The sequence below is a fragment of the Micropterus salmoides genome, unplaced genomic scaffold, assembly GCF_014851395.1.
Source record: "Micropterus salmoides isolate LMB-PRFRI ecotype aquatic unplaced genomic scaffold, ASM1485139v1 Ms_hic_scaffold_19, whole genome shotgun sequence".
Classification (NCBI taxonomy): Eukaryota; Metazoa; Chordata; class Actinopteri; order Centrarchiformes; family Centrarchidae; genus Micropterus; species Micropterus salmoides.
Genome location: NW_024041039.1, coordinates 2,262,487 through 2,324,565, shown reverse-complemented (window position 1 = coordinate 2,324,565; position 62,079 = coordinate 2,262,487). Strand labels below are relative to the sequence as shown.

Below are 62,079 nucleotides of genomic sequence, written 5' to 3'. Positions count from 1 at the left end.
TTAAAACCAACCGGAACAACACCAGATGGCAAGCTAATATTCATAATAGGCAGAATACTTGGGCCAATTGAATCAAGTACCTTCTTAAACAGAGAAGAAGGGAGCACATCACCAGGACACCTGGTGGGCTTCATATGAGCAGTTAAATCATTAAGCTGCAGTTGCAAGAAACAGGCATAAAACTAGTTAATTTGTTCGTAGGGTCAACAGAAGGAATAAAATCAATGCCAACCGATGAAATCTGAGATCTAATTGCATCAACCTTACCAATAAAAAAGTTTAAGAACTCTTCACACATGTCAGCAGAAGGAATGAATGAAAGAGTAGCAGTAGGATGAAGAACAGCATTTAAAGTGGAGAAAAGTACTCTAGAATTATTACAGTTTCTGGAAATGATGACAGAGAAACAATGTAGTCAATTTAAGAGCTCTTTGATACTCGTTCAAACGGTTCTTCAAAATCTCATAAGAGACTTGTGTCCAGCCCTCCTACACTCCTGTCTAAGAGCACAGGTAGTACTGTTCAACCAGGGCCGCGATTTTACTTGCTGACTTTTACTGACTTTGACAGGAGCCACAACATCTAAAATCTCTAAACAAGAAGAGTTAAACTGATCGACCAACTCTTCTAAACCCATACAGGGAGAGTGCGACTCGGTCAGTGAAAAGGTATTAAAAGCAGCTGAAAAACTACTAGCTGTACATGGATTGAGTATGCAAGATATATTAAAATGCACCTTTTCACCTCAATGATAAAGGAATTCATTGATGATCATTCATTCATTGATGATTCATTGGTATTCATTTGCTTCCAATAAACTACTCTTTACCAAAAACACAACATAGTAGCTTTTTGCTATAAATAGAAATGTGATATCTGTGATATTTTACAGCTAATATTACCATTGTTACAGTGTGCTGATGACTTGGATCCTGAAGGGATCATTTTGATCTTCATATTTTTTAGCATTGATCCAGTCCTCCATTTCTTTTTTAATCTCTGGTTTCATGAGATCTGGTTTCTGTCCCAGGAGGTTGAACCATTTATCCACTAATGCTTTAGAATGTTCTGGAAAACTGTCCTGGAAAACCTTCAGCCTGGTGGGACTCATTTTTTTTCTCTGAAAATTGTTGTACTTCTTGGAGCTGTCTAGCATACTTCTGGGCATTGCACCAAGGATGGTCAGTTTGAAGGTGGCCGCAACATCATCCTTGCTTATGGTTTCAGCCAGTAAGTCCCTGAATCTTTGAGATTTTGTACTGGGGAACTCACGATGCACCTCTTCTGGCACATAAACAGTTGGAAGCCCAAGCCCATGAGTGTTGTATACGTCCTCTATAAGCTTTTTATCCAGAGGAGAAGAGGATGTTGCCACCTCAAGCATAGCTGTAGCTAATTTACTATTCTGGTTCAATTCATTTGCTTTCAGTATACTGTTTACTGGTGGTTGGTGATCTCCATTGATGAACTTTCCAATTCCTTTTCTGTCCTTTGAATCCTGCTGCCACTCTTCGTACAGTTTCACTTTCCCAGTTTCTTGCTCAAGAGCTTCCTCAGTTTCTTTCATGAGTTTGATTTTTTTCTTTGCTGGTGCAGCTCCCTCTGCCATGTACCAGTCCCCTCCTCTGATTGCTTCAGTCCACTCTTTGCGCTTGATGAAAGGCTCCCATTGGCCTGGATGTCTGAGGAGAGTGTCGGCCTCCACAGATCGGAGGCGTTCTGCTTCTAAAGCGATCTCTTCTTCACTGGCCTCTGGTTTCATGCCTCGTGCCAAAGCGTGAAACAGGCAGCTCTTGCCCTTGTTGACTATGTTTACTGTCTGGTTATTGATGCGCACGTCATAATGGCCGTCTGGGTGTTGGGCACTCTTTGGCCTGTAGATCAGTGTCACAGTTTGATTGGTGGATTTAGCTCCTGGGCTCAGCTCCTGCATTTTGGTAAGTCTGCCATGGCTGTCCTCTGTTAGAATAACAACCTTAGTCCCAGTGGCTTCTGACAGGACTCTGATATCGAGAATGGTGCCTGCAGTCACAGGGTTCCTGATCTTTTCAGCATGTAACTCTGAGCATTTACCTGCCTCTCCTGCAGATTTATGTTTAGCATCCGGGTCTCCTGGCATGAATGAGATATATCTGTTGTTCTGTCCAGCTTTGAGTTTTTCCTCTGTTCTGTCACTCTTTAAGCCAGTTCTTACATAACGGCCAATGACGCCATTTACTTGGCCTTGAACATGAGAAACAATGTGACTGGAGAACTTCTGGTGGAACACTTCTACCAAAGCATCAGCCAATAAAGCACTGATGGTGTCGGCCAAGTCCTGCTTGAATTCTTTCAGCATCTCAGCATCTGAAGCAGACAGCTCATTTACCTTCACTTTCTCTGACAAAGCTTTTTCTTTTTTAAATATATTCAGCTGTTCATGGAGGTTTGAGAAAAACTTGCTGGAGAGGCTGTGCACTGTACTAATAGCATCTCCTGCCAGTACTCCTATGTGGACAGCTTGGATGGCTGTCAGAATTCCACGTGCTGTTCCTTTGGCCTCTGCTTTAGCCTTGTTAATCACTGTGGACAAAGATGAGTTGAGCTTGTTCTGCCAGCTGAGGTCTGCATAAAACGGCTGTATTGCAGTGTTGCTTAACTCTCTGAAAATGGCCAGCAGCTCACGCTTTCTGTTCTTGTCCTGCAGGAGATCATGAAGCTGCTTTTTATCCTCAAGGTGTGAGAGGACGATGGAGTCTACTAATGAAGCCAAGGGCTCTTTTTCCATATTGGATTTCACATCTTCAAAAATTCCGTTTTTCACCTTATTTTTGATGCTGTTCAGTATTTCTTTCAGTATTTCCTCTTCTGCCTTCCCAAGTCCATAGGTAATGATTTCCTCTACCATTTTTTTAGCTGTGTGTTTTACTGTATTCTTCATAGTTGTCTTTGTGACAACACTTAAACCTTCTTTAGCCTGTCTGGAGAGAAACTTTGGCATCGCCTTCAGCTGTTTCCCAAAGGCCTTTATTAACATTTTAGAAGCTTTGAAGCCCTTTGCAATCAGCTTTCCAACTCCAAACCCAATGAGAGATACACCTATAGAAATGGCTTTTTCTATAGCCCATGATGTCCAGCTGAATTCTCCAGTCACCATGGCCTCTATGCCAGTGATGCAGTCTGATATTCCTTCAACTATGAGTCCCATGCCGACTTGAGCTAATGTCCCAAATGTAAATGCAGTGAGCAGTGCTCCTCCAATAATCTGTAAAATTCCAAGACAGAACACCAGCAGACCTTCCCATGGGAAACGAGGCTCCTCTTCCACAGAAAATACATATTTCAGACCTTGACTGTAGAGGTTGTAGGCTTCCACTTGGAGCTCTTCATCAGCAGTCGACACCAGGGAGAACATTGGGGATTTTTTGACTATTGCATCTCTCCCTCTTTCTTTGATCTCATCCAGCTTCTGGATGGCCTCACTAATGTTTTTGTCGAAGTAACTCAACATGCTGCATTTGGTTGTTAACTGTTTTTCAAGGCTGGTTTGGTTACTGTTGGCTGAGTGTGCAGAGGACATTTTTACAAACTGCAGACAGACCACGGATTGTTCACTGACATACTTCAGAGACTCCTGAGCCTTCTTTAGATCATCTCTGGCCTTAGTCAGGTAATCTGCTTTCTGCTGCTTTATAGTGCAGTACGCATGACTGTAAAAAGCTATGGCTGCCCAGCTTTCATCATTTTTCATGGCTTTTTCAAATAGCCTGGCGCTGACGTCCCATTGTTTTTCACTCAGCGCGACATTTCCAAACGTGATGTAGTGATAAATGCTAGAACATGGTGAAGTCTGACTTTGAGACTGACTTTGTGCCAATGACAAATCAGCTTTCAGACTCTTTTGCAATTCATTTCTCTTCAACTGGTCAATTTCCTCTGATTTTGTTTGCAGCCATATCCCCCAGAACTCATTCATGATGGCAACAACAGCTCTTTCCTCTTCTCCATCTGTCTTCTTATAAACATCTTCAAGAGTTTTGCAGTACTCTGAAAACAGGTCCTCTCGCAGTTTCAACTCAGTGACATCGTTCATCATGTGATTTATCTTTTCTGCTGCAAGTCTATCTTGTGCTCTTAGCTTCCTCCAGAGAAGACACCGTCTGAAAGACTGGTGTTCAGTGGACGCGATTATCTGAGCAGATCCAGGTTTACCTTTACGAGCAGTTCGACCAAAAGCCTGGAGTTCCACTCTTGTGTTCTCAGAGAGGAAGGAAGGATCACAAATAGTCCTCCATTGTGTTCACCCGTTTGGACACTTTTATGTCTGTGCCACGCCCGGCAAGGTTTGTGGCAACAATTACATCACCAGGTAGCAGCTCCTTTTCTATTTTGCTCAAACTGTCTTTGTCGCTGCGGCAGTAGAGAATGATCTCACCTGGGATGCTGCTTTTCAGCTCTTCGTAGATCTCTTTGGCTTTGTTGATAGTTTCACAGATCACCAGGGCTGCTCTTCCATCTCTGTATGAATTTGGGGAAATCTGAGCCATAACCACAAGTTTTATTTCAGATTTCCACTCTTCAGCTGAGGTCTTCAGAGTACCTTTTACCTCAAATAACTTCTTCCTGTTGAATGTTGGCATTTTGCAGGCAGACAGATTTGGATATAGCTCCTGCAAAAACAGAATGTCTGCTTTGCTCCCAAGTGTCCCTGTTGTTCCATATATTTTCCCATGGTACTTTTCAAAAAAGGAGATGTTAGACACGTAGTTTGTCACTGTTGAAATTGTGCTCAGTTTGATTTGGTGTTTAATCTCAACAAACTGCTGCAGACCATCTCCCCACTTCTTATTCAGTTCTATTATACCAGTTGACCTGAAATCCACTGGACAGACGTTGTCGTTTTCTACAACATATTCCCGTCCTTGCTTCAGCTGCATTGCCAGAAAGGCATTCTGAACCCACATGACACTTTCTTCTCCACCAGATTCTTCAAGAATCCAGGAATGCTGATTTTGTCTTCATTGTTTGTGCATGGGGTGTACTGAATCTTCTCTGAGATTAATTCTGCAAAGGGCTTGATGAGAATTTCTTCTGAATCATAGAGAGTACAACACAAGCCTTCCTCCAAGACAAGAAATTTAAGCTCTGGAATGTCCTCGTTTTGGTACGGGCTGCGTTTTCTGAGGCAGAGCAATCCCTTGTCGTCTAAAGTGTAAACAGTGAAACCATAGGGGACATAGTCCTCAATTTCTTGGAAAAACTTTACCACAGCATCCTGACTCACAGTTTTCAGTTTGATCAGAAGTTCATCCTTTTCACTTTTGTAGATATCCTCTGTAAATCCACTTGGCACAGTGTTGGTTTCTTCAGCAATATGTAAAATGTCCATTGGATCATTAATGTCAGTTTCTTCTGTGTCTATTGATTCAAAGATGGCCTTGAAGAATGAAACAGGAGGACCCCGGACAAATGTCTGGTCTCCTGTAGACAGGAAGCCGTACTGGCTGACATGGCCCCAGATCATGGCCAGGATGATGTTCAGGTGCTGCATGCAGACCATGGTGCTGGACAGGTAGGTCAGCTGCACTCCCTGATCCAGCAGCAGGGAGTCCACTTCGTCGATTATGATGCACTGATAGCTGCGATCAGGCCTCACATCCTTCATCTCAAATATCTGACGAAGGTGATCTGCAGCGAAGGCTTCGATAGTGCCATAGACTACGTCCTTCTGGTAGCATTCTTTGCGATCTTTATCTTGGGTTTTATTTGTGTTTGTGTCAGCTGTCAAGCCAAAGTACTTGTAGAAGTTGGTCCATTCTTCTGCATCTCTTTGACATAACACAGAAGAGCTGGACACCACATCTACTTTTTCACCCCTAAGCACACGCAGCACTGCAAACATTGCTATGACACAAGACTTCCCTTCTCCAGTGCCCATCTCCAGGAGAATCCCAGTGTCAGACAAGGCCAAGAGGCACCAGCTGGTCATCTGGGTGGTTCTGGGCCACCACTTCCCTTCAGCCTGGCACAGGTTTACAGCATTGCATAAGACTGCCAGGACCTCCTGAAGGTCTTCTGTGTCCGTGCTGTGACTCAGATTCCTAGCTCGCTGTACATCTGTGTGGTTTTTAATTTCACCGGTTTCGATCAGGTTTGTTACATGAGTTACTACACTGTATGATTTACTCAGTGTTTGTTCATCGATGTCTTTCATCTGCCATATTTCATCAAACAGAGTGTCAAGGCTTTTTGTTTTCTCATCGCTCAGGCTCTTTTCTAAATGCTGGATCAGATTCTCAGTTCTAGTTGACTCAAAGAGTTTAAGGAGAGATTGGTTGTCCTTGTCTGTCCACGTGGAAGACACCTGATACGTTGCCATCAAGTGTAAAATCTTCATGATGGAAATACAGTCTTCATCATGATGGTGGTCAGTTAATACTCCAAGGAGGTTTAAGGTCTCAACGGGGGACCAAAATCCAAGATTTGAAACCATCTGGAAGAGTTCCTTGATTTGTGCTGTTGAGTCTTGGAACTGCTCTGCACAGTCAAATAAAATCTCCAAACACCATTTGCCTGCAGGAGATGTCCTGTTTTTCTCAGCTTCTGTTTCTCTAGTAACCACTCTCAGGAGATTCTCAAGAAAGGTCAGAACAAAGACCTCATTAGAAGGAAGTTCCTTTCCAGTAACTTTCTGTGAGATGGTGATGATTTTATTGTCAGTGTTTGTGTCGTTGTTTAGGTTGGTGTGGAGCACCTGAAAAAGAGCCTTAAGAAACATGTGTCTCAGTTCCATATTGTCACTCTGAAATTTACCCATGAGGCTTTGCAGGGCCTCTGCAGCAAACACCAGGGAATCATTGTCCGTGAGCCTGGAAAGTTCCAGATTATGTGAAGAACTGAGACTTTGTTGTTCAATGATAAATCCACGTCTAAGCTGAGGGTTCCCTGTTCCCATCCCCTCGATGCCGTACTGAAAGTAATCAGAGATGAAGTCACTGATGGTACCGTACACAATGTCTGCTTCATAGACCTCCCTGTAAGATGCATTTGTTTTCTTCATGTTTGTGTTGAGAGAGATTCCCAGGTGCTTGTAGAAGTCAGACCACTCCTGAGTTCGCTCCTCTGAGGGAACATCAGCGCTCAGCACAATGTCCAGTTTGTTTCCCATGCAGACTTGTGTGGCTGCAAACATGGCTGTGACACATGGGTCTTCTTCCACACCAACCAGTTGTAGCTCTCCACTCTTCTGAGTCAGCACCAACGCACACCACCGCAGCATCTGCCTCACTGTGGGCCACCAGCCTTTGGTGTCAAAAACTGCTTTGCAGAGCTGAGACAGAGACTTCTGTAGGTCGTCTGCATTCAAGGGATCACGTGTGAAGGAATCTTTCACAAATGGTGCATCTTTAGGTGCATTTTCTGCGTACTGCAGGACGCCAGTGGTAATGTTTTTTATCATATCAACCACAGAATCATCCAAATTCCATAACATCTTCACTTCTGCTAGAGCTGCAGGTAGACTGCTCTCATCGTTCCTTCTGAGAGTATTTAGGAAATCCTGATGGAATCTCTCAGGGCCAGCAAAGTCCAGAGCCTGGACGAGAGTGTGTCCGGACTCATCCGTCCACTCTGGTGATATGTCATAAGCTTGCACCAGCTTAAGGACTTCAGTTATTGAAACATCCTCTGCATATTTCTGTGACAGTGCTTTGAGCAGAGTCACTGTCTCCGTTGGGGTCCATTGGTTTCTTTGCACAAGTCTGAGGAGCATCTCAGTGGATTCTGAGTGGGTTTCTTTGCCGGTTAGATGTGTGAGTGTGGATAAGAGAAGCTTCAAGCACTGGATTTCTATCTTTAAAATGAACACAGAGGCTCTTCCCACTACATTCTGCAGTGATGATGCGAGGGTGCTCAGGAATTCTATAAGACAGAGGTTCTCAGTGGAAAGCTTATCTCCAGCCCACTGTTTGGCTATGAGGACTGCGTCAGTATCAGAGCTGCTATAGTCAGTGAAAAGTGCATCAGGTTCAGGTACAGGGCTTGAGTCAGCAGGAGACTCTCAAAAGCATTGCGTGCTGATTGGCTGATGGAGTCCACCAGGGACTGCACCTGATTGGAGATGCTTTGTAGGGGAACTCCCTCGGGGATCTCCAGAGACAGGGCACACAGCTCTGTGATGAACACCTGAGTGTGCTGCAGAGTGCTGAGGGACGGGGGAGCACTGATCCATTCATCAAACAGAAGTTTGTCCAGGACTGACAGGATCTCCCGCTGCTGGTCTGCTGTCAGCTGAGTAGACTCAGATCTGGAACAGGGGAACTGCATTTCTTAGAGAGGATTTCTAGAAGCTCATCCCTGCCTGATTCATACTTAGCCTCAAACTCATCCAGATGCCACATCTGAACATCTCGCTTGGACTCATATTCTTCTGAAATGTTGCTGCTCTGTTGTTTCTCATGCTGCTCTTTGGCTTGTTGCTGCGATTCTTGTAGTCTTTGATCCAGTTTTTGTCTCTCCTCTTCTCTTCTTCTTTCCTCCTCTCTCTGTCTCTCCTCTTCTCTTCTCCTCTCCTCCTCTCTCTGTCTCTCCTCCTCTCTTCTCCTCTCCTCCTCTCTCTGTCTCTCTTCTTCTCTTCTCCTCTCCTCCTCTCTCTGTCTCTCCTCCTCTCTCTGTCTCTCCTCTTCTCTCTGTCTCTCCTCCTCTCTCTGTCTCTCCTCTTCTCTTCTCCTCTCCTCCTCTCTCTGTCTCTCCTCCTCTCTCTGTCTCTCCTCTTCTCTCTGTCTCTCCTCCTCTCTCTGTCTCTCCTCTTCTCTTCTCCTCTCCTCCTCTCTCTGTCTCTCTTCTTCTCTTCTCCTCTCCTCTTCTCTTCTCCTCTCCTCCTCTCTCTGTCTCTCCTCTTCTCTTCTTCTTTCCTCCTCTCTCTGTCTCTCCTCTTCTCTTCTCCTCTCCTCCTCTCTCTGTCTCTCTTCTTCTCTTCTCCTCTCCTCCTCTCTGTCTCTCCTCCTCTCTCTGTCTCTCTTCTTCTCTTCTCCTCTCCTCCTCTCTCTGTCTCTCTTCTTCTCTTCTCCTCTCCTCCTCTCTCTGTCTCTCCTCTTCTCTTCTCCTCTCCTCCTCTCTCTGTCTCTCCTCTCTCTGTCTCTCCTCTTCTCTTCTCCTCTCCTCCTCTCTCTGTCTCTCCTCTTCTCTTCTTCTTTCCTCCTCTCTCTGTCTCTCCTCCTCTCTCTGTCTCTCCTCTTCTCTTCTTCTTTCCTCCTCTCTCTGTCTCTCCTCCTCTCTCTGTCTCTCTTCTTCTCTTCTCCTCTCCTCCTCTCTTCGTCTCTCCTCCTCTCTTCTTCTCTCCTCCTCTCTCCTCTGTCTCTCCTCCTCTCTTCTCCTCTCCTCCTCTCTTCTCCTCTCCTCCTCTCTTCTCCTCTCCTCCTCTCTCCTCCTCTCCTCCTCTCTTCTCCTCTCCTCCTCTCTCCTCATTTGCTCTTGATCCCTGATTGGTTTATTAAAGCAGTATTCACACTCGTACATATTATCGGCGCCAACTGGTCTGTAGTATTCACCTCCATTGAACACATAGACGTACCGCCCATGAACAGTACTTTGGTAGAGATGATCGAAGGATGTGCACGGAGGCAGGACTTTATCACACTTGCAGCATCTCAGGCGGTCGCCCATGTGACATTCTGATGGTACGTTCCCCATTTTAATGATTTATTCAGCAGTTAAATGGTGATTTTCATTTGTGACCAGTGTTTTCTGAAACATAAAACAGCATGTATTTAAATGACTTTATGGTACAAAAACCAACTCATCACAGGAACTCCTTCTGCTTTGATTTTTGGTGAAACGGAAAGAAACCTAATAAAAATATAAGGTAGATCACCTGTGCATACCACGTATAAAGGCAGCGTCCTTACAGCAGCTGCGTGGGTTCGATTCCAGCCTGAGGCCCTTTGCTGCCTGTCATCCCCCGTCTCTCTCCTATCTCTCTCCAACTGTCACTGTCATAATAAAGCAGAAATGGAAAAAAATAAGGCCAAAATGATCAAATAATTATTTCCCCCCCACAAGCATTAAACCATTTTTGAATGCTGATTACTCACTGACGGACATAACGCTGTGTAATTTTCAGGACTCAACAATGGTTCACAGACTTTTACATAACAAATAAATATACAATCAGCTTCTCAAGATGTGAAGCCAACATTATGATAGCTATGATTACCAAAATGTGCATCATATTAAATCCACTGTACTAAATGAACATACATGTACACATGAGCTTGTTTTACATGTAATATAAATTAAAAGGGGTGGTGATGGCGCAATGGATAAGACTATGCCTTTGGTGTGAGAGACCCGAGTTCAATCCCCCACTGTGACCCATACACCAATGTGTCCCTGAGCTTAACCCCTAGTTGCTCCAGAGGAGTGCGACGTCTGACATGTATAGCAATTGTAAGTCGCTTTGGATAAAAGCGTCAGCTAAATGAGTAAATGTAATGTTAGACAAAATGGGTTTTCGTGTTGGCAGGAGGGAAAGGCTTTGGTCAAGGGATGTAATGATCTTGGGGATGTAAATGGTCTTAGTGTCATTCAATTCAGCCACAATTCCACATGATGAAAATAATTTAGATCAGATTAGGGGCAGGATGATGCTGACGATGCTCGAGAACATGACAAGAAGATTTTTAGCAGTGTTTAAGTTAAATATTTAATGCGGAAACATATGTGCATTGGGTCTGGGGGTCCTCTCCCAGAAGATTTTGAGCATTAAACTCAATTTCCTGCATTATGGACACATTTTCTGCTCCAGTTTACCAAATTACTAATTTAAGTGTTCAGTTCTGTGTTTTCAGTTAAATCTTGTTACATGCGTGCTTTCTTTTTAAAGATGTAGTCTTCTGTTGCTGATTGAGTTTAATTTGTTAATAAAAATCTTTATTTTGGTTGCACAGAATCTGTGCAGGATAAATTATTTGGACCCCCAAAGTACCCTCTGAAAGTCTGCTAGAAGATGTGAATGCAGCACTACATACTATCCCTACTGAAGCCATAACAACAGTGATCCTAGAGATGCTTGGCTATCAGATGAGCCATAAGATCACACAGCAACAGTGATCCTTGCTATAAGATGAGCATTTTTAAAAACAGTTATATAAATAACTAATTTACATTACACTGGCCTCAAAGGTGCCTCGGCCCACCAGGCATTTGCCCGGCATGCCAGATTACCAATCCAGCCCTGTTGGTTATCTATTACCAATTTGTCAGTCTGGATCTTTAAGTCTCACAGGATCACAGCTCGGTCATTCAACTACCTTAGGAGGTGTCTTCCGTTTTGACCTTGGGACTTCCAGCCCATACTCATGGCAGATGTTCCTGTACACCAGGGGTATTCAATTAGAATTTCCCGAAGCAAAGGTCATCATAACGACTAACTTGCGTTATCATTCAGTGCCATAACGTATAGTTGTATCAACATATGTTTTTAGTCAAACACTGACAATATTTCAACAATATTCAGGTTTCACATCAAACTTGAGGGATAATAATAAAAAACTACTACTTAAGTAAACTAAAATAAAGTGCTTCATTTCAGGAAAAAAATCAAAGTGTAGCTTGAAGTGATGAAGTGTAGTCTTAACCAATTTTATAATAAACACTCAACACATAAAATGAACAGCTGTAATACCTCCTCTTCTCTTTCATTCCCTCTTACAGAGCTACCACTTCCCTACTTTCTCTTGTTCAGTGAGAAACGTGAGCTCTAGCTTGTCCTGCCAGCTAGCATTGGAGCTATATGAGAGATTCTGGTTCTGAACTGCCGTGGGAGGAATGTACATGTAAGAATCTGTACATTCTTCATTAAAAGCCATGTGAAATCTCTTTTCCCTTTCGCCTCCTCTCTCCCTGTGTGTTTCCAAAACGACTCCCTTTGTATCGCACTCGCGATGCCTGTTGGAATGCACAGATTTGATTGGCTGAGCAGCCTCACATGAGACGATTAGAGCACATGCGATTGGTCTGTGAGTTTCCTGGACCGTTAAATCAGTACAGTAAATGCTAGAAAAGCTGCGCGGGTTAAAAGAAACGCTCAGTCACGGGGTAGTAATTCTCATTAATAAACCGGCTGTAGGTCGGCGGCCAGGAGAGGACGGCGGCTGGGTCCGGATCCAGGCTGCGGTCCGCCTGTTAGTGAACTCTGCTGTACACTATGACGGCTGCCTGGTTATGGCGTTCCATGTACGCTCTAACTGCTTGCATCTTATACCCTACTGTTATGTGCTGTACTGTCTCAGGGGCATCCTTGCACAGTCTGCACCTGGGGTCCTGCCTGGTGTGGTAGACCCCAGCCTCTATTGATCTTGTACTGAGTGCCTGTTCTTGTGCCGCCATGATTAGTGCTTCTGTGCTGTCCTTCAGTCCAGCCTTTTCCAGCCACTGGTAGGATTTCTTGATATCAGCCACTTCTATTGGTCTGTGGTACATGCCGTGCAGCGGCTTGTCCCTCCATGAAGGTCCTTCGTCTTCTTTGTCCTCACCCTCGGGTTTCTGCTGCCTGAGGTATTCACTAAGCCCTTCATCTTTGGGAGCCATCTTCCTGATGTACTCCTGGATCTTTGTCGTTTCATCCTTGATAGTGGTCTTGACACTCACTAGTCCTCGGCCCTAACCCTAACCCTACATGCATTGTGAGGAGTTTTCTTGTCTTGATGTCAGTAGCCTGTTCTCCTCCTTTGGCCAGTTTATTATACCAGCAGGGTATCCAATGACTAGCAGGGTGTATGTGTTGATGGCTCGGATCTTGTTTTTCCCATTCAGCTGACTTTTCAGGACCTGCCTTACTCTCTGTAGGTTTTTGGCTGTGGCGGACTTCCTTGCTGCCTCCTCATGGTTTCCGTTAGCCCCCCCAAGGTATTTGTAGCTGTCCTGAACATCTGCAATGTGGCCTTCTGGTAGTTCAACCCCCGCGGTTCTGATCATCTTCCCTCTTTTTGTTACCATGCGGCCAGTCCGAACGACATTCCCGTGTTGTTGCTGTAGATCCTGGTAGTGTGGATCAGTGAGTCGATGTCTCGCTCATTTCTGGCATACAGCTTGATGTCATCCATGTAGAGGAGTCGACTGACGGTTGTTCCACTTTGGAACCGGTATCCGTAGCCAGTCTTTGTGATGATCTGGCTGAGGGGGTTCAGGCCTATGCAGAACAGCAGCGGGGATAGTGTATCACCTTGGTGCCGCACTTGATGGTGACTTGTGCAATTGGCTTTGAGTTGGCTTCCAGACTTCTTTCCACTGCCCCATTCTTGATGAGTTCTTGATGAAGGCTATAAGCTTTCTGTTGATCTTGTACATTTCCAAGCATTCCAGTATCCATGTATGTGACATTGAGTCGTAGGCTTTCTTGTAGTCAATCCAGGCGGTGCACAGATTTGTCTGCCTGGTCTTGCAGTCTCGAGTGAGTGAGTTAGAGGCAGGTTATTGGCAGAGGGAGGGTCGTTTACGCTGTGATGGCCACTGCCAGGCAGAAGAGGAGGCATGTGATAGCGAAACAGTGTGACAAATTTACCGTGATGGGCCGAGTGAGAGAGAGAGAGAGAGAGCAGGAGGAGAGTGGAGGTGAAGCGGTAAGCATGGAGTAGCTCAGCCTATAGGGAGGGGGCAGGGAGGGAGGGTCATTTACACTGGGGACATGTAGCCACCACTTTTTGAAAGTTTTTGCTGATTACTGCATTATATTTTATTATATTTTTACATTGTAAATTGTCACCTGCCACCTGAATTTTGTGCTTCCCTTTATAAAAATAGACATTTCCACCACAAATTAGTGCAGAAAATGTCTCCAGAATGCAGGACATTAAGGGACCAGGGACCACCTGACCCATCTATTGAATATTTCAACTATAAATATTTTTTCTAAATAGTAGGTCTATTAAAATATAATCATGTCTTGTAGTCATGGACACCAATCTTGTGCAATGTCACGTCTCAGTTTCATCACACCCCTTATATGACCCCCTAAATGGAACGATGGTGTATTGGTGAGGGGGTTTTTGTGATTTTGCATAATGTCTTGTTTTCTTGTTACAGTTACCCCCGTGTGTGGAGTCACTGCCTGCCTGCCTGCCCGCCCATTGGGTTACCTGCCTGTTTGCTCGCTGCCCGTTAGCCAGTCTGTCTGCCCTGACGGAGCTCCAGAACGCCTTCGTCGGATTCCCTCTGAGCCTGCAATCCCCCGCTTGCTCCCTAACCCTCTGGCCTTCCCTGAGCACTTTAATAAATCTTGCCTGCGTTCTTGTTCTTGCCTCAGCTGGAAGTAATGATGACTGTGAATTATTTTTATCTTATTTTACCAATAAGGTGGTGTCAATCAGAGCCTCTATTACCCCCGCGGCCTCTTACTCAGAGGTTCCTCACCAGCAACAACAGAGTTTTAACCAGTTTTATCCCATCGACTTGTCTGAGCTTTTATAAACAGTAACACAAAGATTCTAGAAAGAATTGTGTCCAAACAGCTGCTCACTGTACTGGAAAATAACAAAATATTTGAAAACTTCCTGGTTTTAGGAAGTACCACAGCACTGAGACTGCCCTGCTTAAAGTCACCAATGACCTTTTAATGTCTGCTGATGAAGGCATGTGCTCAGTCCTGGTACTCCTGGACCTTAGCGCTGCTTTTGACACCATTGATCACAACATCATGTTAGACAGACTGAGGCACTGGGTGGGGATCTCTGGTACTGCCCTAGAATGGTTTTCATCCTACCTGTCAAATAGGAAGTTTTGCGTGTCTGTAAACAACAATGTCTCTTCGTTCTGTCCAGTTAAATATGGTGTGCCTCAGGGGTCGGTCTTAGGACCCATTTTGTTTTCCTTGTATCTGCTTCCCCTTGGACATATTATCCATAAACATGGCATTTCTTTTCATATCTATGCTGATGACACACAAATATACTTGCCCGTCAGATCCACAGACCCTGGAATGCTGAGTTCACTTAACAACTGCCTTTGTGAAGTTAAAAAATGGATGTCAAATAATTTCCTCCAGCTGAACTCAGACAAAACAGAAATCCTGGTCATCGGGTCCCAGCAGATGGCAAATAAAATCAAATACTGTATACCATCTGCTGGTTCCCTAGTAAATCACATTAAGCCTGTGGCAAAGAACCTTGGTGTTTGGTTTGATAGTAATTTAAATTTCGAGCAGCACACCACAAAGCTTGCTCAATCATGTTTTTATCAACTTAGAAATATAGCAAAAATTCGATCTATGTTAACTTTTAAGGACACCGAGACCATTTTACACGCCTTCATCTCATCACGCCTGGATTATTGCAACAGCCTTTTCACCTATTTAACCCAAAAATCCAATTGATTGACTCCAGACTGTCCAGAACTCAGCTGCCAGGCTTTTAACCAGAACAAAGAAATATGACCACATTACTCCTATTTTAGTTTCATTACACTGGCTCCCAGTATGTTTTAGAATTGACTTTAAAATTCTATTGATCACTTTTAAAGCTCTTCATGGCCTCTCGCCTTGTTATATTTCTGACCTTTTAGTCCCATACACACCAGCACGTACCCTGAGATCCTCGGGCAGAGGTCTGTTGTCTGTTCCAGAGTCTCGACTGAAAACTAAAGGGGACAGAGCGTTTGAACGTTGGAACAGCCTGCCCGAGGAAATCAGGTCGGCTGAGTCAGTGAACTCTTTTAAGTCCCTTCTTAAAACATACTTTTATAGGAGAGCCTTTCCTGATCTTATTTGACTTTATTTTATCCCTTTTATTTTATTGTATTTTACTAATTTTATATTTATCTGTATTTTAGTCTTTTCAATGTTTTCATGCTTTTATCTTGTATTGTTTTTGTATTATTGTCTCTTGGGTATTATTGTCTTTACACTTGTTAAAGCACTTTGTAACTTGTTTTTGAAAAGTGCTCTACAAATAAAGATTATTATTATTATTATTGTTAACAGTCTTGTGTCCGCTTCTGAATCCTTTCAGTGTAACCTAACATGTCCGACCAGTTTTGGTGGGCCACCTCGGCTAAAATGCCAGGGCCGATTTTTTTTGTCCCAGTCCAGTAACCGACCAGACATCTTGTTGATTGACATCTTGTTGATTGCTGCAGTGATGGATGTGGCAATCCCAAGTGACAGCAACATCAAGAAGAAGGTACACGAGAAGCTTGAGAAATACCAAGGGCTGAAAGAGGAGCTAGAAAAGATGTGGAAAGTAAGAGCAACAGTGGTGCCAGTGGTGATCGGAGCACTGGGGGCTGTGACCCCCAAACTGGGAGAGTGGCTACAGCAGATTCCAGGTAAAACATCAGAGTCTCTGTCCAGAAGAGTGCAGTCCTAGGAACAGCAAATTTTTAAAATTATTTTATTTATCTATCTATTAAAGGGCTCAGGGAAGGCCAGAGGGTTAGGGAGCAATCGCTGAAGCACCCCTAAAAATGGTCTAAAATTAAAAAAAATAAATAAAAAGACCATTTGAAACAAAAAGGAAGTTATTCAGAATAGTCAAGCAATAGTGTAGAAAGAAGATTCAATATGTGTAAAGTTAGAAAGAAAGAAACAAGGAAAGCTAAAAAGTGCTCTGAAATGCAGGTAGTGCTAGATGCAAAGAGAGGAAAGAAATGTTTATTTCAATACAACAGTATAAAAGGAACAGTTAAAGAAGAGTCAGAGGTATACAAAATAAAGGAGCGATATTTATGGTAATAACATTATTGCAGTTTTACAGTTATTCCAGTTTTAGAATTGAGGATATTAGTTTAAAGAATGGAGAAGTACTAAATCATCTTCAAAAACGTACGACAAATAAGGCAGGGGGTCGATGGGATCATGAAAAGAGTTCTCAGTATAGTGGCACAATTTTTTTCAAACTTGACAGTAGTTTTTTTTCAATCTCTTTAAACTGAAGAAATACCAGATGTCTGGAAACATGGCAGTATTTTACAAATTTATGAGAAAGGAGACCGTACTGATGCAGGAAATGACGTGCTTGTCAGCTTAACTTGTCATTTAGGGAGTTGGATTTATCATTAGGGACAAATTATTCTTTGAACAAAATACGTCTTAAATGAGAGCAGCATTGATTTTCACAGAGAGAGGTCATGCCTAACAAACCTCCTGGATATTTTAAGGAAGCCACAATGACTTTGGACTAAACAAAGCTTATAATATTATATATTTTGACAAATTATTTTTTTTATTAGAGGCTCATATGGAATCTGTTGGAATTACTGGTAAAATCACAGAGTGAAGTTGGTTGATGATGACAGTGAGAGTGAGAGGAACTGTTTCAGAACAGGGTTCTGCATGGAGTGTAGCACTGCAGGGGTTGGTGTTGGAGCCTTTGCTTTATCTACATAAATTATGTTGATATAGAGGTTAGTAGCAAATCACCAAACTCTGCAGACGATATGAAACTAAAGGCCAACTGTTGAATTCAACTGCCTACAGTACATCAGAAGAAAATCAGTCTGACAAACCCTCACATGTGTCATACGTCCTAGTTTTTAGTCCTAGAGATGCACACATTATAGGTGTTGTAAATTCCCTACCATTAATATGTTTTTTGTGTTTTGAAATCCGGCTCCTTGTTGGGCAGCTAAGGGGTCCTTGGGAACATATAATTGAGCCAGCATTCTAGATCATTTTACATTGATGCCTGTCTGCGTTTGTGATGAAGGTGGGCCATAATGATCCGTTAATGTTTTGCTAATTAGTTCTATTGATATTCCAATAAAGTGGCGAATTTCAGTGCTAATATAAGCTAACATTACTTGTGTAGTAGTGTTTATTTGATGTTTAATGTACTAACTGACTTGGTAACTAGGAATGGGTATCGAGTAGCAATACTTAAAGCATCGGCCGAAAAAGCCCAGTATCGAGTGGTATTAAAAAACGTCTCCAGTCCAGCCAGTACTTCAATCAATACTTTTTATAACCAGATTGTGAAAAAAAAATACTATTTGCCGCAATCTGGTTATTTACTTGAAGCCAAACACGCAAGCAACACACCGAAAGAAAGAGAAGAGCACAGCTCTTTTTTTCCTTATGTGCCTGCACCCGTATGTGCCTAACAAACGTGTGAAAAATTTTACTTAAATTCTTTTTCCTTAAATCTGATGACTAAACTGTTCCACAGTTCCTCTCTCATTCAAATATAAAATACTGCCCAAGATGTTGTCCTTCCTCTGAGGATGACTTAATTAGGATGAGGAGCGATCTAATACAATTTCCCAATATTTTTATATAACAGGTTTTTGAAAAAGGAAATAGATATCCTTACTTGTCCATAACAACAAAAAATTAGCAAGGTATCGAAGGAAGTACTCTATTGGTATCGGTATCACTTTAGGGGTACTGGTTTTGGTACTGGTATCGTAGAATTTTAAACGATACCCAACCCTATTGGTAACTGTTGAACAAGTTGAAGCTAAGTTCAAGTTATCATGTGCCCCTACACAACAAGAGCTAAAGTCCTCGTCCAAAGGTTGTGGGCAAAGAAGAGGAGCTGGGATGAATCCTAACCTTCCTACAGAGATCATCGAGACCTGGCGGGTGTGTCCATTCCCCGAACATACACTCCATTGGAAGCCGCTACTGAAGCTACAGATGACACACTTCACGTCTTCTGTGACGCCTCGGATCAGACGTATGGTTCGGTGACGACACAACGGTCATCGGCCTCATCAGGGATGGTGATGAGTCGGCCTACAGACGGGAGGTTGATCAGCTGGCTCTCTGGTGCGGTCAGAACAACCTGGAGCTTAACACGCTCAAAACTGTGACCGTGGACTTCAGGGGGAGCCCCCCCCCCCCCCACTCTGCCCCCCATCACCATACTCAACAGCCCTGTGTCTGCTGTGGAATCCTTCAGGTTTCTGGGATCCACTATATCCCAGGACCTGAAGTGGGAGCCCAACACTGACACCATCATCAAGAAGGCCCAACAGATGATGTACTTCCTGCGTCAGCTCAGGAAGCTCAACCTGCCTAAGGAACTGCTGGTCCAGTTCAACACAGCCATCATCCAGTCTGTTCTCTGCACGTCCATCACTGTCTGGTTTGGATCTGCCACCAAAAAAGGACAGGAGCAGACTACAACAGACAGTCAGGACTGCAGAAATAATCATCGGTGCCAACCTGCTGTCCATTCAGGACTTATACATTTTCAGAGTCAGGAAACGGGCAGGAAACATCACTACAGCACTGTACGCTAAAACCAACAGACTTAGGAACAGTTTCTTCCTACAAGCCATCACTCTGATGAACAGCTGACTCTGACTCACATTGTCAGGAACCATTCCTGTGCAATAATCCAGTAACTCTGCTACCTGTTTACTGGCTACCACTTACTATATATTCATCATTCTCTATTTCAGAGCTGTTTATACTGTTTATTTTAATATTGTATGTTGTATGTAGTGTATACCAATCCACCTACCTCATGTACATAACACCACACATAATACTTATTTATTACTTCGTTCTTTGCACTCATCACACTGTGTACATATATGCATGTATGTGTATGTACACCTGTTTATCCCATCCACCTCCGACATGTACATAATAATAATTATAATGGTAATAATAATTTTTCTCCTGCACTCCAATTGCACTCCTGCTGATTGCACTACTGCACTATTGTGTCAATCTGTCGGATTTTGTTCATAGTGTGTATATATGTGTTCTCTATACTGTAGCCTGTGTTTGATTATTATGGTCTTATTGTATTATTGTATAAGTAAGCACATCGTGAGCATTGTCCAGAGTCAAATTCCTCGTATGTTTACACATACCTAGCAATAAAGCTGATTCTGATTCTGATAAGCGAGGAAACAGCTGAATCTAACATTACAGACAACAATTACAGTGCAGTCTGTGAATCCTTTCAGGTGTTTTCTTTGCCCTACACAGATCCAGAAATACATTTGAATATCTTACTGCATTACCCATCCATCCATCCATCCATCCATCCATCCATCGTCAACCACTTATCCTGCGTACAGGGGCGCAGGGGGTTGGAGCCAATCCCAGCTTACAACGGGCGAAAGGCGGGGTATACCCTGGACAGGTCGCCAGTCCATCGCAGGGCCACACATAGACAGACAACCAGTTACACTCACATCCACTGCATTAGACAATATTGAAATAAATCCAGGTCAGAAACATTTAAAGTTTGAAGTAAAGTAGCCTAATTAATGTGTGTTATTGTTATTATCACAACATGTCCGTGTAGTGGAAATTGATTCATTTTAAGATATGCTACTATTGTCATTATTCTAATGTGCTTCATCAGGATAATTGATTTCGTTTCTTTAGAAAACACAAAATTAGTCATTAGATTGATCGACTAATTGAAAAAATAATCTTTAGATTAATCAACTTAAAAAATAATTTTTATGTACAGCCCTATATGAAACTAAAGGCCAACAGTTTAGAATCAACTGTCTACCTTACATCAGAAAACAATCAGTCTGACACACTCTCACATCTGACAATAATCTGTCACACGTCCTAGATTTTAGTCATAGAAATGCACGCATTATAGGATTCTGTTAAGAATGGGAATCATGCAGCATTAGCCTACACATAAAAAGATCACATCAATTCGTTAAAACACAAACACATATTCTATAGAAAGCTATTTACGCATGATCCATCAGGGGAGCTACCATCTTGTTAAGAGGAGCTGAGCTCACCCATTGGATTCCAGCAATAGTAAATAACTTTGCTCTGTTACTGATTTGTTTTTCTGGGGCCAAAATGTTTCAAACAAAAAACCACTTAATTTTTGGGTTAAAGAGAATCAGAATCAGAAGGAGCTTTATTGTCAAGTAGTGTTTAACACATACGAGGAATTTGCTGTGGTGATAAGGTACTACACGTAGAGAAACATACAGTTGGCATAAATAAATGTAGAAATATAATAAATATGGAACGAAAGAACAACGTTACAGATATATACAGGAAGAAACTGTTTTTGTGGCGAGAGGTTTTGGTCCTGATGGTCCGGGGCGGGAAGAGTCAGCTGCAATCTTTCCTGCTCGCCTCAGAGTCCTGGAGGCGTACAGGTCCAGAAGAGAAGGAAGATTGCAGCCAATCACCTTCTCTGCAGAGCGAATGATGCGCTGCAGCCTGCCCTTGTCCCTGGCAGTGGCAGCAGCGTACCAGATGGTGATGGAGGAGGTGAGGATGGACTCACTGATAGCGGTGTAGAAGTGCACCATCATTATCTTTGGCGGCTGAACTTCTTCAGCTGCCGCAGGAAATACATCATGTGCTTGGCCTTCTTGGTGAGGGAGGTGAGGTTCAGCTCCCACTTGAGGTCCTGGGAGATGATGGTGCCCAGGAAGCGGAAGGAGTCCACAGTGGTGACTGGGGAGTCACACAGGATGATGGGGGAAGGTGGGGCTGGGCTCTTTATGAAGTCCATGACCATCTCCACTGTCTTCTGAGCGTTGAGCTCCAGACTGTTCTGGCTGCACCAGGTCACCAGATGGTCGATCTCCCACCTGTAGGCGGACTCATCCCCACCTGAGATGAGCCCAATGAGGGTGGTGTCATCCGCAAACTTCAGCAGCTTGACAGACTGGTGACTGGAGGTGCAGCTGTTGGTATAAAGGAAGAAGAGCAGAGGGCAAAGAACTCAGCCCTGAGTGGATCTGGTGCTGATGGTCCTGGAGTCAGAAACTTGTTATCCCATCTTAACATGCTGCTTCCTGTCCGTCAGGAAGTCAGTGATCCACCTGCAGGTGGAGTCAGGAATGTTCAGCTGAGAGAGCTTGTCCTGCAGCAGGGCCGGGATGATGGTGTTGAAAGCAGAGCTGAAATCCACAAACAGGATCCTGGTGTAGGTTCCTGGGGAGTCCAGGTGCTGGAGGATGTAGTGAAGGGCCATGTTTACTGCATCATCTACAGACCTGTTGGCTCTGTAGGAAAACATTCAAAGGACTTCATAACCACAGAGGTCTGGGCGACGGGTCTGTAGTCATTTAGTCCTGTGGTCCTTGGTTTCTTGGGGACAGGGATGATAGTGGAGGCTTTGAAGCAGGCTGGCACATGTCTCCAGTGAGGTTTTAATAATGTCTGTGAACACCGGAGACAGCTGATCAGCACAGTGCTTCAGGGTGGATGGGGAGACAGAGTATGGCTGCTTTGCGGGGTTTCTGCCTCCTGAAAAGACTGTTGACTTCCCTCTCTGTGATGGAGAGAGGAGGGGAGGGGGTGGAGCTGGCCAGCTCTGAGGAGGGAGGGGAAGAAGTGATGGACTGAGGCTGAAGCTGAGCGGAGGAGTCACGGGGGATGGTGTCCGATTTACTCTCAAAGCGGCAGTAGAACTGGTTCAGCTCATTTGCCAGGCGAGAATCGTTTATGGAGTGGAGGACTTTGAGTTTATAGTTTGTGATCTGTCTGAACCCCCCCCACCAGACAGAAGTGGCGTCGTTTGCAAAGAACTGGTTCTTAAGTCTGAGTACAGTCGTTTAGCTTCTCGCACCTCCCTGCTAAACCTGTACTTTAACGCCCCGCACCCGGACCTGTCACCACTCCTAAATGCCTCCTCCTTTGCCAACCTTAGCTGTCTAAGCTTAGCTGTGAACCAATGTTTGTCATTGTTATAACTCACCCTGGTGCGTGTCGGTATACATGAGTCCTCACAGAAGCTGATGTAGGACGTCACAGCCTCTGTAAACTCATCCAGGTTGTTGGTAGCCTTCTTGAAAACATCCCAGTCAGTGCAGTCCAAACATGCCTGGAGGTCCTCAACAGCTTCACTAGTCCACTTCTTTGATGTCCTCACTACAGGTTTACAGAGCTTTAGTTTTTGCATGTAAGCAGGAATCAGATGGACCATCACGTGATCAGAGTGTCCCAGTGGAGCGTGTGTGACGGCGTGATAGGCACTGCTAACTGTGGTTTAGGTATAGGTATTAGCTATGGAGTATTTTGTTTGATATGCACTTTATAATAATGTGTGTACATTTTTTACATGCTTTTTTTTTTTGCTGTATAATTTTTGAAAGCAAGCTTAAGGAAGACATTGATTGTTTTACCTCAGTCTCGTTGAAATAACCAAATAAATATTAAAGATCATAAACTGACTTTTTTTGCATTAATTTGACTTCCAATCAAGATACACTGGTAATAAGTGTTATCATTGTTAATACAGACTTAATAGAAGCGATCAAGAAAAAAATAATCGTTTGACAGCCCTATTATAGATCTAAAATACATGACTTAAACTCATCAAACCATGGGTTCATGAATTCATCATGCTGATTCAGAATCTACAGTCAAAATGTGGCAAAGGAAGCTTTCAGAATCATTCTGAAATGTTTAGACAGCTTAGTTTTCCAGAAGCTGAACAGTGTTTTAACTCATATTTCAGAAATGTCAATTTTTGTTTTGTTGCTTCAATAATTATGCTTCAGAATTCGTGTTTTGCACTGAATGAATGTACAGCACTCCTTACATGTTGTATCATTAAACTTTTTCAGAATCCTGAAGACCAAGAGGAGTGTCCTTGGCCTCTTTTAAATGAAATTAAACTGTGCCTTTTTTAATCAGTTTTTTCACATCATAGCAGTAACAACATCATCTAGTGGCCATGATTGTTTTTTATTAATTCTGTCTTTTTGCACACTGCACTGATCCTCACACCTTTTTTTTTACACATCTGCACTGATTAGTGTCATGCAATGTCATCTTTATTTTTTCTTTAGGAGGTGAAGGGTTGCTAGGTTTATCTGAAATAATCACTAGGATATTGGGTAAGGTTTGGATCAGATTCGAATTGGACATCTACCCAGTGTTGGGCCTTCAGGTCCACTGTGGAGCCTGTCATGCAAGTCCGTAGACAGAAGACAAGCTAGAGAACAAAGACTGGGCCTTGTGATGTCCTCGGCCTGTTGGAGTCATCTCAGACAAAGACTGTAAAACAGGTGCCAAAGCCTGTTTCACACCAAGGTGCGAAATAGTGACTCTGACCTAAAAGCAGAGCCACTAGTGGCTGCGCTTGTAATCTTACATGTTGCCCGCCCTGGTCAGTTAATTCACACCTACCTGTAAACTCTTAACTTTTAAAACCAAACCAAAGGTTTGTATTGGCTAAAGCTTTCAGGGGCCGGAGTAATCCCAGGAAGTACAGCCATTTTGTCAACGGAGGTATAAAACCGAACACCTCCGAACCCTCGTCGCATTCCCAGTCCTTCACAGGACTGTAAAGAGGTAAACCAAACCCCGTCTTTCCACAGCTGCGCGAGCGGTGATAGGAGACAACTTCCTCAGCACTGAACTTTCTTTGTTCCTGAATACAGACTTCACTTGCTGGACGAGCAACTCTGTTTTCTTCTTTTGTTTTACCTCTATTATTTTTCTTTGTGTTACCAACACAATTTTGGATCCCTAAGGAAACCGTTATACACAAGATAATGTTTCGTGCCTGCAGAAGAAGACGGATAAACTCCATGCTTAGCTGAGAGAAGCACCTCCGTGTTCTACCTTCTCAACCTACGTCGACTTCACTGTCTGTTCACTTACTGTTGCTGCCGCAACCGCTGCTGAACGAATCATTTACTGCTGGTGGCTGTAGGATAGACTGCTTTATTGTATATAGTTTTCCTTGTGCCTCCTCCTTCTGCTTACTAACCCCACATGCACACACCACATGATCTCTGAAGCTAACCAGACCTGTGACCCACAGCGGGCTAGCATCACAGGTCTCCAATTTTTTGTAGTTCAGAGGCGAGAGATTTTCCACCATCTTGATTTTGAAATCACATGGTTTGAACTGCCATTTTGATTCCACAATCAGCTGGCCTCAGCCCGATTCTGAACCAGATCCGACCACGTGGGTGTTCAGATCCACCCCCCTCTCTTAGTCTCTCCCCCTCCTTTGTCTCTCTCTCACACACACACACACACACACACACAGGTCCTTCTGTTGAGTCCAGGCAGGAAGACACACAGAGCCACAAAGCTTTAACACTGTGAGCCCAACTTTAGCTGTCTATCTAGTTACCAGATTTACAAGCATGCATAAATGAACACTATTAAAGCTTTGCAAATCAAAAGGACAGATTGCAAAGATCAAAACATTTGCAGATTACATAATTATGCTAAATCAATCACTTATTGCCTAAAACCCATCATTCTTTGCAATAATTGCTCCTAAATGGACATCTTCCAGGGATTTCCCCAAAGTGGTCTTCTGACACACATTTTCATTTGTTTATACTTTCTGTACTCATACACATGCCTTGTGATAAGTGCACAACGCCTGAGTTCTTATCTATTCACGTAAAAAAAAAATACTCAAAGATTGAAATCATTTGCTGCTTGGAGCAAAGACTCATGATGCACTTTTAAACCATAGCTTTTATAAAATATTAGCACTCATGTGTGTATTTCTAGTGTTTCTAAATGCATATATAAAAGGAGTGGCCAGTAAAGGGGTTTAAACAAAAGTGGCTTAGACTGCACTATATAATAACTTCATCATATAGCTTAAAACATTAAGATATTTAAAATATTACACCACAGGTCCTAAAGACTTCATTGAAGTTGATTGTGTTATGAATAGTTTTTATTCTAATTATTTTAATGATAGGCTATAGCCACCACCAAGTGTGTCTAAACTTAAGTTAATGATTATATGCATGTCGAACGGTTAACCCTACAGCTAGCAGACAGGGTTAACCTCCTTCATGTTGCTGTGTATTACCACCACCGCTCCACTAGATGGTGCTGTCGCAAATGACCTGCGGTCCCAGGATTGTGGGGGTCCTGAAACTGCAGCCTCCGGTACTGCAGCTACATAATAGTGTTCTGGCTCAGCATTGTGAGGCTCTGTGTTTGAACAACATTGTAAGCTTTGTAAAATTTTAGTTGACTGAAGCAAACGCCTGCACTGTACTGTAAATGTGCCACTTAGATCAGGTGTATTTCATTACATCTGCTATTCATCTCGTGTTTCTTTGTTCATTAATATATTTATTAGGTATTTAGCAATAATTAAATACCCTAGTGTAATCAGTAGGAATCAGTTTCTGTGTTTTCTTTGAAGCAGAAGAGGTCAATCTATCAAAATAATTAATATGAAAAATCTAGTTTGAATTAATTCAAAAATTTTCCCTATTATTAAAAGGCGGTGCCCCAAACAAGTAGCTACTAAAATACCGTTTCTCACACAATTTGAATCAATTGGTTCCAAATAACGTCAGAGTTTCAGTTACATCTGCTGGTCAATAGAAGTCAAGGCAACCATTTCTCTGAGTCTGACCTCAAAGACGGCTTTTTGTTTCTTCAAATTACTCCAACAATGAAACTTTGTGAGGCAGCCATGTTTCATCCAGACATTTGGATGATTCAAAAGAAGAAAACAGTTTGACTACACGCCTCCTCTCTCCTTTGCCTTCTCTCCTCTTCTACCTCCCTCTCTATCTTCTACATTCCTTCTCTCCTCCTTCTCTTTCACTTTTCCTTTCCTCAAACCAGTAGCTGACAATAAACAGACCTGTTGCCTGCATGCATTCAAACATGCAATGCATCCTGCTCAGCTCCCCTTTAACACAGAAAGGCCAGAAGAGAAAACTGAACCTGCTGATTGCGTATAAAATGTTGTTCTACAATAAAATACCATTAAATGATTCCTGCTGTAATTTTACAGCCAAACTTTTGTAAAAATGTCTCATTTTTAGAAAATGTGAAAAGTTGCAAGAGAATTCTACATAAATACCTTTTAATTTCCCTATTTAAACAGCTGCTGTCTTTTAACTTACAGTAAAAATTTGTTAATTTATAGAATTATCTGTCAAAGTGCAAATTTTACATCTGTGAGTCAGGTATTCTGCTGTAAAGTGAGTCGCTGCTTGTTGCAATTAATAAAGAACTTGTTCAAATGAAAAGAGATCGATCATGATGAACCACAGCTCACCATTGGTTCTATACATATAAGGGATCCTCTTACTTAGGGGGCCCAAGACAGTTCACCAGCCTTAAATTTATTTCAAACCATTTCCTTTGTCATTGAAATCAAACATTACTCTGATATGAAAACTTTTCAAACATGTAAAAAGTCAGACTCACCACCCTGTTCCTGTGAAAGTCGTCAGGTCAGCGGCTCTCTGGTGTCTCCTCCAAGTCTGTCTGTAGAAACAGAGACCTGCTCCTTTATATTGTGGTGACTCCACCCAGAGAGTCCACGCAACCATGCTGGTGATGAACAGCGACTGCATCATCACCCTCAGAAGTGTGTTTTGAGCCTTTTGCAGTGCCAAGGTGAACATGATATCATGCGATGGCGTTTAAATAGCACACCACTAATCTCCTGGAAACAGACACCTGTGTCCAGGAAAAATGCCTAAAATAGCTCCCAAAATGAATCAGGAATAACTCCTCAACCATTATGCCAAGAAGTATAATTCTAGTCTCCTTTGATAGGACAGAAGATAATGAATATGAACCTATGCATGTTGCTATTAAAGAGCAAACAGAGATGCAATAAAAGGAAAATATGATATTTGCATCCTCGCCTGATATAAAATCTTTATTTTAATTGCAATATCCGCATCAAAACCATCATCCAACTGATCATAATGCAACTGAATATCTTCTAATTCACCTGGAATACAACTGTAACTGTAAATTTGACGGTAAGAAATGAATATACAACAATTATTACACAATTTTTAAAAAATATAGCAGGCGAATGTCCATGTTTTGGTTTATATGTTCACTTTTATTGGGAGTTTTCTTCAAAACACTATTTCTGTCCATCAATATTCCGATAAATTCCAAAAGCACTTGCTTTAATAGACAAAGTATAATGCACAAATTCACCTCTTGATCTTTCTCTATCATCTTTCTATAAATCCCCAAGGGGCCACAACCAAATTCACACCATGTAAAAACCACAGAAATATGTTGTCAACCAGGTAGGTAGGGGTCCGCCCTGACTGTTAACGTCTGTGTAGCAAATGCATTGACTGACAACGTAGTTATATTTCAATAACAAAATTATTGCTTGGGACAGTTCAGTAGTCGCTGAGGAGCCCTGAAGCTGTAACCAGTGCACACCTTCTCTCTTCTCTGGTGCTCACTCTGAATACTGGCATGCTGAGTAATGTGGAGTGATGTTCCACCTGCTGCTTGGACAGAGGACCAAACATATCATATTACTTTAATGCATGATCGGAATGACAGTTCCCGTTAGTCCACGCCCTCCTTTACAGTAAACGGAGTGGCAGAGGGCAGATAAATCACTAACGTCCAGCCTGTCAGCAGCTGTCTAGCTCTGGGTTCGTTTCCGTGCTGACAAGTGACCTCTCCACGACCCAGAGCGTTATGAAGCGGACAGAGTGACTGAGCTGCTCGCACCCTGTGCACTGGGACTCTGTGCTGCTGCTGCTGCAACCCAGGACAGTTAATCACCAACCTGCTTTTAGAAATATTGACCAGAATTTGTGTTTTCAGAACAACTTTCAAACTTTCCCAACTCTCAACTTGAAATGACCCGGTACATGCAGAAGCACGTTTCATTTTGAAAATGTGTTGAAAGTTGTTCATTCACACGAGTACCTGCATGGCGGTGAATTGCATTAAACTGACAGTTGTTTGAAATGATTGTCAGGTGGTTAGAATCAATGATTGTCACTACGCAATATTAGCAAAGTATGCTGCAAAAGATCCAAAGCTCCGCCCAGGAGCAATAAGGGTCAATCAGTCAGAGTGACATGACACCACCAAACCCTGATTACTGTGCCATCAAACCAGTCATACTGTGTAAAGTTATGAAGAAACATTGATGAATCAGAAGGCAAGGGGAGAGAAGTAGGAAGCGTGGTTGAAGGGAGGGGCTGGGTAGAAAGGGGGAAGGGATGGGACCCTGGAGTCACAGAGTGTCACTGATGAAGACTGCAGCACTGAGCTTTTCTGCCGTACCAATCTAGATTTTGGGACTGGATGTTAAATTTTTTGTGAACCACTTTGTGAGTTCCCAAAAATAAAGTTAAAAAACTTAACAGAAGGTCAGGGGAAAGAAGGAGGAACAGTTGGAGAAGGGGAGAAGATATTTGATTAGATTTGTTAGTACAATGGAAATTTTGTACGTAGCTCACTGAGTCAGCAAACAAAGAAAGGCAATCTAAAAAGCATTATGATGGCTCTGGGCAGGTGGGTCTGTGCTTGGTGGTACCATAAGTAGAACGGTAGTTACGTACTGTAACTCCAAATTCTGAGTATAGGCACATCCCTCTAAGTTGTGTAGGTCTCACCATGGTGCGGACGTAGGAGAGGCCCAGTGGCGATAGCCTCAGAGGGCAGCACCGATACTCATAGAATCTGGAGTTACAGTACGTAACTACAATTAAGTTGGATCCGTGAATCAGACATCCATTTGACACCATTTTGCGGACGTGCATGAGCTGCTGTAGACACAGAGCAGGGGCTCAGAGACAAACGGGGTTTAGGAAAATGAGAACTGGATGCAACCTGGTGGATCTGAAGGTAGCAAGATTACATTAAGGTGGAAGAATTCACCAAGTGAACGGATCTTTGTTAAGAGCATTCCTGCCATCCAAACTGTGTCTGGGATTTGATCCGCTCTGTTTCACCCTCTCTGAGCCCCGCCTCTATTCTCTTCATCCAATCAGCAGCTCACAGGCCCCTTGCTGGACCCCCTGCCATTTGCCTACAGGGCTAACAGGTCAGTGAATGATGCAGTCAACTTGGGACTGCATCACATCCTGCAACACCTCGAATCTCCAGGGACACACAAATCTTCACAACCATTTCACCAGGGGACTATGATCCCATGAAAGTACTGAGTAACCTGGATGTGCCAGAATTTTCTTCACTTAAACAAAGATAAAACTGAAGTTATTGTTTTTGGAGCCAAGGAAGACCGATTGAAAGTCAGTGCTCAGCTTCAATCTGTAATGTTAAGAACCACAAACCAAGCCAGAAATCTTGGTGTAGTCATGGACGTTTAAAGGACTTATGTCTCAGCAGGACCTGGAAAAACTTGTCCATGCATTTATCTTCAATTCAATTAAATGTTATTAATATAGCACCAATTCACAACAACAGTTAGTTGTTGTTTACAGAGACCCAACAATTCCCCCAGTCGACTTCAGCTGTCTCAGCTACTGTAACAGTGTCTTTACAGGGCTCCCTAAAAATGCAGCTGCTCGAGTCCTCGCTAAGACCAAAAAAGTGGATAACATCTCTACTGTTCTGAAGTCTTTACAATGGCTCCCTGTCGGTCAGAGAATTGATTTTAAAATATTGCTTTTAGTTTATAAAACAGTGAATGGTTTAGAAAATAGATTTCTCTTAGATTACTCTTACTTCAGTACATTGAAAGTAAAATATACTTTTTACTCACCATTTACTGTTTTCCTATAATATTTTCTTTCCTCAAAAATATCTTAATGCTTCATATCTAGTTGGGTCATTCCATGTGAACCAATGGTTGGAATCACACCCAATGGAGGTAAAAGTTGAAGACCTAACCTTAACTACACATGAAAACAAATCTACATAATAGCCACATTAAAGTAATTGCATGGGTGTGTGGTATGGATATTGCTCTAAAGTTCAACAGTTTTCGTTTAAATGTTGTGCCTTAACCTAATCATTCATTTTCAAGAAACCTACCTAATTGTCCTGCTTATTGCATTACATGTCTGTAGAACTGTCTTTTTCAAATGTTTGATTAAATGTTCAGTTGTTGAGAAAAACTGGCTCAGACAGCTGTTCAAAGTGCCTGATAGGGATTTTTTTCCTCTGTATGTCACCTGTGTGTTACTTGAAATGGGAGGCTAAGGGACAGGCCCTTCAGCGAAACAGGAACCTGCAGTTAAAATGAGGAAACTGCAGAATGATGATTCTAGCAATGAACTAATGACCTACAGTATGTGTGACCTTCTGTGGAACAGCCCCTCCTCTACATTTTGTACACTTTGTATTTGAAAGAATAGAAAGCAAAGCACGTCTTTGCTCTTTGGTTGTGGGGACCTTTGATCTCTGTATGCCTTTTTTGTTTTGGTCCTGCTGGAATCACTTTACTGCAGGGAGAAAAAAAAACATTGTCTTTTCCTCAGTAAAGCCCTCTGACAGACATTTCTGTGAATGTTTGCCAGCTGTATCAACCAGAATGCAGGCCCTACCAAAGGTTTCCTTGAACACAGAGTATTTAAGTTAGATTGAGTAGTGCTGGCGATTGGCAGTGATGCAGGGCAGGTGTGTGAGTGGAGATCAGCCTCAGGTGTGGGAGTGCCAGAGACTGAGCCCACCAGCTTCATGACAACATGCAGAGAAAACACAAAGGGACAGACAAAACCAAAACACACCAGGCACACAGCAATCATCCAAAAGACAAGAAAATAAACAAAACCCATTCATACTCATACCAGTACCACGAAGCAGGATTCGGGTTAACCCTGGGTTTTTAGTACCCCAGCGGTGGTTCATGTCTAACCAGGGTAGATTGCCATGGTAACATATGCTGAACAGCTAACCTGTGGCCTGTACTACAAAGGAAGTTCAACCTACTCAGAGTTAATTGTGAAGAAAATTTGCAATTTCTTCAGTGTTCTTATTGTAGGCTAATTCTCTATTATGCATACATTAAGTTTTATTGTATTTAAATAGCGCAAAATCACAACAACAGTATTTCATAGCACTTTTCATAAAAGAGCAGGCCTGGACCGTACTCTGATATTATTACAGAAATCCAACAATTCCCACCAAGAGCAAGCACTAGGTGACAGAGGCAAGGAAAAAACTTCCTTTAAAGAGGCAGAAACCTCGAGCAGAACCATGGCTCAGGGTGTACGGCCATCTGCCTTGACCGGTTGGGGGTGAGGGACACAAATAGTCCAGCGTATTTATGATAATAATCTTAATGTTACTGATGATAATAATGATAATAGGACTAGTAATAATAATTGTAGCAGAGGGTGTCGAGCAGGAACACGGGGGCTGCAGGTGACCCACAACTGCAGAGACTCCACAGCTCCAGAGCCAGAAACACCTGCAGGAAGTGATAGGAGGAGAGAGGAGAGGGACAAGAAAGCACAAGACTACCGGAAATTGTGTTATTGTATAAGTAAGCACATCGTGAGCATTGTACAATCCAGAGTCAAATTCCTCATATGTGTACACATTGTGAAAGGGAAGAAGTCAAGTTAGTAACATGTATTAATGGGATGAGGTTGCATAAAAAGGGAGAGAAAGAGGAGGAATTTCCTTGAAATTTGCTTAATTTGAGACTTAAACGACATGTCCTGATCAAAGAACTCCGAGATTCCTCACAGTGGTGCTGGAGGCCAGGGCGATGCCATCCAGAGTAACTGTTATGGGTTGGCTTCGCCCTCTCCTCCCTTCCTTGTGTTCTCAGTTTTTCCCTTCCCTGCTGTCTCTGTCAGTCATGTCTGTCAAGTCGTGTGTGTGTGTGGGCGTGTCCAGGCCTGGCTCATCTCCACCTGCAGCACTCCGCACCTGTGGCTCATCATCATCAACCCCTACAGTTATAAGCTTGGCACAGCTCCCACTCTTCGCCAGTTCGTCAAGTTAACCCCAGTGGTATCTTTCTCCGGCCACCTTTATAATCTTGAGAGTGCTTTCTTTGTGATCCTGCCTAACGACTTGTTTCTCCGTCTGTCACAGTTTCTCACGTGAACGGAGTCGCTGCCTGCCCGTCCGCTAAGCTGCCTGCCTGTTTGCTCGCCATCTGCCAGCTTGCCAGTCCGTCCTGACCACGCTCCAGTTCACCTCGTCAGATTCCCTCCGAGCCTGGAATCCCCACCATCTTGTGTCCGCTTTTGGATCCTTTACTGTGTAACCTAACAGTAACTATATGTTTAGATAATGCGTCACCTCCGTGACGCATTATCTAAGTTTAACATTAGAAAATTACAGGTCATCCAGGTTTTAACATCATGAAGGCATATTTAGAATTTGGCTTTAAACTGATTAGTTTCATCTGGCTTGATCGATAGATATAACTGAGTATCATCTGCATAACAATGAAAGTTTATGGAATATTTCCTGAAGGAAGCATATATAATGTGAACAGGATTGGTCCGAGCACAGATCCTTGTGGAACTCCATGACTAACTTTGGCGTGCATGGAGGACTCATCGTTAACATGTACAAACTGAAATCGATCTGATAAATAGGACTTAAACCAGCTTAGAGCGGTTCCTTTAATGCCAATGAAATGTTCCAGTCTCTGCAATAGGATCTGATGGTCAATGGTATCAAATGCAGCACTAAGATCTAGAAAAACCAGTACAGAGACAAGTCCTTTGTCTGATGCAATTAGGAGGTCATCAGTGCTGTCTGTGTGCTATGATGAACTCTAAATCCTCACTGAAAATCCTCAAATAAACTATTGCTATGTAGAAAGTCACACAGCTGTTTGGTTTTCTTAGAGAAAACCCCGTGGACCCCGTTATGAAAAGGTTAAATTACAGCTGCTTTAAAGTACTGTGATACATAGCCTGGTAATAAAAGATTGATAGTAAAGAAGTGCTGACTAAGGGTAAAACTTCTTTAAGCAGCCATGTTGGGATGGGGTCTAAGAGGCAGATTGATGGTTTAGGTGAGAGAAGTAATTGTAGGTAGCTGATTGGTGGAACGCCATTTCTTCTCAAGTTTCCGCGATATTTGCTTTAATTTGCGAGTTTCAGTGTTATACCATGGAACTAACAGTCTTTGTTTTATTTTCTTTTTTAGAGTGGCTACAGAGTTGAGTGTCATTCGCAGCGAGCCTGCAGCACTATTTTCTACTTGATCCATTAACCCCCCACCCTGTCTCTGTATTTAAATATGTGAAAACACTTGGATGACTGGATCAATTATAGATCAATTCTGGTTCAATTCCTTTGCTTTCAGTATACTGTTTACTGGTGGTTGGTGATCTCCATTGATGAACTTTCCAATTCCTTTTCTGTCCTTTGCATCCTGCTGCCACTCTTCGTACAGTTTCACTTTCCCAGTTTCTTGCTCAAGAGCTTCCTCAGTTTCTTTCATGAGTTTGATTTTTTCTCTTTGTTGGTGCAGCTCCCTCTGCCATGTACCAGTCCCCTCCTCTGATTGCTTCAGTCCACTCTTTGCGCTTGATGAAAGGCTCCCATTGGCCTGGATGTCTGAGGAGAGTGTGGGCCTCCACAGATCGGAGGCGTTCTGCTTCTAAAGCGATCTCTTCTTCACTGGCCTCCGGTTTCATGCCTCGTGCCAAAGCGTGAAACAGGCAGCTCTTGCTCTCGCTGTCTATGTTTACTGTCTGGTTATTGATGCGCACGTCATAATGGCCGTCTGGGTGTTGGGCACTCTTTGGTCTGTAGATCAGTGTCACAGTTTGATTGGTGGCTTTAGCTCCTGGGCTCAGCTCCTGCATCTTGGTAAGTCTGCCATGGCTGTCCTCTGTTAGAATAACAACCTTAGTCCCAGTGGCTTCTGACAGGACTCTGATATCGAGAATGGTGCCTGCAGTCACAGGGTTCCTGATCTTTTCAGCATGTGACTCTGAGCGTTTACCTGCCTCTCCTGCAGATTTATGTTTAGCATTCGGGTCTCCTGGCATGTATGAGATGTATCTGTTGTTCTGTCCAGCTTTGAGTTTTTCCTCTGTTCTATCACTCTTTAAGCCAGTTCTTACATAACGGCCAATGACGCCATTTACTTGGCCTTGAACATGAGAAACAATGTGACTGGAGAACTTCTGGTGGAACACTTCTACCAAAGCATCAGCCAATAAAGCACTGATGGTGTCGGCCAAGTCCTGCTTGAATTCTTTCAGCATCTGAAGCAGAAAGCTCACTTACCTTCACTTTCTCTGACAAAGCTTTTTCTTTTTTAAATATATTCAGCTGTTCATGGAGGTTTGAGAAAAACTTGCTGGAGAGGCTGTGCACTGTACTAATAGCATCTCCTGCCAATACTCCCATGTGGACAGCTTGGATGGCCGTCAGAATTCCACATGCTTTTCCTTTGGCCTCTGCTTTAGCTTTGTTAATCACTTTGGAGAAGGAAGAGTTGAGCTTGTTCTGCCAGCTGAGGTCTGCATAGAACGGCAGTGTTGATCAATTCTCTGAAAATGGCCAGCAGCTCACTCTTTCTGTTCTCGTCCTGCAGGAGATCATGAAGCTGATTTTTATCCTCAAGGTGTGAGAGGACGATGGAGTCTACTAATGAAGCCAAGGGCTCTTTTTCCATGTTGGGGGACCAAAGTCCAAGATTTGAAACCATCTGGAAGAGTTCCTTGATTTGTGCTGTTGAGTCTTGGAACTGCTCTGCACAGTCAAATAAAATCTCCTCCAAACACCATTTGCCTGCAGGAGATGTCCTGTTTTTCTCAGCTTCTGTTTCTCTAGTAACCACTCTCAGGAGATTCTCAAGAAAGGTCAGAACAAAGACCTCATTAGAAGGAAGTTCCTTTCCAGTAACTTTCTGTGAGATGGTGATGATTTTATTGTCAGTGTTTGTGTCGTTGTTTAGGTTGGTGTGGAGCACCTGAAAAAGAGCCTTAAGAAACATGTGTCTCAGTTCCATATCCTCACTCTGAAATTTACCCATGAGGCTTTGCAGGGCCTCTGCAGCAAACACCAGGGAATCATTGTCCGTGAGCCTGGAAAGTTCCAGATTATGTGAAGAACTGAGACTTTGTTGTTCAATGATAAATCCACGTCTAAGCTGAGGGTTCCCTGTTCCCATCCCCTCGATGCCGTACTGAAAGTAAGAGATGAAGTCACTGATGGTACCGCACACAATGTCTGCTTCATAGACCTCCCTGTAAGATGCATTTGTTTTCTTCATGTTTGTGTTGAGAGAGATTCCCAGGTGCTTGTAGAAGTCAGACCACTCCTGAGTTCGCTCCTCTGAGGGAACATCAGCGCTCAGCACAATGTCCAGTTTGTTTCCCATGCAGACTTGTGTGGCTGCAAACATGGCTGTGACACATGGGTCTTCTTCCACACCAACCAGTTGTAGCTCTCCACTCTTCTGAGTCAGCACCAACGCACACCACCGCAGCATCTGCCTCACTGTGGGCCACCAGCCTTTGGTGTCAAAAACTGCTTTGCAGAGCTGAGACAGAGACTTCTGTAGGTCGTCTGCATTCAAGGGATCACGTGTGAAGGAATCTTTCACAAATGGTGCATCTTTAGGTGCATTTTCTGCGTACTGCAGGACGCCAGTGGTAATGTTTTTTATCATATCAACCACAGAATCATCCAAATTCCATAACATCTTCACTTCTGCTAGAGCTGCAGGTAGACTGCTCTCATTGTTCCTTCTGAGAGTCTTTTGGAAATCCTGATGGAATCTCTCAGGGCCAGCAAAGTCCAGAGCCTGTACGAGAGTGTGTCCGGACTCATCCGTCCACTCTGGTGATATGTCATACGCTTGCACCAGCTTAAGGACTTCAGTTATTGAAACATCCTCTGCATATTTCTGTGACAGTACTTTGAGCAGAGTCACTGTCTCCGTTGGGGTCCATTGGTTTCTTTGCACAAGTCTGAGGAGCATCTCAGTGGATTCTGAGTGGGTTTCTTTGCCGGTTAGATGTGAGAGTGTGGATAAGAGAAGCTTTAGAGGGGAACTCCCTCGGGGGATCTCCAGAGACAGGGCACACAGCTCTGTGATGAACACCTGAGTGTGCTGCAGAGTGCTGAGGGACGGGGGAGCACTGATCCATTCATCAAACAGAAGTTTGTCCAGGACTGACAGGATCTCCCGCTGCTGGTCTGCTGTCAGCTGAGTGAGACTCAGATCTGGAACAGGGGAACTGCATTTCTTAGAGAGGATTTCTAGAAGCTCATCCCTGCCGGATTCATACTTAGCCTCAAACTCATCCAGATGCCACATCTGAACATCTCGCTTGGACTCATATTCTTCTGAAATGTTGCTGCTCTTTCTCATGCTGCTCTTTGGCTCGTTGCTGCGATTCTTGTAGTCTTTGATCCAGTTTTTGTCCTCCTCTCTTGCTCTCTTCTGTTCTCCTCCTCTATTCACACTCGTACATATTATGAGCCCCAACCGGTCTGTAGTATTCTCCTCCATTGAACACATACGCATACCGCCCATGAATAGTATTTTTGTATAAATGATCGAAGGATCTGCATGGAGGCAGGACTTTATCACACTTGCAGCATCTCAGGCTTAAGTGGAGATTTTCTTTCCTTAAACAAAAAAAGACCTATTCAAATGACGTTATGGTATAAAATACAACTCATAACAGGGACTCCTGCTGCTTTATTTTTTGGTGAAACCGAGAGCAGCCTACTGAAAAAATAAAGTACCTGGTAGAGTGCATACCATGAATAAAGGCTGAGTCCTTACTGTAGCTGCATGGGTTTGATTCCAGACAGAGGCCCTTTGCTGCCTGTCATCCTTTCTCCTGTCTCTCGCCAGCTGTCACTGTCATAATAAAGCATAAATGTTAAAAGAAATGCCAAATTAACAGTCCTGCCCTGGCCATGTGAATTCCCTCCTGTTGATGTCCTGATAAATATTTAGTAGTAATAAATTCTGGAAACTCACAAACAGCAAGGATCAGTCTCTCTTCCAGTGATTTGTGCTCCGCGTCGCATACAAAAAGTTCAAGACAATTAAACTTCACCAGCGGGCGGGCGTGTGCGTGAGGCGAACACCTCCGCGTACCCTGTGTCGCTACGCCTTGTGCTTGATCACTTCACCTCACTCTAAAAGGGAAACTTGCTACTGACCACAGACTGTTTCTGCTGCTCCCTGATAAAAGAAAAATCTTTCTGCTGATACCTGTTCAGAACCCCCCCCCCCAAGACATAACAATGTGATTAATCGCAAGAAAGTCAAGTCACTCGCGATTATACATTGTAATTGTTGCCCAGCACTACTTAAGTCAAATGTTGAGGTACTTGCACGTGAGTGTTTACTTTTTAGGGGGCTTTTTACTTCTACCCCCCTTAATTTCAAATCCTGTTGTACTAATTGCTGTTTATGTCGTTTATCAGAACCCTGTTACAAGTTTCAGAGAGGAAGAATAAATGGATATCTTATCATTGGTGGTGATGGCGCAGTGGATAAGACACATGCCTTTGGTGTGGGAGACCCGCGTTTAACTCCCACTGTGACACATCCTCCAACATGTCCCTGAGCAAGACACATAACCCCTAGTTGCTCCAGAAGCGTGCGACCTCTGACATACTTAGCAATTGTAAGTCGCTTTGGATGAGTGTCAGCTAAATTAATTAAATGTAAATCATTGAAAATAAGGCACTTTCAGATTTCATGTTTTTGTTAAAGTTGTAACAGCCAGCATAACTGGAACACCCTTCACTCTGACATGATGTTTAGAGATTAATTCATTAAGGACTGAATACATGCAAAAACTAAGATACAACAATGTGAGACAGAATGAGCACTTTTACTTTTGTTACATAAGTACATTCACTATAGAATACTTTTATTATTTTACTTGAAAGTTTCGCTCAATTCCTGGAAGCCTATGGGATCATGATTATTTTATTTGATTCCATAGACACTCAACATTTTAGACAAAATAGTCTAATATTTCTGTTTGACATAACTTCTGACTACAGCAAATAGTTAAAAAAAAAAAAAAAAACGTTTGTCCTAAGGCATTTATTAGTTTCTGACTCTGATGGGGAGAAAACAGTTCCCCAAAAACTACTGTATCTCTGAACTCTCACACATGCAGACTCTTCTAAAATAAATCATAAATGATGCAACAAGTAGTGTAATATTGTTTCACTTCCATTCACTGAGCCTCCCCTGAAACTGTTTGGAGCCCCCTTAAGGAGGTCTGCCTCACACTTTGAAAACCTCTGGGTTATAAGATGAACAACTTGCTGGCTGAAAGTTTACTTACTTAAGTCACGCTGTTTTATTTGAGCAGTTGGTTATAATTCTTTTTGCACTGACACTGCACTGATCTTAACACCTGTACATCTTACACATATTTACTGATTAGTGATGCTTCGTTCCTTTCTGGCTCATCATTCTTTTTTTTCAAGGGGTTAGGGGTTTCTAGGTTCACCTGCAAAATATTCAGTAGGATAATGACAGGGTATGGGGTTTAGATCAGATTCAAATTAGAGATCCCACCAATATAACTTAATTTCATGTGTCGACAAGGTTTAGCAGCTCTAAGTTACTGGTCTTGCCAGAACTATGTCAATGTCAATAATCTGCACTGTAAACCTTACACAAGGTAACGCCATATTCCTCTGCTTTGTCAGAGAATTTACTACTTTGAATTTACTGGTGCTAATAGCAAATGCAGTTTAATACTAATGTTACAGGTCACACAATTCTCAAAGATGATATTTAGAGGCCTGACTCTTGGCAGAGCAAATTGTCTCACATCTTATAATCATTTTACTAACAAGTTACTAACTGGCTTGTTGGATGTTGCTCAGTCTAAAGAAGCTGTTAGAAAACATGGCTGTGAACTCTGGGAAATACTGATGGGCTGTTCTCACTCTACAAACTGAATTGTAGTTGGACAGAGAAGATACTATTTGTTCTTATTGGTCAGGAAGAATAAGCTGCTGTCAACTGATCTACTTCTACTATCAGTTCACTAGATGGCCTCATGGAGCTGATGGAGGATGTTACTGCTCTGCTTTATCTAACTCACTACATACATTACATTTATTCATTTAGCTCACGCTTTTATTCAAAGCAACATACGATTGCTATACATGTCAGAGGTTGCACGCCACTGGAGCAACTAGGAGTCTTGCTCAGAGACACACTTGTGGATGTTACGCACTGTGAAGAGTCATCAGTTTAACTTTACACCTCCTCTCTGCTCCTCTTTTCTCTCCTGCTCAGCTCCCCTTTAACATAAAAGCCCAAAGAGAAAACTACAAGAGGAAAACACAGCTGATTTAATTATAGGTTGACTATAACCTGCTGATTAATGTGTACAAAATGGTAAAATGTTTTTTTTTTAAAAGTCTGGCAGCAAAAACTTTCAAACAGTTCTCATTGATTTACAGTAAAATACAATACCTTTGAATTTCACTAAATGAACGGCTGGTGTATTAGTAAACGTTTGTTTTTTCCAAAACTTCTTTAATTTCTCTCCAACATCTATCAAAGAGCAGATTTCTCATTCATCTGATATGAAAACAAAAAACCCATCAGACTCACTCACCCTGTTCCTCTGATAGTCGTCAGGTCAGCAGCTCGCTGGTGTCTCCTCCAAGTCTGTCTGTAAACAGAGACCTGCTCCTTTATATTATGGTGACTCCCCCAGTAGAGTCTATGGGCCAGGTCATATATTGGTGCCATCTGAGTGGGCAAAACCTTATCTATAATAAATTGTTCATAAGGTCAATATCCATATATCCATCCGGTATCTGGTCATGGGGTAAAGTCAATATATTATTGGACCTTTTGTTATTTTCCCTTGTTAGAGCCTTTGTATAATTTCCAAAAAGCACTCAAATAGCCAATATTATATAACAGTGAGTAATCTTATAATTCATTTATATCTATTCTAATCTACTGTATTCCTAAAGTTTGTTGATTGGTATAAAAATGTATTTGAATCTGGATACACTTTTTGTAGTTTTGAAATGAAATGTTGCTGTGAACATATAATATTGGGAAGTGAAAAATCCACTTTTAAATGATATCTTAATTAGACTTTAACATGAACCAACAAATACAAAACAGGCCAACAGGCTAGACGGTGTCGAAGGTGAAGACCGTAACATACACATAGGGGGAGCCCCCCTTCATGACAGTACCACATTTGGGTCCTCTCTTAAACACAATAATACAGTATTAGACACACGTGAAAAAAAAAAAGTAAATAAATAAAAAAGGAGGGGGAGGCCATTTCACACACCCCCAAAAATAGATCTGGAATAATACAATACAACAAAACAGATGAATAAATAAGAATAAGAGAGGTGGGGGGAGTAGGCCCCATTAGAGACAAGTCCTGCACGCCTACACAGGGTAATATCACTAACCCTTAAACTCCTAGGCTTGAAATTCATGCAACCCTGAAGCACTTCAGTCATGCACTAGTGCACTGTGTTGCTTCCCAACTGTGATCTACCAGGCCTTTTAGCACAATCTAGTACCCAGATAGTTGCTATAAAATACCTTAATCCTACACTTTGACCTGTACGTAAGATATTTGATAGTTAGTATATCAAAAATGACCTTATGCCACCCGGCTAATGTTGAAGGCTTGCAAGTCTATCCATTTAAGCAATATATTCTTCCTTGCACAAAAAGTGAGAATACAAAACAGTCTTTTGGAGTGTGTGCTTTTAAGTTGTTTGGGTGGTAGACTGAACAATAAGGGTAAAGCGTCCTTGCTCAATTTAAAATCAAAAGTTTGGCATAGTCTATCCACTATTTTATTCCAATATTCGTCAATATCTTTATGTTAAGTCCAAACACACTGAATAAAGTTCCCAACCTCAGCATTACACTTTGTACGTAGTTAAGATTTATTGTGATCCATTTTATGTCTAAGATAGTGTTGTGAATTATTTTGGAGCATTATAGCCTAAATTGTTATCATTAATTACTAGAGCAATGGTGGTCTACATTGTCATCATTTAAAGTGTTATTTTATAGTGTAAAGTTTAACTACTGAGTGTATAACTACTAAGTGTTTAAGGAGTGAGTTTAAACTCATATTTTATTCCTATACTCTGTGTGTTTATCATATATTATTCCTAGACTCTGTGTATTCATGAACGTGTGCTTTTTTAATGAGCAGAGAAGCTGCTCAGGCCGCGCAGGCAAAACCTAGCCAACCGTAACCCACTCAATGGAAGCAAGGCACCTGCAGTAAGTCACGTACGCCAGGGCTGAGATCATCGCGAACTGAAGCCAAGAATGAGATCATGACATGTTGTGATTTATGGCGCCTGGTACGGCCAGGTACTGCATGAAACCAAGCTTTGCGCTGCCGAAAGTAAACTTGTATGAGACAAAGCACTCTCATGGTTGGCATTGCTAAATCATGTATTTGTTCATTGAATCACGTTATATATGTATTAGATATGTTATTCCTTATTAATTCTTTTAAAAAATACGATTGTAAGTGTTTAAGTTTTAATGGTGTCAAACTATGCCTGTGTAACTTTTAAAAAAATACGGTGGGACTGAAGTTGAAACATATTGGTGGATTTCTAATCCAGTAATGTAAAAAATAAAGAGAGATAAATGGTAACAATAATTACATGTAATAATAGTTAAAAAGTGGAAATTGTAACATTAATGAAAGGGTTAATTTGGTAAAACAGTACAAGAAAAAGGCCACTAGATGGCAGTAGAGGATAGGAAATCCACCAAAGGGGAGGAGTGATCAGCGAACACTATAGGTGGAGTTAAGGAGTAACGCCCACCTAGAAGGAGGAGATAAGGAGGAGTTAAGATGTAACGCCCACCTGAAAGGAGGGACAAGGTGGAGCTTAAGGTGAATATAAGGCGATGTTCGCTGACCACCAACTCAGTTCCATCCTGAGACCTGCAGGGATGTTGCTCGGGTTTATCTGTCCTTTATTGGAATAAACTCTTTTGCACCGACTCTTGACCGTCTCCAGTGAAGTTTTTGACTACGCAGTTTTTTGACTAAAGAAGAAATCTAATAGAGTAATTTTATTGAGTTTATTACGTTGGTTAGGGTAGGGACCAGGTCTTTTACTGGCCCGGCCGGTCCTTATTTCCGACCCGACAATAGCGTGTGATCTGCAAACGGTGTAGTTGTCTGAATTGGGTTTCCATCATCCTATTGCTGTTGTTGTTATTTGCCACTTCCCATATCAGCATCCAGGTTGCTTCATCAATGTCTATATTCAGGCCATTAGTCCAGTCTCTGGGCAGGAGGATAACTGTCCCTCCCATCCTTCCATCCTTCCAGTCTCCTTACATCCCACCATGCTTTGGTGGTTGCATATCATCATATTGTCACCAACAGACGCATTAATCTTCTTTTGTCCAGAAGTAAAACCACATAAAGACAAGTCAAGTCAACACTGCATCATTATCGTTCTTAATCCAATCAGCAATATAGCAGAGCTGTGATGCCAACTGATCCAGCCTTATATCAGGAACAGATAGACCACATCTTTCCTTTGGCTTCATAAGTCTAGCCAAACTAATTTTTCTGTCCCAGATAAAAGTAGTAAACCAGCTATTTATTTCTCAAATTATTTTTCTTGAGAACAAAATTGGAAGCATCTGAAACACATAAAGAGATTTAGGCAGGATATTAATTTTGAGTAATGAGATCCTTCTCAACATAGACAGTGGTAGGGAAGTCCATCTTTCAACAAGGGTGTAAAATTAGCCCTATATAGTTGTTGAAGAGACGGGGTTATAACATCACAATTCCCAAAATATTTAAAGCCCTCCAATGTCCACCTAAATGAACAATATAATGGGAGACGACCATCACAAAGACTACCTGAAGGGAGGGCTTCTGACTTGGAGAAATTTATTTAATAGCCTGAAAATTGACTGAAGCAATTAATTAGGTCCAGAACTGCCAGTGCTGAGACCTCCGGGCAAGTAAGAAATAACACGTCGTCAGTTTGTTACAGAATGTGTGATTAGAGTATGTTCAGCTTGAGATGAAGGAAATTCTGGATTTTCTGTGTCAGAGACAGAGATCAGAGAAACCCTAGATCAGTAACTCCGGCAACTGAACTCCTCAGGTGGAAGTTAGCTTCAGCATATTTCTCTCTGACTCCTCTCCTCCTGCGACAGCAGCTGTCTGACACACGGTTTCATTTCCTCATTCATACTGTTAATATCAAAGCACAAGTATAAAAAAATCAAAATCATGGTTAGATGTTAGTTTGTTAACCAAACATGGTCTTCAGCATGACCGCTTTTATGATTACCTGTCATCGATTAACGGACAGAGACAGCTGTCCCTGGACATCCTGATTCAATGAATTAATTCATATTTATAACACCACCCGATTAAACTGAGGGCTCTGCCTTTATTTCCCCGTTGCCATGGGGAATCGTAATATCAGAGCTGCAATGATGATATCTCTTTTTCCTCCCCACGCACGCGATCCCAACAAGTTCAACATACTGAGAGAAACAACCCAAGGCAGACCGGCAGAATCGGGACACGTGGACCTTTTTTCTCGTGAAACAGAGAGCCTACAGATGTCCACGTCCACATCTGTGGGCTCTGCCGTTTGCTTATTAGCTCAGTTACAACAAGACTTCTGTGATGTTATATTGCATTGAAATAAATGAACAAAATCTTTCCCTACTGGTTGTTCCAGTGAAATCAGAATGACAACTTATTGTTAACAGGTAGCTTGCCTCGTGCCCTTTGTAAAATTTATACTTTAATGGCTCATTATTATGTTTTTTTATTTTTATGTAATGTAGCATATCTTTAACAACAAAATAGGTAGAAATGCAAAGGAAGAATTAAACAGACTAAAACCATTAAAAACACACATAAATAAATACAGCGAAAAAGAAGTAATTAATAAATAAAATTAAAGGTCAACGGACAAAATAATAAAACAAATGATACATAAATAAATTATTACAAAGGTAAATAAATAAAGAAGCTACTTAAAAGAGATATTTACATTTATGTCTCATTGTATAATTTAATTACTACCTACATTTATTTTTTTACTGTATTTTTTGTGCATTTGATCGGATGCTTATTTATTGAGCATTTATTTAGTTCTGTATTTATTTTTCAATCTGTCAGAATCGGTCCTCCATAACAGTAAAGCAAAATATTTAACATTTGTTATTTTACTTTTTATATCCACATTTAAATGGATTATTTTTAAATGTGCACAGTGACACATTTTAGAAGAAGTGACAACAACACTGAGATTCACAAAATTTTATGATTTGTGGTGTCTTTGTGGAATAAGGATTTTTACTGTTTTATACAAAAACACCGTTATGACCCAGCTTGAAATCTGCAAAAAATAAATTACACAATTACAAACAATTTAAAAAAAATATGTAACAGAAAGTAACAATGAGGTGTGGAATCAGTAGTGTAGGAAGATGCCTGTGTGCAATGATCAATGTGGTGCGTGTTGTAGGCAGGCTTATATAGCTGGGCTCACTGGCCAGGTGCTCCCAGTTACCCTGATTACCGAGCACTTAGACCTGCAGAATGCACATACACACACACACACACACACACACACACACACACTCACACACACACTCCACAGTAACCTGCACCACCCAGTGGAATAATACAACAGAGCAAGACACTGTAGCTTTCAGCTCACTTTATGAAGACAGAAATACTTCAGACATGAGGTTACATGTTATTCAGACTATGATTCAAGTAAGAGTGCAAAGTAAGACAGAATATATGCTATGGCAAGTCTACAGTTCATTCATCAGTTTTAAGTGCACTTTAAGGTGAACTGGATGCAACCTGGGGCCTGCACCACGAAGCGAGTTCACCGTACCCAGGATATGTTTTCTCTTTATCTGGCTAACCCAAAACAGTTGGGATTGGGATAAACTGTGACACGATGCTTGTTATCAACTCAGTAAGTCAACCCGGTTTTGAGGTGGTGTTAGCAGCAGATGACCAATCGTAGTCACGAACAAGTCTACTGGCATCATATTTTTCAAATGCATTAAAAGACCCGGGCGTTGAATAAGTGGTTGTTCCACCTCACTTTTAAAAACTTCTCCTCACTTGAAATATGAGATTTATTTATTTAACACACTCAACAACAAAAGTTTCTCCCTGTCAAAGCAGCAAACCTAAAAGCAGCCTATAAAACAGTCTGTGGCATCTCCTACAGATGGTGATGTCCTTTTCCAAGAGAGCTGATTGGTCAGTAGGCGGTGCTTTTATAGAGCTGATCTCTTATCTGGAACATAACCTGCTCCGGAGCAGGTTAGCCGTTCTGCATAAGTTACCATGGCGATCTATCACCATCATGGTACTGAAAACCCAGAGTTAACCCCGAAGTTATCTGGATAAGCCCAAATCCTGCTTTGTACAGGCCCCAGGTGGATCTGAAGGTAGCAAGATTTCTTTTTTTATTAAACCTTTATTTAACCAGACAGAACACTTAAGAACAACTTCTTATTTACAAGGACGACCTGGCAAAAGGGGAGTAGCCTCTTGAGGGAAGGGGGCAGTGGGTACTAGTTTAGAAAGACAAAAAAAGTCTAATTTATGAAATAAATTCTTTATTGTAAAAGAATTCATTAAGTGAACGGATCTTTGGTAAAAGCATTCCTGACACGGGTAAACAGGAGTTTTTGGTCTCAGATTTAAACAAATGCAATCCAGAAGTATGTTGAGTGAGGTTTTATTAGACAAACAGGTGAAACTTACAGGTGAGGACGAAATGAACAGTCCACAAACAAAACACGGTAATCCAAAACTGAAAATCTAGAAACAGGAAGTAAGACGTAATACAAGACCAAAACACCAGGACCAGACATCTACAAAGTAAAACGAGAAACACAAAACACCAACACCTCAGAACAGTGACAATTCCTGTCATCCAAACTGTGTCTGGGATTTGATCAGCTCTGTTTCACCCTCTCTGAGCCCCGCCTCTATTCTCTTCATCCAATCAGCAGCTCAGCAACTAATCATCCATGTCTGAGGCACATCTCAAGCTTTTTCCTCTAATATTTCCCACAATCATTTCCCTGCATACATCATTTCGTATAAAGACATTATTTCCCAGCATTATTCTCAGTTACATAAAGTCTATAATTTTTCCTCTGCACCGTCTGTGGCTCCAAACCGGACAGTTTCTGTTTCTCTGCAGCTCCCTCCAGGTGCTTCAATAGAAAAGATGCTAGCTTGAACAATAGAATACTTATAAACTGAACGTTGGCAAAAGTTAGCTGGTTGGTTGATTATATTTTTCTAGTTGTAAACACTTTTGTTTATCAATTGCTATGGATGAGAGCATTGAATTAAAAAGTCTGACGGTAAAAGTGTTTCCCATTAATGGATGCTGAACCATGAGGACACAGTCCTGCACATGAAGAAGATATTTCTTATTAAAAAACAATGAAATTAATGAAGCAGTCCAGCACAGGAGGAAATATGTATGGCTTTAAAAATGGTACATCAAATTGATTTGAAATTGATAATCAAAGCACATATTGAAAGGTTATAGTTAGGCAGGTAGATAGGTAAAGGTTTCTCCTTTTGATGTTTTCAACAGTCGAAACAAGGTTTGTACTGTAAAAAAACCCCTCATTAAAGAAATATCCTGAATCTGAAATCCTACCTGATCTAATCTTACAGTGTTTAGGACTTTTCCCATTCAGACCAAGGTTTTCTAACTTTAGAAGATTCAGATATTACTGAAACATCAAAGAAGCTATAATCCCAAAATTTGAGTCCTAATTAATAAACAGCACAGACCTGTATTAAAGTTATAAATGATATTAGCCTGCTACGGCTGCACAACTGTATCTAGTTGGCATCTTTGGAAAAAGGGGAACCCTAAATATGTGATGGGAAGATAATTATGACCTTTTACAGTAATTAGTATGGATGATTTTCTCCACTGACAACGTTCTAGTGACAAATCATTAGTTGTTTAAACATGAACTATGTCTGATTTCTATTTAAATTTGTGTTTCTATCCTAACCACCTACCATTACTCCTAGATTTCCATGGTGTGGCAAATGGACAGGAACGTAGTACATTTCAGTGGCGATGTTTAGTGGTATAATGGAGTTTTGCTTGCAGTTTCCAGCACTACGTTAAAATAGTTTCAACTTAAATTTATAGAATAATACACATGATTTAAGACATTTTGCAGCGTATAAGATAAAATAAATGAAAAAACATACTCAAACAATTACAACTGAACAATTAGTAAACTAGCATCATATGAAATACTGTATTATAACTATATGTTGTAATATAAATGTTTGGTAATTAAACAATCTCCATCTACACTAACATGTTCCACAGTTTGTGTGATTGAGTCAGGAACTCTTGTGTTGAACTGAATATTTTTCAGTACATAGTATTCATTGAAATCTGTCTCAGAGGTCCGACTTTAATACTGAGAGAAATAATATAATGGTATATTTAATTTTTCTGAAAAAGGAAGGTTTTAACATGATTTACATCTGGATTTCATGTCCCCATGCTTCCCATTTTTTTTTGTTTGTGTGTTTCCTGTTGCAGTAAATAATATCCCCTTGTAGAGAGAACATTTTTTTCAGTTTCGTGAAATTTGGTGAAAGTCAAGACGAAAATGGAAATAACACACAGATGACCACTGCTCATATTCCCCAGTCCCTCCACGTAACAGATGATAAATGTCGTGTTGTTGTGCTCAGCTGGTGGATGGGTATATGGGGGTGATGGTGGGAGGTTAGCTCCTGTTATGATCTGGTCACAGAGCAGATACTGTGCTGACAGTACGCTGCTTCTTATGATGGTTTCCATGTTTCCTCTTCTTGCAGTAGACATACAGAGCTGTGAGGGGAACACAGCTGACTGACGACACCAGCAGCAGCCCGATGAAGAGCTGACCAAAGACGGGATACTCTGTCACAACTGACTTACCCTGAGGAAGCAATAGGTACAGTTAACACCTATCTTCGCAATTGCATAGTTCATTTCTCCGGCATTTTAGCAGAATATCGAACAATGTGAGATTTTGTTGCTCACTGCTCAGACTACCTCTTCTTGCAGACGCAGGGCAAGTTCATGGCTTCAGTTGGCCTCTCCAATATATTCTGCTGAATGACTGATGCTAAGCAGGTTTGGACTTGGCTAGTACCTGGATGGAAGAACACCTGGGGAAACTAAGGTGCAAATGGTAGTGGTGCTGGCATGCCAGTAGGGGGCAGTCTTCCCTGTGGGCCTATTAATACGATCCCTGTGCTGTAAGAGATGCCGTCTATCGGATGAGACGTTAAACAAATTACAGATTCGTGGTGGTCTTTAAAGATCCCATGTCATTTATCACAAAGAGCAGAGGGTTCCCTGGTGTCCTGCCATCAGTTGGTAAATGTGACATGTACGTAGTCTGAAGTACAGTCCATTTAGTGTGGTGTGAGCAGTGGCTTTATTTTATAATAAATTGGACAAATCAGTGTGACACACTAGGTCTTCCTCCTGTTTGCACCCTGTCAGCTGGAGGCACCCTAGGAGACCACCAAGCATACCTATGACTAAAAACATGGTGGTGTCCTCTCTGTGTTATAGTGCAGCCAGACACTACCACAAAATACTATATATACAGTGTGTAAACTATATTTTTCATCAAGGAGTGGCTTTATGGCTTCCTACTATTTGGAATTTGTTTGGGTGGTATGAGAAGCTGAAAGCGGGTGTCTCACCAAAAGTGTGTTGGCGACCCTACAAAGGATGTCATATTGAAGGAGACAAAGCAGAGCAGGTGCCATTCGGATATCAGGGGAAATAGCTCAGCTCTGGATGGCTCAGGCCCAATTTAAACCCTGCACATGCACACATTTGCACCAGCACGGACACTGACAAGCTGTAGAACAAAAAAAGACACAGCTCACCAGCTCTTTGTTCCATGCTTGGTAGGTGGGTGTTCCTCCCTTGATGTAGTTGATGATGTAGAAGATGAAAAGGGCGATGAGGAGAAGGGGACTGGTTCCTGCCCACATGATCTTCCAGTACCAGTTGGGACGATGACCGAGCATGTCTTCTATGTCTTTTCAAACCTAAAAGGAGTAGATAACGAAACGCATTGCTGGTTATTTTATACTTCACACATGTGGCACTAGCCAGAGAACAACAGCTGAAGTGAAGGCATACGAATGTGGGTACTACCGCACACATGAAATGCACAAACCTTTTAATTCCATAGATGTAACTCACAGCTATGACCTCCATGAGGACAATGAACAGCAGGGAGAAAGTGGCTCCATAGTCGTTGAACATGGTAAACCAGTAATTCCCTGACGTGGTGGTGAAGCCGAGGCCGAGCAGCAAACAGAACAAACACACTAAACCTGGAAGCAGAACACAGCACACTCATTCACTGCATGGCAGCACATACTATACTGCAGCAGACAACACACTACTACACTTTTATTTTATTATTTTAGTATTTTACGTTGTCATCTTACTGTCCTACCATTTCTGCCAACTTTTATCATTATCATAATAATTATATATATGCTGTAGAGTACTTTAGTGTTTCGAGCCATGCACACGTTTATTTCACTCACAAAGTCAAAGTAAGTAAAGTCAAACATGTTCCGCTAAGAAGACACGCTTCATCGTTTCCCATATTGGAACAGATAATGTTTGACAGTTAAAGGCAATTTATTTATGAAAGTATTTGTTGTTATATTTGCTGAAATTCTCTTTACACCATGACAGCAATCAATAAATCAAATGCTTTGGCACAGAAATGAAAGAAACCCAGTATCTGTCGCAGGACTGTAATAATAACTACAAATCATTGGCTGGCCTACCTGCCAACTGGCCTACCTGTGCACTCATTGCGCATGAACATGTGTTTTGGGGGAGTGGCTTTGACAGGAAGGCCTGAAGGGTTGGGGGGGTTATTGAGATACTTGTAACATCTAGCTGTCTCTTGCTGTTTCTCAACATTGCACACCCAGCTTTAAGAAAAACCAGGGCTCACATGTAAGTTTATTAGTATTATATTCTGAGAATTACAGCAGACTGTAGTAGTGTGTAAACAGTAAGAATATATAAACCACCAGCAGAGGCTGATGGCCACAAGGATCATTATATACACATACATAATTAAACAAACAATTAAGACGACAAAGGACTCAATTTAAACATCTTTGTTAAAGAAAAAATCTTTCTGGCACAACTTCCAGCTCCTCCTACAGCATACCAGGCCGAATCTTACCGTTTAACAACTCAACGCTCATAAGGGACACAACCTTGAAGTCTCGTAGCGGGGTGGTGATGGCTGTGATGTTTCCCAGCATGCTGCCCATTCCAACATCAGGAGCATGATGAAGTACAGCACTGACCACAGCTGAGACAATGGCATGTTCTTGATGGCCTCACTGTACACTATGAAGGCCAGACCTGGACCCTCTACTGCCTGAAACAGATGTAGGAGAAACAAACAGTTTATGGCCAGAATGAAAACTGAATTAGGTGAAAGAAAACAAAAAGAAAATAGAAAATATCTTGCTCAGTGAGGAAGCACACTAAGATGAGTATGTAGTACTATGTAGTGTATCACACTGATTAAAATTCAACAGTTTAAAGCCATGAACTACCCACAATGTCATCAAGTCAGAAGGTCGACTTTGAACTTACTGAATTGAATATTGCAATATAAGAGTTGTCATTGAATTTCTTCTGTGCAGTGGAACTGAGTGAATAAATCCAGCTTCTGAGAATTTGTTATGAAACAGCATTAAAATCATCTTAGCTGGTCACATATTTATTATAAGCTCCTTGCTGCTGTACTAATGCTTTGTATTTAAATTACTTAAAAAACGTTCAGACGGACTTCCCATTTGGGGAGAAGTGTTTGCACTTTTTTCATTTCTTCTGTTCAGCCAGTGTTATTACTGAAACCTCAAATTCATTGATATCAAATGAAGGGGCGCCCTTATGGCTCTGACCACAGACTGGTTCAGTCAGGACTGTTGTTACATGTTGTCCCACATCTCTCTCTCCCCCTTTTTCCTTTCATGCCATATGAAGCACTTAAATGTTTGTCCTTGCCACAGACTTCTATAAAAACTAATGCCCTTCCTCTGTGCTTTACATTTTTCAGACACTTCTAGTGCTCTACTTACAAAAACTTGACTGGATTCTGTTGTTAGTTAGCATTGCATAGCCCAGATCCATCCAAACACCATTTGGAGGACATTATAAAAGTTGCTTGTCATCTTGCTGACATACCTGACAAAGCATGAAAATATACGTTTAACAAATCTGCATCATGATGTAGTAGTTTCTGCCTCATTTAGAACCGTTTAATACAATTAAATTACAGTAAAATGATTATTTGGGGTTCAACCTCTGTAATAAACAGAGCTGTGTTTACTCACATGAACTTGCGTTATACAAACAGTCCAGCGGGCAAACTCACATGAGCAATGCATCATGAAAATTAAATTAGCATTTCACGTGAATACGCCATAAAGGGTAGCTTGATACGCCATAGAAGCTTGATTACAATGTCAGATAAAAATGTATCTATCTAATTAACCTAGTTAAGTCTTTATCAGAGGCAACATGTGTTTTTACTCCCTGTCTTTCCACAGAAGCAGTAAAATCCTGCATCTGTGGGGTCACTAATTCATTTATCAACAACCATTATTTTGGATCACAAATAATGTATTTTTTTAGAATAATTACTACCGACTATTATTTACATTAAACAAGATAAACAGACCTAAATGAACATACTTTCCCAATGAACTATGCTGCGCATCACTGACAGGATGGCTGCACTTCACCACCATCAGCCACTATCGTGCACAGTTTTGACCGAACAGGTTGAGACCGCGACCCCCGAAAAGGAACTCAGTTGTATTGTAGCCTACTGCATTACTCTGTATTGACTGCAGCTTATTTGTTTAGTGTTATTGGCTTTTTGATGAATCCTCCAATTAGTACAGCAACATGCTTGCTACTGTGTGCCGGCGACAAGCAATGCGTAAAATAAAACACATTAATATTACCATAAAGAACCGAATTGCGGTCTCTCCTTGAGCATTAGTCTTTTTTCAGGCAATTGAAACTCGTGTGTTTGTGCGTTGGCGTGTGTGTGTGAGACAGCGAACTGTTGAATCACGTAATAAGCAATGATCTGTCTCTCTCTACTTAATATTTTCTGGACAGTGTTAATGGCTCTCTGTGAGTAGTGTGCACTCTGAACAAAACATGTGATGTAATGTTAAAATAATGTATTTGTGATGTTGTCTGAAGTTTCGTTTTGCACTGCTGAGGGAAGCAGAGGTGCAGTAAGAGGAAGACAGAAGGCAATTAATATGTGCATTGTGTTCTACAGGATGTGTGAATCAGTTGTTTTCTCATTATCAGCACTTTAAGACGAGCTTAATGACGAGGAACATACAGTGTCTAGTTCGCTCTCCAGGTTACAGTTTTCCAATTTGTTGGCAAGTTCAGCAAACTGCTGTGGGAATGTTGTGTTCAGCTTCTCAATCCACTCAGAGACATTGTCCATGGTGATACTGTCCTCTGCTAGATCAAAGGTATTCTGCAGCAGTAAGTATGTCCTGGAAGAAGGGAAATAAAGAGCTGTTACATGAAGAGTAAATTACCCTAACCCTGACTAGAAATGACCATTTTCAGCAAAGAAAAGTGGAAAAGTTTCTATTTCATTTCAATTTTATCTGAAGTAACTTCATTGTATGTAGGTTGGCTCCCTCACAGGTCCACTCAATGCATGTTCAGCTTTTGCTAAAGTCTTTCAAATGAGCTCATTCAGACACCTCCTGAACATACAATATATTGCCAAAAGTTTATATGCACATGAAGCTTAATGACATCCCATTCTTAACCTGTAGAGTTTAATGTGGAGTTGGCCCACCCTTTGCAGCTATCTTTTGGGAAGGCTGTCCACGAGGTTTAGGAGTGTGTTCATGGGAATGTTTGACCATTCTTCTAGCAGTCCGGCACAGATGTTGGACGAGAAGGTCTGGCTTGCAGTTCCCATTCTAATTCATCCCAAATGTGTTGAGGTCAGGACTCTGTGCAAGTCAGTCAACACCAAAGTCGCTCATCCATGTCTTTATAGACCTCGCTTTGTGCACTGGTGTGCAGTCATGCTGGAACAGGAAGGGGCCATCCCCAAACTGTTTCCACAAAGTTGGGAGCATGAAATTGTCCAAAATGTCTTGGTATGCTGAAGCAATGACATCGTTCCTTTCACTGGAACTAAAGGGCCAAACCCAACCCCTGATAAACAACCCCACACCATACCCCCCCCCCAAACTTTACACTTGCGACAATGCAGTCAGGCAAGTACCGTTCTCCTGGCAACCGCCAAACCTAGACTCATCCATCGGATGCCAGACAAAGAAGTGTGATCCGTCACTCCAGAGAACACGTCTCCACTGCTCTAGTGTCCAGCGTATTTTATGCCACTGCATCCGACGCTTTGCATTGCACTTGATGTAAAGCTTGGATGCAGCTGCTCGGCCATGGAAACCCATTCCATGAAGGTTAAATAGCTGAGTTTCTCTGCCAGTCAGTCAGAACTGAAGAAGTCCCTTGGATGAGGGATGAAACGTCTTTTAGTATGTTTAACCAAGTCCAGTTGCCCTTGACTTACCTTCTTTGAACAACTATGACCTGGATGACTGAGAATCTTCACAGACATTCCATGAAGCTCTCTACACACGGTTCTTGTGTTAATCCGAAGGCCACACGACATTTGGAGGTCTGTAGCTATTGACTCTGCAGAAAGTTGGCGACTTCTGTGCACTGTGGCCTATCACTTCGTGGCAGAGTTTCTGTTGATCCCAATCGCTTCCAGTTTGTTATGATATCCCTAACAGTTGTTTCACAAATGGACTTAATGCACTAGTGGCAAACTATCACGCTACCACGCTTGAAATCATTGAGCTCCTGACAGCTACCCATTCTTTCACAAATGTTTGTAGAAGCAGTCTGCATGCGTAGGTGCTTGATTGGCCATGGCAGTGATTGGAAACACCTGAATTCAATGATTCAGAGGGGTGTCCTTAAACTTTTGCCAATATAGTGCATTAAAGCAAAAGAGATGCACAGTTTTAGTAGGTAGGTAGGTTTTTTTTTTTACATATGTCAATTCTAAAATTAAATCATAATAATGTATTTCTTTATTATACTACATGGCCCGGTTATGAGTGCAGTGTCACCATGAAGCTCTCTGGAGTTCTGCCCACAGACACAGCTGCTGACAGTAAATATAATTCATTACTTCCACCCCTGCCACAAACAATCTGATAAAACAATTTACTTGCAGCTGTAAACCGTTTTAAGACACATGCATGCAGGTGAGCAAGCATGAGCACAAAACACACACACACACACACACCTTTCCAGGCAGTTCTCGTAGTTGACGGTGGCCTTGAACCCATAGATAGCAAAGGTCACAATGCTGGCAAAGATGGAGGTTCCACTGTTGATGAGGGCAACGACGATGGCCTGGCGTTCAAAGTTGTTATTGTACTGGTTGTAGCTTGCAAAAGCTACGAGTGACCCAAAACCCAAACCCAGAGAGAAAAAGATCTGAGTGGCTGCATCGATCCATGTATTAGGGTTGGCAAGCTGTTCCATCTAAAAGCAGACCAACACACACAAAACATTATATTATCTTACATTTTACAGTTCTGCAGATGATTCTCAGGCAAATGCACCTTCTTCCTTGTCTGCATGCCATACTGTATACTGTGTACAGAAATATAATTGAAATATAATTTACTGGCCCTTCATATATTGAGTTGATACACTTAAGCAGCAGTGAGATCTTCTCACATCCCCTGTCAGATTTTTAGGCTGAAACCCAAAATAGCACAACAAACACAGAAATGTTGAGCGGCTCGACGGGACCAACTGCCCTGTAGCTAGAGGTAGTTTTTGTGATGCTAGGCCTGACGATTGACACCAGATTGTCACACTGCCCCTTGACTCATCCTGAAGCTCCTGAACATTAACCTACTCCCTTAGATTTTTCCACTTTCTTAGGTCCCGTGTACATGGATGTTTTCCTGTGTCCAGCTAATGGGAGCAGCTTCTCACCCTCAAGCACAGCACACTGAAAATCCGGTTTAGGCTAAGGCAGTGGTTTTCAAACTTTTTCTGTCACGCACCCCACCCTCAGAATCTCAAAAAACTGAATCCTATTAATACACAAAACAGTGTGCAGGCAGTTTGCTCAGTAACCTCTAGGCTGTAATACCGGGCACCGATATACATATTTGCCAAAGCTCCAACTCAGCCTTACCTTAGGGGTGAACATGTATTTGACACCATTGATAGCACCATGAAGAGTGATGCCCCGGATCAGGTAAATAAAGAGGACCACATATGGAAATGTGGCTGTGAAGTACACCACCTACAGATGGAGCCAACAAAAATCAGATATGTAAGTGAATGTGTGGAGAGCAGGTGGCATGTTGGACAACTTTATCATATCCCTACGATCACCGCGCTATGGTCTGCGAAAAAGAAAAACACTTGCAAGCTACACAATTTTTTAAATGAGCATTTTCAGTCAGGCGCTTGGGTCTACAGGTCTAATATGTAAATTGTTAGTTGTTATGGTTATGGACCATAGACCTTTTATATGGATAACACACTGTGTGCATAAATATGTATGGAGTTTTACAAAAATCCCATATTTTCAAAGTGACACATTGTTTTAGTTGTTGCCTCTGCAGTTATTGTATAAGTTTGAGAAATTTGACATTTCATCTCTCTTTAGATCTAACTCCTCATGTGTTTTATTCTAACCTAATTGTTGCTTGTAGCTGTGGTACGTTTTTGATAAAAAAACATATATATTAATATATAATTATATTAAACCTTTGTTTTGATTTAACATTTTCTAAAATTACATACTGTCCTTGATTTCTAAAGCTGTGCACACACTGCACGATTTTAAAGATCTTGTCAATTGTCAAAGTTTTATTTAAAAGCTTCGAGGCAGGTAGAAGTTTGTTTTCTAGCAATAATGCTATCAAGGCAAATACTTCATCAAGGCAGAAACGTCCTACTTTGATCCTGTGGACATGGACAGTACGGTTTGTCTATTTTGCAGAGAGAACTTGAGGTAAGCCAGCTACGTCTACATTACTCTGCAGATTGATAGCTAGCTTTGTGTCACCAGGACACTTTCAGACACCGCTCACCACTTTGTGCAGGTGCTGTGAAAAAAAAAAAAAGGCACTGATCATGGGGAGTCGACTCGTCGCTGCCTGACGATATCCGCCCAAAACTTCAGACATGTCAGAAATGCTGTTCAGGAGCGGTTGATCAGTTGTGCCCTGAACAAAGTTACTCTCGACTCTAAAATGAGTCGGCTGGCTCAAATATTGGGTCAGAACATTCTCAAATCATACAGGGCATGCCTCGCTTTAAAAGTTGTCAGTTGCTTTTGGCAGACTAGATGAACAATGAGGACTACCTGTCAGTGTGTATGCTGCATATATCTGCAGTGTGGGGACTCTCTCACCTTTCCAGTTGACTTTACTCCCCTGACAATAAACAGGTAGGTAATCACCCAGGCAAGCAGGAGGCACAGTGCCTGGCCTGTATGAATGCCTCCATTTTCCTCAATAGAAGAAGAGATGTCCAGTGTTTCCCTGAAGAAGAAGTACTGGGTGGGTGTAGCCCTTTCACACTCCTCTATAGGTCCCGTCCGGTTGGAATTTACGGGACAGTCTGCCCAGGGCAGGACTGACTGGGATGGGGGTGAACACAATAGAGGTGTGTTACCAAACTGTCCAAATGAGATCATACAGTATTGGCTATTGAATATTATGCTGTAGTTTGTTTAATTAGCAGCTCACTTGGAATGAATGAAAGAGGTACCAGAAACTCCATGCATTGAGGATGTTGTAATAGAGACAAAGATACAGGGATGTCACAACACCAGCAAAACCTAAAAATAATTAAAAAGAATATCAGTACAAAGGGCACTTTTCCACTAAAACACAGTCCACAGTCCTATTAACCCGTAATGATTCAGTCCATTTATGTGGTTTAACAAACACTCTTAAAAGTATTGTTTCACATACCAGAATACTTTCCTCAGTGACAAGTTTCAATAATTTAAATCAAATTAAGCTGACTAGTTATCCACAAAGACAAAAGGTGATGTCCAGACAGAAGCCGCGACCACACGAAGCACCAGAAGCATTAGCACAGTACAGTTGCGCGCGCGCACACACACACACACACACACACACACACACACACTCTCTTCCAGCCTCCTAAATCCAACAGGATTCTCTTTCTTGCCACCATCTGGTTGCAGTGAGGAGTCACAAAGCTGCATCATTACTCACCCACTCCTCCCAAATAAGGGCTGATGGCACTCCATGCCCCGATACTGCCTAGACTCGTCTTTTGACCAATGGCAAGCTCCAAGTAGAATAAGGGAATACCCTCCAGAAACAGCATGAGGAGGTATGGAATCAAGAACCCTCCTGAAGGTGGATATAAAGATGTACTTAGTCAACTCACACCCAGTGCCCACATCCTGTAAGTAGCAATTAGGGCCCATCTGTGGGGCCCATGGGGGTGTTGATCTTGAGGTAGCAGAAGGCAAATATTTTCCTGCTTTTTAAAAGGCAGATTATTCAGAAAGGTCATATAGGTTGTCTATGCAGCAGCCTGTTATGACCCATATTTACATTCTCTGTTAGGCCACAACCTCTAGTGGCAGAAGAAGTCAGGTGATTTAGTTTAAAGAGCGACAAAGTCCATGTAAGGAGGTGGGGGGGGGTTGGATGAGTCAAGTACACTCAGGACTTACATTCAGGAGGGCGAGATTCGAGTCCAGTGTGAAGGAAAGTGAAAGTTGACATGTTTTAAGTTAAATAACGTTTCGTAGGTGACTTACGTAACGTACCTATTTTAACCCAAACCGCAATCTTTTCCTTAACCTACTCAAATGCTATTGTAGCCTACACCTATCCAAACTACTACGACGCACAATTTTTACCACATGTTAAATGGTAATGTGACTCATGCAACATATTAAGGTCCCGTACGCCTGACGCTGGACTGGTAGTTTTGGGACACTTTACAGTTGAACAATTTAGTCTTTTAGGTATGAGGACATGTTGGAAGCAGACCAGACATTCGAGGCCAGCTTTCAGTACATGACAAGATTCAATAAAGACACATTTTAGTCAGTACCAAAAAAGTACTGAGATTCAATATTCAGCCATATATTAAGTACAAACAACATTTTTTGTGGCTTTGGTTAGCAGAGGTGCATACACTGACAACTGCAAAACCACAATATCTCTTATGTATTATGTGTTTGCCAAGTTATAAATACTTTATTTATAAGGGTCTGCATTTTAAAAAACAAATCAGACAGGATGCAATGCAGTAAATGGAGAATTAAATGTCCAATAATAAATTAATCGTGGTTGAATATTTGCTTTGGTTTAAATATATATTTTCTCTTTAGTGTCAAATTACATATTTCTTTACCTTCATTGGAAATAAAATAGCATTAGGCTACTGTTGAGGGTTGACTCTATTTGGACATCGACCCCCTCAACTTTCAGAAGCGAATGTTGTTTATTTGTGTTTTATAATTAAACACTTTTAATTTCACACTTTACTATTGCAGATACATTTGATCATTTCTTTGTTAAATTTAAAAACCTTGGCATTTAGAAATGTTTGCCATTTTGTTGGCATTAAACAGTATCTCCATAAATCCAAACCAATTGCACACTATCAAAGCTATTTGAGTTTGTGAACCAATAATGTTCATTTAGTTGTCCCCGTCCAACTTTGATAGCAGGCTGCCACATGTTTCCACTGTGTTCCTGCTTGGAATTTCAGGATAGTAATTACAGTAGACGTGTGCTCATTGTTCAGTGACCTGTGCACAGGACCAATAAGACGTACAATTCTCCAATCTAACCAAGTCAGAGTTACTCTGGACCTGTTTCAGGAGAATATCTGGCAATGCCCCTGTTTATTGTGCTTTACTGTTTTATCATTATGGATCCACAGACAAGGAATCATTTACAGAGAAACCTTTATACATATTATGAGAATGTTTGTTACCAATGAGTAGAGTAGGCCTGTATCGGCCCCTTTGCATGTGTTATCCTGTACTGTACGTGTACTGAGCAGAACTCGTAAATCGTTACTCCTACTCCTTTTGTACTTTTCATTTATTCATGTGTGTGATTTGGAACATTGGATTTAGAGTGGGACAATAACATCACAGTTGCTATGGCGACTGCTTCGTGACATTTTCATTTTAATGTGGATTTTTTTGGCTTTATTGCTGAAATGTCATTGAATGGTGTCTTATTGGATTTGATTTAAGTCAAAATTATTCAACTTGACTGAATTAGGAGATGGTGCAGCTGCAGCTCTATACTTTAATGTGTGGTTTTTGCTGAAACAGGCAGGCTATTATTCGTAAGAGTCATTGGAAAAGGAAGCCAGAGCAGGAGATTTGCTGGATGGTCTGGAGGAAATGAAGGCTGGCCAAGCAACAGGAAATCAGACTGTTGTACACCTTACTGCTCAAAATATAATATTTTATTATAAGTTTGTGTATTTAATAAATTAAATCTTCCCTCCTTGGGGTGTAAGAAACTCTCTTACTTGGAAATTCTTACATAACATCCACCTCTGAATAATGCATTTGTGTAATAGTCCTTGTTTTTACTCCTGCTCCATTCAGAATCCACAGTATGTAGGCTTCACACTTTAATCTGCACTCCTATGTGGTCTTTAGAAAGGCTGTGTAGCCTAAGCTGCATAATTCTTTACTTATTAACGGTTTTATTTCCTGGTTCTACTCTAGTTTAATTATTTTATTGCTAGTTTAATCTTTGAATGAACAGTAACTCATTCTGATAGACATTCAGTCGTTTAGAAATGTACCCTCAGAAACAGCCACGTGACTCAGATTACAGGCGACAAGTCAATTAACAGGTAGATAATATGTTCCCCTGCATCAGAATAACTTGGATTTATTTATTTAATGACTACTTTTAAGCAACATGTTAAAGGTAGAACTTGCCTTGTTTGTGTGAGAAGTTTAAACAATGATACTTCTGTAAATAATTTGCACGGACTGTATGATAAGATAACGCTGAACGTGGAGTAGCCTATATAAAGTGAATGCAAAATGCTCGTTAGTCAGATCCAGCGGAGTCTCTAATAATGATAATAATTACCTCCACCGTGCATCTGACAGAGGTACGGAAACCGCCACACGTTTCCCAGCCCGACTGCGTATGACACACACGCTAGCACAAACTGCGTGGGGTTGTCCCAGTTGGGTCTCGCATCTTTCTTCATGTCTGCGTCCTGTGCGCGTCTCCAGGTGTGTGCTCAGCAGCCGAACCTCAGCGGGTCAGAAGAGCAACCAGAAAACGGAGTGGATCAGCGCGAGGCTGCGTGCCACGGTGCGTCCTACCCGGTTCTGAGCTCAGTGGGAATGCGGTGTGGTCACTCTCAGGGGGAGTGTTGTTAAATAACTGCACCTCCCATGAGCCTAGACTTTAGAGCGCTGTTAAAAAGCTTCTTGAGGTGGTTATTGAATAATGAAACGATGCGCAGCTGTTGAAATGAAAAGGTGTTAAAATGTCAGGTACAATATCCTAGTTTGGATTGCAGTGGAAATGTACTGAGACTAGATGTGGGAAGAAGGTCTCAGTCATCACTTCTCACTTCATGCTCACATTGTGAGACAGCTTAATGTTTAATTAATAGGACTGTCTTATGGAGACTCTTCTAAACCAGAACCTGCAAGCATGTAAACAACGTTTGGTAAAGCTTGAAGTCAAATTATAATAAAATAAGTGTAATTGCATGTGCAAATAAATAACTGCGTTCTGCATCAAATGATGAATTAGTCATTTAATTTTGTCTGTATAATAGCATTTACAGTTTTCCTTTTGAGATCACTTTAAAGACATCTCTTTAATCTAAAACGAGTGTTAGGGTTAGTGCCGAACCAACTTGGCAACCAAACCCCAATAAGCAGCAGCAGGAGCTGCCATTACTTTGCAACTAATGGATGACAGACGAAAAGCTCGGGTCGGCTGTCAGAAAAGGATAGGATGATTAACCCTGCTACTGCAAGATGTTATCTATTATTCACAGTCATCCCACCAAGCCATAGCCTTACTGCTAAACAGAGGCCATCTTTAGAAATACCAAACAGGTTGAATATAAACCTGGATACAATGAATAACGTGTCTGGGAGTTTTCTCTCAGCCTGAAAACAAACGCTGACAAAAGCATCCTCCTGTACCTGCTGACTAGTTCTTATCCCATTTTTAAAAATACTTACATCTACAGAATCTGACTTCCCTCTCTGTTTCCACCATCTTCCTCTTCGCCAGGCGGGTGTGCTTCTATATATTTTCA

General features: G+C 41.8%; 1 protein-coding gene and 1 long non-coding RNA gene across 2 annotated transcripts; both read right to left on the bottom strand.

Annotated features, from left to right (window-relative positions):
- Positions 1–9,349: 9,349 nt before the first annotated feature.
- Positions 9,350–27,143, bottom strand: LOC119910082. The gene is made up of 3 exons (XR_005445583.1): positions 27,083–27,143; positions 9,851–9,968; positions 9,350–9,723 (listed from the first exon to the last, which is right to left on the bottom strand). It is a non-coding gene; the product is annotated as an uncharacterized LOC119910082 (long non-coding RNA).
- A 20,859-nt stretch (positions 27,144–48,002) lies between these two features.
- Positions 48,003–61,360, bottom strand: LOC119910081 (sodium- and chloride-dependent transporter XTRP3-like). Its single transcript, XM_038728462.1, is given in 12 exon segments — positions 48,003–48,565; positions 49,533–49,697; positions 49,825–49,988; positions 50,867–50,962; positions 50,965–51,067; positions 53,063–53,225; positions 55,031–55,272; positions 55,940–56,050; positions 57,170–57,397; positions 57,507–57,598; positions 58,005–58,145; positions 60,882–61,360. Coding segments are annotated over 12 exon segments (1,803 nt in total). The 5' UTR covers positions 61,006–61,360; the 3' UTR covers positions 48,003–48,391.
- Positions 61,361–62,079: the final 719 nt, after the last annotated feature.